Source organism: Ziziphus jujuba, chromosome 12 (genome assembly GCF_031755915.1).
Source record: "Ziziphus jujuba cultivar Dongzao chromosome 12, ASM3175591v1".
Classification (NCBI taxonomy): Eukaryota; Viridiplantae; Streptophyta; class Magnoliopsida; order Rosales; family Rhamnaceae; genus Ziziphus; species Ziziphus jujuba.
The window spans coordinates 8,997,612-9,058,559 of NC_083390.1; the positions used below are offsets into that span (position 1 = coordinate 8,997,612).

At 30.4% G+C, this 60,948-nt stretch overlaps 7 protein-coding genes and 1 non-coding gene across 17 annotated transcripts; 7 read left to right on the forward strand and 1 right to left on the reverse strand.

Moving 5' to 3' along the window:
- The first annotated feature begins 7,684 nt into the window (after positions 1–7,684).
- Positions 7,685–11,661, forward strand: LOC107434094 (pentatricopeptide repeat-containing protein At1g05670, mitochondrial-like). Of its 9 annotated transcripts, XM_048463274.2 has the most exons (5): positions 7,685–7,811; positions 8,519–8,652; positions 9,431–10,956; positions 11,053–11,204; positions 11,308–11,661. In XM_048463274.2, exons 2-3 carry the CDS (start codon positions 8,526–8,528, stop codon positions 10,876–10,878), a joined length of 1,575 nt encoding a protein of 524 aa, XP_048319231.2. In that variant the 5' UTR covers positions 7,685–7,811; positions 8,519–8,525; the 3' UTR covers positions 10,879–10,956; positions 11,053–11,204; positions 11,308–11,661. The 9 variants fall into 9 exon arrangements, with proteins under 9 accessions (XP_048319231.2, XP_060669410.1, XP_048319224.2 ...); XM_060813427.1 differs by lacking the exon at positions 8,519–8,652 and having other exon boundaries at positions 7,717–7,811; XM_048463267.2 differs by having other exon boundaries at positions 7,781–7,811; positions 8,519–10,956.
- Positions 11,662–20,399: 8,738 nt separating this feature from the next.
- LOC125418778 (glutathione S-transferase U17-like) lies at positions 20,400–22,679 on the forward strand. The gene is made up of 2 exons (XM_048463278.2): positions 20,400–20,770; positions 22,136–22,679. The coding sequence occupies exons 1-2, from the start codon at positions 20,444–20,446 to the stop codon at positions 22,508–22,510; spliced, it is 702 nt and encodes a 233-aa protein (XP_048319235.2). The 5' UTR covers positions 20,400–20,443; the 3' UTR covers positions 22,511–22,679.
- A 6,381-nt stretch (positions 22,680–29,060) lies between these two features.
- Positions 29,061–31,714, forward strand: LOC107428781 (glutathione S-transferase U17). The gene is made up of 2 exons (XM_048463279.2): positions 29,061–29,453; positions 31,145–31,714. The coding sequence occupies exons 1-2, from the start codon at positions 29,136–29,138 to the stop codon at positions 31,517–31,519; spliced, it is 693 nt and encodes a 230-aa protein (XP_048319236.1). The 5' UTR covers positions 29,061–29,135; the 3' UTR covers positions 31,520–31,714.
- A 422-nt stretch (positions 31,715–32,136) lies between these two features.
- On the forward strand, positions 32,137–34,217 carry LOC107428790 (glutathione S-transferase U17). Its single transcript, XM_016039380.4, has 2 exons — positions 32,137–32,568; positions 33,652–34,217. The coding sequence occupies exons 1-2, from the start codon at positions 32,245–32,247 to the stop codon at positions 34,024–34,026; spliced, it is 699 nt and encodes a 232-aa protein (XP_015894866.1). The 5' UTR covers positions 32,137–32,244; the 3' UTR covers positions 34,027–34,217.
- A 3,046-nt stretch (positions 34,218–37,263) lies between these two features.
- On the forward strand, positions 37,264–37,334 carry TRNAG-GCC (transfer RNA glycine (anticodon GCC)). The gene has a single exon. It is a non-coding gene; the product is annotated as a tRNA-Gly (tRNA).
- A 606-nt stretch (positions 37,335–37,940) lies between these two features.
- On the forward strand, positions 37,941–43,384 carry LOC107428789 (uncharacterized). Of its 2 annotated transcripts, XM_016039378.4 has the most exons (14): positions 37,956–38,449; positions 38,565–38,714; positions 38,822–38,920; positions 39,645–39,746; positions 40,054–40,197; positions 40,650–40,744; positions 40,823–40,952; positions 41,017–41,121; positions 41,876–41,982; positions 42,065–42,116; positions 42,573–42,662; positions 42,755–42,839; positions 42,914–42,978; positions 43,082–43,384. In XM_016039378.4, exons 1-14 carry the CDS (start codon positions 38,357–38,359, stop codon positions 43,193–43,195), a joined length of 1,431 nt encoding a protein of 476 aa, XP_015894864.3. In that variant the 5' UTR covers positions 37,956–38,356; the 3' UTR covers positions 43,196–43,384. The 2 variants fall into 2 exon arrangements, with proteins under 2 accessions (XP_048318690.2, XP_015894864.3); XM_048462733.2 differs by lacking the exon at positions 41,017–41,121 and having other exon boundaries at positions 37,941–38,449.
- Positions 43,385–43,925: 541 nt separating this feature from the next.
- On the reverse strand, positions 43,926–46,673 carry LOC107428783 (LEAF RUST 10 DISEASE-RESISTANCE LOCUS RECEPTOR-LIKE PROTEIN KINASE-like 1.5). Its single transcript, XM_016039370.4, has one exon. It carries the CDS (start codon positions 46,210–46,212, stop codon positions 44,254–44,256), a length of 1,959 nt encoding a protein of 652 aa, XP_015894856.2. The 5' UTR covers positions 46,213–46,673; the 3' UTR covers positions 43,926–44,253.
- A 7,239-nt stretch (positions 46,674–53,912) lies between these two features.
- Positions 53,913–60,109, forward strand: LOC107428785 (uncharacterized). Its single transcript, XM_016039372.4, has 4 exons — positions 53,913–54,775; positions 57,553–58,194; positions 58,296–58,593; positions 59,529–60,109. Exons 1-4 carry the CDS (start codon positions 54,179–54,181, stop codon positions 59,561–59,563), a joined length of 1,572 nt encoding a protein of 523 aa, XP_015894858.3. The 5' UTR covers positions 53,913–54,178; the 3' UTR covers positions 59,564–60,109.
- The last annotated feature ends 839 nt before the right edge of the window (positions 60,110–60,948 follow it).

Below are 60,948 nucleotides of genomic sequence, written 5' to 3' on the forward strand. Positions count from 1 at the left end.
GACACTTTCTACTAAAACCATTGGCGATTATTGTTTTAGCCAATGCTTTTTGTTATTTATTATTATTTATTTTTTTTGGGTTAGAATGATGTTTTAGTTTTGTCAAAATTGGATTGTTTAAAAACTAGTTTCATACAAAATAATTAAAAGATAAGAAAATTAAAATAAATATTTGCATGACAAAATAATATTAATTTTGAATAAATTAAATATTAACTCATGTAATATTTTGATAAGTTGGTTAACTATTTTATATGTACAAACAAAAGCAATTAAACTAGCATGCAAACATACTCATTGAGATGAAAGGTTTGAGATAATAGTTTACACCCATTCAGCTTTAAATTAGTGGACATCCTCTTGTGACCAAGTGACATACCCTCATGCTACACATGAAAAAATAATGTTAAAAAAATATTAACATATATACAAAATAAATAAATATTATTTATTATAAAGTAATTTAGTAAATAAAAATATTAAAATTATCATTGTTTTTAAGTTTTGGCGAGGTACATTTATCCTAAAAATAGAAAATACATAATAAGAAAGGACAAAAACTAACTAAAATAATAATAACAAATGTAATAAATTAAATAAGCACAACTTAATTTTGACAACAATAACAAAAATACATGTACATAATTAACAAAAATATATACTAACAATGGAAAACACATAATAAGAAAGGAAGAAAAATTTAACTAAAACAATAATTATTTATACATAAGTTAATGTATCTACTTACCAATTTATTTAGTAGATGATATGTTTTTTATCCATATCCCCTCATAATCATTACAAACATAACCATTCTTACATTCATCCTCATTATCGTTGTCAACCACACTTGGCAATTGTATCACAAATGGATTGTGAGCCATCGTAATATCACCAATAACATCTTCTTCAACCAATTCTTCTTCAAAAAAAATATCAAGTTGTGGTGGAGTTAAAACTATAGACCATCTCGAAGCAAGTTGATCCTTAACATAAAATACTTGTTGAACCTGTTAAGCCATAATGAGTGAGTCAGATTTATATCCAATTTTATTTAAGTTAACCCATGTAAATACCATTTCGTTGACTTTCACATCACTGCTATCAACCCAATTACACTTGAATATTGGAATTCGAAACACAGTGTAATTGACATCCCAAATTTCTCTTATGAACCCATAGTATGTCATCTCAGCTAAAATACGATTGTTGTCTTTAGAACTAGCAAAACGCTCACTTTTGGCAATTACTTTCACTCTATTATTCTAGGTGACCCACTTTATTATCCGTATAAAAAATGTTGAATTGAACCCTTCTAATCTCATATCTTTCATGCTTTGTTACAACCATTGCGAACAATGTGCTATCCATTTTAATGTTTTAGAGGCTGTGTGATTTGGTTGACTTCGTTCTTGTTCAATTTGGACAATGGAAAAAATATAAAAAATATTTATTCACTAAATCTAAAGCTAAAACAATGATGATATTGAATCTTTATCTTTTCCATACCTTATCACGTAACCAATATATAAATGTATGTTTGTGTTCATTTTGAAACCATTTCGCTTTTTTTCCTTGATTTTTTTTGCTTGACTTCAAGGCTTCCAAATGAATTCTAAAACAAAGAAATATTTTACTATTTAATAAATATATATATATATATTCAAAATATCAACAAATCTATACTTTATCATGTATATACGTACCTCATGTAAGGTTCCACTTCTGGTACATTAGAAAGTATGCGTCTATGGACTTGCTCTCAAAGTTGTTGATCAATTGATTGACTTTTCCACCTTTAATGAAGGCACCAACATCATCCTCATCATTTAACTTTTGGTATCTACCAATGGGGTTTCCATATGCATCTAACTCTCTTTGATATTCACCATAAAACTCAATCATTTCTTCATAAATATAGCTCTCAGCAATACAACCTTTGAATATAATCTTTCAATACTTTCATGCACCTCTCAAATGGGTACATTTGAAATGTATTGGTCCACACAATCTAGCCTCTCGTAACAAATGCATAGTTAGATAAACCATTACATCGAAAAATGATGTTGGGAAGAACTTATTTAGAAGGCACAAAGTTGTAATAAGATCATTTTGATTTGGGTCCAATTCAGTAAGAATGATAGACTTTTTGCAAATTGCATTGAAGAAAAAACAAAGTCTTGCAATTGTATGTCTCATGTTTTTAGGAAAGATTGCATGAATTGCAAGAGGTAAAAGTTGTTGTATCAATGTATGACAATCATGAGATTTCAATCCTACCAATTTTAAGTCCTCCATTTAAACTAGAATTCCAAAGTTTGACAAATAATCCTTTGGAACCTTTAACTGGGGTAAACACTTTCAAAATAATTTCTTCTCTTGCTTTGATAATGTATAGCAAGCAGGTGGTAGGAAAGTTCAATTTCTTTGCAGCTTAGGGGCTAATTCTTTTCTCAACCCATTTCTTCTAAATCTAATCGAGCATTAATTCCATCCTTCGTCTTACCATGAATATAGAGCAATGTACCATATATGCTCTCATAAATATTTTTCTCAATATGCATGACATCTAAATTATGTCGCACATGGAGAAATTTCCAATACTCCAATTAAAAAAAAAAATGGACTTCTTCTTCTAACATTCTTCAAAATCAACAGTTCTTTTTCGTTTGTTTGCGTTATCAAAACTCAGTACATTAAGCTCAGTTAAGATTTCTTCTCCGATCAATGGTATTAGAGGCATTCCGATCTCTTGAAATCCATTGAAAGCTTTATTTTCCTTCTATAAGGATGATCTAGATGAAGAAATCTCCTATTCCCGATAAAACTCATTTTCCACCTATGCTTTAGCCCTTTAGCAAAGGTGTTTTCACTGCAAATTAAACAAGCATAATATTCCTTCATTGCATGACTGAACAAGTTATCACAAATTTTCGTTTCAATTATCCTTTTGTTGTTCATTATTCTTTATTTTTATTCTCATGATCATTATCATCATCCACATCCTCATCAATATTGAAAGCACAGAAAAAGTAAACTAGCAATAGTATATAATTAATCCAACCATAAGAGTGTGAATAATTTGGTCCTTTTTGGCATTTCCCTTTTAACTCACAATAATTTTTAATTTACTTTAGTTGATGTCTAATTCCATCTCCATATGTCCCTTAATTAAATATTATCATATAAACAAGTGAAACTTGTTCTAGTATTCTACTCATAAATTTCACCATGTCTCGTTCAATGGTACAGCTGAACCAAAAACTACCATTATCGCATAGATATGTCATTTGAATTATTCTTTTAATTTTTTATATTTTCAATTTTTTGAGTTAACTATATTTTGCCTCTTTTAATTGTACTATTTTTTACATTTTCCTCTTAAACTATAAAACTCCTTATTTTGTTTCCTAAACCGTTATTTTTCTATCAATTTAGTCCTTCATGCAACCTTAGTCACAGGTCTACAAAGAGAAAGAGATGCCAAGATATAATATTATCCTAATAAATTCGGCAAAATTAGCCTTACATATTGTACAAAAGAAAAAAAAAATTAAAATAGAATAAAACAATTTCTAAATAGAGATAAATAGATTGTGCAAGTTTAATTTCATCAAATTCATATATATGAAAATATACATTTGAATTAAATTGGCATAAAAGCAATAATTTAGGTGTCAACGTGGAGGATTTTGTAGTATAGGGTGTAAAATGTTAGAAGTTGCATAGTTGTGAGAGTAAAACGTAATTTTCCTTTTCTTTTTTCTTTGTTTTATTAATTAAAAAAAAAAGGAAAAGAAAAATGGAATACTTTCAAATTTGGGTTTTTTTCTAAAACTAGTCACCCCGTAATATGTTTTTTGAAGAATAGCAAAAAATTTTTTTAAAAAAAACTAGCCATCTTAGGACAAAAATACCTTTGACTAAATTGAAAATTGCACAATATGTTTTTTTCTTATCCTTTCCTTCTTCCTCTACACACTCGTTCATGCTTTGTGCAAGGGTTTCTTTAACAGGCTACTCTCACTCTCATTTTCTTGTATTTTCTCATTTCTGAAACTAAACTCAAGTAAAAATTTTATCTTTTTTCTTATTAGATAAATCTGAGGAAATATAAGTATGTATTTTTTTCTCTTTTTTCTTGTATTTTTTGTAGTGTTGGAATTTTTAAGATTTTTATTTAATATGGGTATGTAAGAAATTAATTTATAAGCTGTTATATGTGAGTTTAAAGATACTTACGTGACGTATGGTTTGAAAATGGGGGAAAAATTGTGTAAAACTGAAAAATCACAAAAAATAGTAAAAACGGAGGAAATTTGGCAAAAAAGATAAACTTCCGCCATTTTCCTCTAGTTTGTCAGTTTTCGCAAGTTTTCTACCAGTTTTTCTCTAGTTTTCCGCCAGTAGAAAAACGCTATATTTGGCAGAAAAAAAAACAGAATCGACTTTTTTAATACAGTTAATATGTTTATATAGTATTATTCAAATTTTTATATATTTATTGATTTAATTTAATGTTATTTATTTAATTTTGTAGTAAAATGAAAGATGATGATATTGTAACTGCGGTTCTATAGAATAGAATATTGGTACAAAATAATGGTGGTACAAAGAATGCAAAATTGCTCCTTATGGCATGTGTTCTCATTACTGCACCGCGGATACATATCGTGCAGCTTATGCTGAGTCAATTTATCCTGTGTTAGATGAAAAACAGTGGCATACTTCGGATGATGTGGCAAGTTGTATTGTTCTTCCACCGATATGGACACGTAGGCGAGCCGATAGACCGAGGATGCAACGCATACCATCCCAATGTGAAGATATTATTGGATGTAGATGTAGCCGATGAGGTGGTGTTGGACATTATAGGCAGAGATGTACGAATCCATTGTCTTATGCTTCGAATTAGGAAGTTTTAATTTAGTGTTATGGTTTAATATCTTTTGATAATTATATTATATCTTGGATATTATATTTTCTACTCGACGGTGGAAGATTTATTAGCATTTTTTTTTTTTAGAATTTAATCCCAAATGAAAAAAGGTTTTCTGGAGGTGATTTCAAATCTTTAGTTTACATCTCATTTTATGAAATGTCCAAATGATTTTGAAAAGAAAAAAATATATATATCATTTTTTTCTTTTCTTTTAAATGGTTATTGATTTTAAAAGTCAATACATTTTTTGTTAATTCCATCTTCATCTTACATAATATTTGTCTCCACTCTCAATTTTTTTACCCTGCTATTAATTTAAATAATCTATTAGAAATTGATTTTCCAAATGGAGGAAATTAGTTTCCGATAGAAGTAAATTTTATTCAACAATTTCCGCTTGGAGGAAATTTTTTCCAACAGGAGGAAAACAATTTCTGCTTGGAGGAAACTTTTGGAGGAAAAATTTTGCGCCTGGCGGAATATTATCTAGAAGCTTCAATTGACCTCCCATGTGAGATTTCCGACTGGAGGAAAATGTATCCAGAAGCTTCAATTCACCAATTTCCGTATGATTTTATTGCATAATTGCTTTAAAAAATTCATTAAAAAATGTGTAGTACAATGGACAATGGTGGCAACAGCCAAATCAAATTATTTCCTCTTCCTACCTAATTCTACACTCCAACCTCCTGCTCTTCCACCTCTCTCTGCTCGAAGCTTCATCATAACCTTGCATATCAGGCCCCCCTCCAGCCATGGACATTAGGGCCATAACGACAAATTGATCTGCATTAGGTTCAAAGGGAATGCAACATGCCACCAACTTAGACACCAAAAACTGCATCAAATAATAATCAAAATAAAATAAAGAAAACTAGAGAGAGGGGAACAATCGACAAAAAAATTATAAAATCATGACGAATTAAAAGGAAGATATACCTGAAGCTGCTCGCCAAACACAAAACCAAATATACTACAAGATATTGTACAAGTTTTTTTATTCAAATGACAAGATAATTAATATAAACTTTAGGAAGATGTCACACCATGAAAATTAATTACATAAGAAAAAAGGTCCTCAGTACACACCAAAGAAAGAAAGGAATTTTACTCTTTCTTCAGGAGGATATCCACATTCAACCACAGGAAATTTCTTTTTTGAGTTTGAAATAAGTTTCTAAAGTAGGAACCAATTTTATCAATAACATGATTATGAATCAACTTTCTAATTTACAGAACTCACTTTCCAGATCACTCATGGAAGAAGAAAAAGATGTACATACGAAAAAAACCTAAAGGGAAAAAGGAAATCAATTGGACTAATGAAGAAGAAGAATCTAAATGTATACCTTTATATATCTTTTTCCCTTTTAACAGTGTAATGAAAGTTTTTTGCAAAATATATTTATTCCACTTCGCTTTATTATTTAGCCACACGAAGCCTCCATTGAAGTAAAACACCATGAGGATTTTTAAATTTACAAAGAGTACCTAGGAGCAAATAAGCATTGACAATAATAGCTTCCAAAACACTACCCAAAGACAAGAAATTTTTTTCATAAATGGAGTCAATCATGACAGTGTTTAGAAGCTTTGCTCTTCTATGTTTCTTCCTCAACTTGTTGATACATTCAGACCTCTTCTTAGTAGTCCCATCTCTATATTGCTCACTCCACGCCTACAACATTCTACACATCCCCAATTCCGCGTTAGTAGAAATAAAACTTGGCTAATCTAAAATCTTTATCTTTACCCATTTTCCATAACCAAAAACCCAAAACAAAGATTCAAACTTTGGATTTTTTGTTTTTTTCTCTTCCCTCAATTTTCTCATCAACCAAATATCAGAGAAGACATTGAAAAAATACGAAATTAAGTGTAAAAAAAAAAAAAAGAAAGCTATGTACCTAAGTGATATCAAAGAGAAGAATTGCTAGGGTAACACCACTGGAATAAACAGTACAAGTCTTGAGGATCCGAGAAGTAATCCAATTTCAATTGGGTTGTTTGGTCTCTTTTCCATTTCCAATTTTGGGATCCATATCTTGGTCTTATTCTTGTTTTTCTTCAGGGGATATTATAGATCTAGCATATTTGATGAATCTAAGAAATGGGTCCTCCTCTTCTACTTCCAAATCTTCAAAGGCCATGTCTAAATCTTTTTTTTTTTTTTTCACCGAGTTTCATATATAAAATTTTCTTGGATTAATTACCCTGCTGAAGCAAAATTCCAATATTACAACAGTTCATAAATAATCAACCACTAGCCAAAAAAATAAAAAATAAAAAGTAGAGAAAGAAGGAATAGGTGGTTGCAACGGCACTGGCATAGACGCAGCCTGCAGCTGTGGCGACAACTAGCTTTTGGTGATGATGGCAATGGTGTTAGTGCGGCAACGATTGGCTCTTGGTGGCGAGAACAATGGTGCAGCTGCGGTGATGACTAGCTCTTGTTGGCTATGGCAATGATGCGGCTGCAATGATGACAGGCTTTTGGTGGTGACTGGAATGGTGTTTTTCAAAACGGAAAGCCCTAGCCTAAGTTTTGAAAGGGAAAGAGAAAGAAAGAAAAAAAATATAAAAAAAATAATAATAAAAGATATTTTGGTCCAAATATATTAAAAGTTAGTTATTTTTTAAAAAAATAAAAATTTTGTTATTTTTCAAAAATGAATTTACGGATGGTTAGTTTTCAAAAAAATCTTTCAGATTTTGAGTTTGTTAGCCCATTAGGCCTCCCAAAATTGATCTTTTTGAAAATGGGCTTGGCCCAGGAAAATATTCTTATTTGAATACCGTACAACCATGGTCATCTTCCTGAAGCAGGTAGAAAGTGCTCGACTTTTTTCCGCCATTAATCAGTTCCAAGGTACTGAAGTGTATACATGTTTACTCTACTCACTGGGTTTTCATTTGTTTATTTTTAATCATTTTTGTATAATTCGTGGCTTTTTTATTTTTCTTCAAATCAATGGCACTTTATGGCCTTATTCTACATGTGGATGGATTTTTCCGATGGCAAATATAATATATTGCTTCCATATAAATTCGATAGGACACTAACTCATAAGGGATGCATAATAGCTATTCTGAATTTTAGATTTTTGTTTTTTGGGGCTTCTTTTTTGTATTTGGGACCATAGAACTTGGTTGGGGAAGCAGGGAGAGTGTGAGGAATGCTCAACTAGTGTTTGATAGAATGTCAATAAGAATATATCTTTTTTCTTATATGTAAATTACTTCAATAATGATATAGATGTAGCAGGCCAAATTTGTTCATTTGTTCATGGAAAGAATGATGCCTTGGTAGTTTTGTCTGGACTCTGACCAAGTTAAATTTGAAGCATAGGAAAAGAGGAGAGCAGAAAAAGTGTTGCTTTACGATGTAAATTACTTCAATAATGATATAGATGTAGCAGGCCAAATTTGTTCATGGAAAGAATGATGCCTTGGTAGTTTTGTCTGGACTCTGACCAAGTTAAATTTGAAGCATAGGAAAAGAGGAGAGCAGAAAAAGTGTTGCTTTACGATGTATTTAATCGAATTGAGTGGAAAAAAAAATTGTTTCTTTTACAGGGATGGAATGATGAGGAAATCTCTTTGCGTTGATTATTCTAAATGGAGGGATGCTGGATCACCAGACAAAGGATTTTTAAATTATTTCTTGATGCGATTCTTTAACAGACATGAAGAGGTGCGCCATCTTCTCGGTCAGTTGTTTGCAGACCATCTTACATAATCAATGTTTAAGTTTTGCTTCAAATTGTTTGCCATTCTTCTCCTATAGAAGTTGCTTGTACCATGGACTCTCATCAAGCTCAACAAATATCAGACCTTTTCCTGATTATTCCCCTAAAAAACCTACCATCAGAGATGCTGAATTTGTTCATCATATTTCCACCACAATAAAATTACGTCGGTCTGAGTCTCTACGCCGCATTCTGAAGTCTTATGAGTCCAAGTTCAGGCCTGACCATTTAATTTGGATTTTTATGAGCATTAAGAATGATTATAAATTGGTTTTGGATTTCTTTGATTGGGCATGCCTACGTAGAGAACCATCACTAGAGGCTCGCTGCATTGTTGTTCAGATTGCTACAGCGTCTAAGGATCTCAAAATGGTTCATGGGCTTATTCGTGAGTTTTGGGAAAAACCCAATTTAGATGTTAGTCTTTCATTCACTAATTTTGCTGAGAAACTGATATACACTTATAAGGATTGGGGTTCAGATCCCCATGTATTTGATATTTTCTTCCAAGTCCTTGTTGAAACTGGGATGCTCAACGAGGCAAGAAATTTTTTTGACAAATTGTTGACTTATGGTTTGGTTTTGTCTGTTGATTCTTGTAATTTATTTCTTTCTCATCTATCAAGAAATTTTGATGGCTTTGAGATGGCAATAAAGGTTTTCAATGAATATCCCGAAGTGGGTATTTGTTGGAACACTACATCATATAACATTATTATTAATTCTATTTGTCAATTAGGAAAAATAAAAGAAGCCCACCATCTACTACTGAAAATGGAGTTCAGGGGTAGTATACCAGATGTTGTAACTTATAGTACTATAATCAGCAAATATTGTCACGTTGGGGAGCTCCAGAAGGCTTTGAGGCTCATAGGAGAAATGGAAGCAAAAGGACTGAAGGCGAACCCATATATCTGTAACAGCATAATACTTTTTCTATGTAAGAATGGCAAACTCTTTGAAGCCGAGAAGGTCCTGAGGGAGATGATGATGCAGGGAGTAGTTCCTGATAATGTGGTTTACACTACCTTAATTGATGGTTATTGTAAGTTGAGCAATGTTCCAGCTGCGTATCTGTTGTTCGATGAAATGAGGGTTAGGAAAATTATTCCTGATTTTGTAACATATACTGCTATTATACATGGGTTTTGTAAGGCTGGAAAGATGACAGAAGCTGATAACATCTTCCATGAAATGGTAAGCAGGGGGTTGCAACCAGATGAAGTTACCTATACAACGCTTATTGATGGTTACTGCAAAACAGGTGAGGTGAAAAAAGCTTTTTCTCTTCACAACCAGATGGCTAGGAAGGGGCTTGTCCCAAATGTTGTCACCTATACTGCATTGGCTGATGGTCTCTGTAAGCAAGGAGAGGTAGATATCGCTATTGAGCTTCTTCAAGAGATCCATAGTAATGGTCTTCAACTGAATGTTTGCACTTACAACTCAATTGTTAATGGTCTTTGCAAATCAGGAAATATAGTGCAGGCCCAAAAATTGAAGGAAAAAATGGAGGAGGTGGCTGGTATGCATCCTGATTCTTTCACTTATACCACTCTCATGGATGCGTATTGTAAAATAAGGGAGATGGATAAAGCTTATATGCTGCTGCAAGAGATGTGGGATAGAGGGTATAAGCCGACAGTTGTTACATTCAATGTGCTGATGAATGGCTTTTGTTTGTCAGGAATGCTGGAAGATGGTGAGAGGCTACTTGAATGGATGTTGGAGAAAGGTATAATGCCTAATACCACTACCTACAATTCTCTTATGAAGCTGTACTGCATTAGAAATAATATGCGTGCCACAACTGAGATTTATAGGGGTATGTGTGCGCAAGGATTAATGCCCGATAACAACACCTATAACATTTTAATAAAGGGACATTGTAAAGCAAGGGATATGAAAACAGCAGGGTTTTTGCACAAAGAAATGGTCGCAAAGGGATTTCTCCTCACTGCTAGTTCTTACAACGCCCTCATTAAGGGTTTTCACAAGAGAAAGAAATTTGTGGAGGCAAGAGAACTATTTGAAGAGATGAGAAGACAAGGTTTGATCGCAGATAGAGAAATATACAACCTTTTTGTTGATATGATCTATAAAGAAGGGAACATGGAGGTTACTCTTGATCTTTGTGATGAAGTGATTGAGAACTGTCTCGTAAGGAGCAAGAACGAAGACATGTAGATAGATTTTGTCTGCTATACTACTGGGTTCTCCTTGGACAGAAGTTTGTCAGTATTGATTTCAATGATCTTCTATCTGGTGTGCTTTCCTGAACTGGATGTTGTCTCATTCTTGTTTGCCCAATTTCTAGTTTGTAGAAACCCTAATGGAATGATTTTATGTTTTTGTACTCAGCTGTTATCATTTGATATGGAATTAAAGGCAGATGAAGCTGAGCACTTGAGGCCTCCTACTTGTTCAATGTACATACTGGAGCAATCTAAAAAAATCCTCTCTCTTTTAAAGCTTCTTCTTTGATTCTTCGCCACTTTCAAGACATTATAAAGGTATGACGATGGATTGAGTCTCCTCTTTTGTTTCTGATTGGCTTTTTTAATTAGAAAACCTGGCCTAATCTTTTATTAACAGCTAAAAGAGAGCCCTTTTCAGGATTCTTCTGACTAACACTTGGGGTAATTGAAGCGATTTTAGTACAGCTGGAAGAGTGGAGTGTTAGATCAGGGAAGGTGCAGACAATAGTGGTCACTTGCATATTATAAATTAGACAGGGAAACACAAATTGAAGGTGGTGGGCATTGAATACTAGCAGAGCAGCGGGAGATAATTTTCAATAGAACGACTTCAAAGGCAAATCTTAAATGCAGTTCAAATCCCTTTTTTTTTTTCTTTTTTTTCTTTTTTTTGTATTTTGTATTTTTTGTGTAAATTGATGCCATTTTGCCAGCCTATTTTTTTGTAAAGATGCCGGGCCGTCTAGTGTAGCAAGTCTTTTTTTTTTTTTTTTTTAATAATTATTATTTTTTATTTTTTTAAGTTTATTATTATTATTATTATGGGTGGTGTGGTGTTCTTGCTTTTTATCTTTTTTTTTTTTTATTGGACAACATAGAAAAAAATTTATGATATGCTGCAACATCACCTATTTGGAATAATAAACTGCAGTGCGAATCCAATACATCTTACAATCAGAAAACCAGCATAAATAACAATATAAAAAAAAAAAAGGGAAAAATTTTGCTGATGATACAAGTCAATCAACCGGTTTCTACACAAAGAAGAAATGGGAGAAGAAACATCCCTCACACCTTCCTTTGAACAAAAGTAATAGCAGCGATTTGGATCACCACCCTATAATGCCCACTGCTGGCAAAAAGAAAAGCATCTTTACTGTTATCCGCTCCGATCGAGTATATGTAACCCAAAACTGGTTGCAAACTTTCGGGAATAGAGTTGCAATAAATTGGTGAGTTTTGAGCACACTGAAGGGAATTTCTTCGGCAGTAAAGTTCCCGCTGCCCTTTGGTCCTTCAGCAGCTGCCATGTAAAACTTCCATGCAGATTTGCGTACAAGTAACTGAACGTCCAATGGCAGTAGAGATTGTGAATCCTTTATATATATAAATATAGGGTACGGTGCGGAGAGTCCACTTTATGGTGCAAATATTTATTTTTAACTTGGGACATCTATATCAAGCAATTTACTATCTAATATATAATCGTAGAATAAAAACTTGCAAGATATTTATATCATAAAAAGACTATATATATACACATTAGGTAACATGTTAAATTAAATTATCAAAACTAACTAATAAAATTAAAAGTAAGCAAACACAAAGAGAACAAATTAAATTGAGAATTAATTCAATAATGATAAGAAAATAGACATTAGTATAGAAAATAGAGAGAAAGTCGAGTAAAATATTTTGATTAAAAATTAATTTTTATCTACAATTGAATTCATTTGTCAGCGTAGAAATTTGATATCAAATACTTTTTTAATCTGATTTAGATATCATCAAATTAAAACTTACGGATATTTGCATTATAGAAAAATTTTATGTATATATCAGGAAAAAAAATGTTTATTTATCTTCCAAACAAACATTGTTAAGTAACTTAAGTTGTCATATATTCCGAAAGCTTAAATTAATAGGAAATGCATCCAACAATATATATCAAGCTTATTTTTCTAATACATATTCTCATGTGTAAGCACATTAAGAGGGAAAAAAAAATTGGACCTTACATGTGTCAAACAAGGCAAACAATAATTCAACAAAACCTAACATAAATACAAATTAAAATGGGGGTACCAAGGATCAAACACAAGACTTCATGTGTAAGCCCATTAAAAGGAAGAAGAAACGAGGCCATACACGTACTAAACAATGCAAATAACAACTTAACAAAACCTAAAATAAATATAAATGGAAGTGGGTGTACCAAGGATCAAACACAAGACTGAAAGTTGCCATCTACTCCAAAAGCTTAAGCTAATAGGAGACAAACCTAACAATATAAATCAAGCTTATTTTTTAATATACTTTGTTATGTGTAAACCCATTAATAGGAAAAAGAAATAGGGTCTTACACATGTCAAACAATGCAAATAATAATTCAAACACAACTAACACAAATAAAAATGGAAATGGAGGTATTAAGGATTAAACATAAAACCTCACATGCAAGCTTATTAAGAGCGAGATGAAATTGAGTCTTATATGTGCTAAACAATACAAATAACAATTTAACCAAACCTAACACAAATACAAGTGGAAATAGTACCTTAAGCTTATAGAAAGTAGAACCAATAATATATATCAAGCTTATTTTCTAATAAAAGACCGAGAATTATCATCTATTCTAAAAGCTTAAACTGATAGGAAGCGGGCCAAACTATATACATCAAACTTATTTTCTAATATATCTCCTCACATGTAAGCCCATTAATAGGGAGAAAAAATTGGGCCTCACATTTACCAAATAATGCAAACAACAATTCAACCAAACCTAACACAAGCACAAATAGAAATGGGTTACCAAGAATCAAACACAAGATTTCACGTGTAAGCCCATTAAGAGGGAGAATAAATTGGACCTTACATGTGCTAAACAATACAAACAATACTTCAACCAAATCTCACATAAATACAAATGGAAATGGTACCTTAACTTAATAGGGGATACAATAATATATATCAAGCTTATTTTCTAATACATCTTCTCACATGTAAGCCCATTAAGAGAGAGAAGAAATTGGATCTTACATGTGTCAAACAATGCAAACAATAATTCAACCAAACCTAACACAAATACAAATGAAAATGAGGGTACTAAGGATCTAACACATAGCATGACCTCTCGATCACCAAGGCTCTAATACCATGTTAATTTTTTAATAAGAAGTGGGCCAAAAATATATATCAAGCTTATTTTATAATAAACATTGATCCCTCATAGAGCAATAGAAATATCCACCACGATTGCAGCAAACTTTGCATTTCTATCGACATCGAAATATTTGTATGCTATTGAAAAGAAATGGGCTTTTATATACATGTTTCGTCCATTGTTTCCACATTTAGTTATTACATCCACCTCGTCACATTGAACCTATAAAATTTGGATGAGCATAAGTAATATGACAACTAGTTTTTATTATTTACATTTTTTTATATTTGTAATATGAGGTCTAAATTTGTTGTCAATTAACAACTGTTCTATAATAGTGGGAGTCAAGTAAACAAAATTCTTTGTGAATCAAACCTACAATGCCATGGATTTCCCAAACCTAAAGCCGAGATTTTGTGCTCTATTTTTTTATCTTCAGAATAAAAATTATCTTGAGGGATAGTATAATCTCCCCAGAGATCGAGTTCCCTTATTTGTTCTGCATCTGTTAGAAACCATAAAAGTAAACATTTAGAAAACAAATTAAGTGCTATAAAGTTCGCCAAATTAACATATGATTTATTTGTGCAAGAATGTCAATAAAATTGCTTCGTAATTAGAAAAGAAGAATGTATCCAAGAGTTTTAGATGGCAAAAATACTCATTTGGTATATTATCAATATTTATTCTTAAAATTTTTCAGAGTTTTGCCTGCTGCTTTATCTCCTCCTTCCTTTCAATTAGTAGGTACAACCTAAAGTCTTTTCTTTCCTGCATATTGTGTCTTTTAGCATCTAAAGACTTAGTACTTTTTTATTTTTTGTGAAATAGATAAAAGAAGGTTTTTATCTAACCTAAGCACATGTAAAACATTGGAAAGATAGCCAAAAGAAAAATAATGAGGATCACCTCCTTGTCCTTCATAATCCATTAGAACATATAAGTAGCCATCTCTAGATCCAAATAGAATCTACCCCCATGATTAAATGGAAAAGGAAGACCAACTGTGAAAATTCTTCTCACTTCTAATGGCCTTGCACTTTTTGCTTAGACACTGACAATGATCTAGATGAGAATGTCCTTTTTAGGTGGTAAAATTACTTGTCTTCTTTTTCTTTTTTTTTCTTCTTTTTTTCTCTCTTTTAAACAATGATCTTAGGATCTAAGATCAAATCCTCACATCTCAGGTCAAAAAAAAAAAAAAAAAAAATGCACCACTAATTTAGGGTAAGCATAAAGATCAAGTTTACCAACGAATGTTTAGATGTTGTTTAGCTACATTAGAAGCACTATGCTGGGAAGGATCATAGTTCAAATCTCTATAACATGAACATCTTCTAGAACACCCTAGTGTCTTGACCTTATCACAATTGTAAAAAGCAAAAAAATCGACCATTATTGGCGAAATTAGGATGAAAAGTTAAACTCATTATCCCAAAGTTGTTGGAACAATAAACTTCACTTAAAAAAATCTAAAAATTGCATTAAAAGCTCTACGCTAGGAAGGATCACAATTCAAATATCTATAACATAAACATCTTCCAAAACATCCTGGTGTCTTGACCTTATTACAAGTGTAAGAAGCAAAAAATCGACCATTATTGGCAAAATTGGGATGAAAAGCTAAACCCATTAACCAAAAGCTATTGGAACAATAAACTTCACTTGTAAAATCTAAAAAGGGATTGGATTCATCAAAGTCCCAAAGTCTCACCTAAACCTTGTTCAGAAATAGTTGCTAACCATATTTTGTTGGATTGTTCAGCGAAGAAGGCATGGTCTGAACCATCAGGATGAGCAACCATATTGAGATAAGCTTCATTGCCAATTTTCTCAAGACACAAACCTTGTAAATGGAGCAAGGTTTTAGAACTTCCAATTGAAATTGGCTTATCATCAAAACATATAGCTCTATAATTAGAATTTCCAAATGAAACATAAAAGTTACTTTTTGTTTGATAGAATTCGCTTAATTTGGAAGAAGTGGAATCGACCGATCCATTTTTTTCTAACTTGCTGTAAAGGATCTAAGGGATAGTTTAGTATATGCACATATTGGTAAGCATCCTATTAGCTATAGTTTAATATACATAATAAATTTATATCTTAATAGTTTAAGCTTTTGAAATCAGTAGTAATTTGATAGAGTATCAACACTCAAAATCCTAAAACTCTAAGTTCAAGTCACAATACTATTAGCTTTTGGGATAAATGGTAATTTAACACATCCTAGACGGTTGAACAGAAGCCATTAGCATGTTTGTTTGAAAGTTTCAAGTTGATGAATGTAGTACAATTGCTAAGAGCAGGAACTCTTCTAGGCTCTAATTCAACCTTGAATAGATTAGCTGAAAACTTATCACACTTTTGCAAAGATAAAGTTACTCAATTATCACATTTGCCTTTACAAGAATAAGATTTTTATGTTTCAAGTGATATTTTCAAAATTTGATCAACAATTACAATGTTAATGAAGTAAGAAAAGTGTTCAGCAATCTTATATTCTTTTGGTGTAAAACACTTGATCAGATACATGTTGAATATTTCCTCAAACAAGCTATAATATTTTGGATTTTTGGAACTCATTGAACCTGTTGGGATTTTCTTGGTGTTTTTTTTTTTTTTTTTGTAAAATACAATAAACTAAACCATACAATAAAATAAGGATCTTGTAGCTTTGGAAAACTAAGTTAAAGAAATGGCAACAAAGTGAATAATTTGCTGAACTTTGATACATCTAAATTTACCATCTCCATGAAGATCATAACTTGAACAATACTAGAAACCTCAAATTGTACTTTATGTTAATATGTAAATTAAGAATCACTCACTTTATTTCAGTAGGCACACTCATTTTATACCTTCCTTTACTCAGATTTAGAAGGGGAAAAAAAAGCATGTGGAGCATTATTAATTTTGATATATATCACATTTAAGCAGAAAAGTATTTAATTTTCAACATAGATAAGAGAGTCTAGATCACTATAACCCTGGTATACAATATAAAATAGCATATTAACTTGGTAATGCTTAAAGGCCAACATAAAAATTCTAGTCTACCATGTATTAGAAGGTTAAATAGCTTCTTACTGCATAAAGAATGGATTTTACAAGACAAACACAGCTAGAATCAGAGATGTTCATAGCTTCAAACTGCTTTTGTAATTTATATCTTTTTTTTCTGAGTCACAACATATCCTTCAATGGTAATGAGGTCAAAATATCATAAGATCCTTTTGGATAATTGGTGTCCTTGTAATGAAATAACCAATAAAATAGTAGAAACTTCGCAAATTATAAGCAAAACCCAGAATTCAGATAAATGGAATAAACAAACTCCTTTTTTTTTTTTTTTTCATCTCTTGGTGTGAGAGTGAGAGGAGATACTTAAGTCATTGCACAGAGGAAGTGAAAAGGAAGGATAAAAAAGTAAGAAGTAACAGAAGAGGAAGAGAAGGATAATGAAACTCATTGCCACTGAAGAAAAAGATAACAAAGAAGCAAGAACAAAAACCACGAGCACTTTTAATTGGTTCTTCTATCAACTTAGTTTCATGCTTAACAACATAGAAAGTTATTAGCCCATTTTCATTCTTTTTTGGTCAAGTAACTCAAAGGATAATAAACAATTTAAAGTAGGCAAACTCTTTATTAGATATCATTTGAGAGAATTAATGCTCAACTTTTGCACTAGGTTAAAGTATATAGTACTATAGTATAAGTAAGTTCGGAATATTAGTGGAAGACATTTGCAATATATATATATATATATAACCAGGTTCAAATCAGATTTTAATTTTACAAATAATGTTAGGATTCTTTTTTGGGCTTCTAAATGGTATTAAAGGTTAAAATTTAAAATTTATATTTATTAATTATCGAATTCTGATAGAGATGACTTTCCACCAAAAAAATTTTAGTATGTCACTAAATCAATATTTTACTATTTTTAAATTTTAAATTTTAATATATTTGAAAGGCTAATAAAAAAATCTAATATTAAAAATATCAAAAATATCAAATTGTCTTGATGTAAGCTTTAACACACACACGCACACACACACACACACACATATATATATATATATATAATATAAGCAGCAATTAATTATGCTTTGCATGAAAATGGAGAATATGAACCTTTTCAAGTTCCCACTCTCTAATGTTTAAGTCCCAACATCTTATTTTTCAGATTGAGGTTTTGTATTATATTTTCTTTGTCTAAAACAAAATGAAGTCTTAAAATCAGTGATCTTGTGGTAAACTAGTATCTTGCCACAATAGAGACTCGGGTTTGATTCCCATACTATGTCTTGTAAGAATTAAGTAATACAGGTGGTCAAACTTATAATGATAGTGCCCTTACCTTCTCCTAGTATCGTCTTTGCATATCTTTGTAATTAGAGATCCATCAATATGACTAAACAAATTAATATCCTTATCATGTGGTTGGTGCATCCACTATTAATTAACCATAATCTGAATCAAATTTAGCATCAATATGAAAAGCTAAAAAAAAAAAAAAATCAAAGCTTTCTTTAACTCATTTGCACAGTTAGCATGTTGTGGAGGCTTTTGAGTTGTTTGATTTTGTTTGGCTTGACAAATTCTTTCAATATAACCAACCTCGTTGCAAAAATTACATTGATAGACTTGTTTGTCTTAGAATCAACATCTTTCTTCGGATGATTTGTTGTTTTGCACGATATCAAGGTTCTAAAAATCGATATCAAAGAAGATATTGAATATTAAAAATATGGAAATATAAATAAAAATATTGAAAATTATCGAATATCGATAAAAAAAATTATGAAGAAAAGATAGAAACTTATAGAAAAAAATGAAAATTTTTATTTAAACTTTAGTAATAGTTTATTTAACCAAATAATTATCAATTTGACTATAAAAATAAAAATAAAATATTGAATATATATTATTTTTTCTTAATTAATGAAATTATAGTGAATGTTAACGGATATAAATATAATATTATTGATAAAAAAATTATGTGAAAAAATATATATTTGGTAAAATTATTTATTAATTAAAATATATAATACAATTATTATTAATTACCTTTTGATTTATGAATAGCATCTCAATTCCATATACAGAGTTCCTTAGTAGTTGAAAACTATTATTTTCTTTCTAATTCTTATTTTTAAGTGTGTAATATAAAAAATAATAATCAAAATACCATATCTTTTAATAATTAATTTAGGTTAAAATATAATATTTTATCATTTAAACTTAACTAAATATTAATAATATTTTTAAATTTTTTAAAAAAAAATTTGATAAAAATTTCAAAAATATCAATAAATATTATGAAATTTTTGATCAAAATATAAAAAAATTCATATATATATATATAATAACTACGATGCGATCTGTCTATTATATATATATTAGATAATAATTGTTCCTTCTTGTATTACCAAATAAGATATATATATATATATATACAGTCCATCTATGGTGCGGACGGTCCTTATGCGAACCACAGTATTGGTGACAGTTTTTCATAGTATTGGTGACGATTTTTTAAGAAACCGTCGTTAATACTATAAAAAACCGTCACTAATACTGCAATTTTCATGCGGACCGTCCTCACCATAGAATTTTCGTATATATATATATATATATATATGAACATAAATATATATGTATGATCCCAAAAATTTCCCAAATAGTAGTTTTGGGAAAACAATATTTATTATTATAGGTCGAAATTATCATCATGCTTTTGTTTCTTTGTCTGGGACATGGACAGTTTGTTATTCGACGATGTTTTAGTATGAAATAAATTGAGCTTTGTATGAATTTTGTAGTAATTATCTAATTTTTATTTTACGTTGGACGGCTAAGTTGTAGGAATAAAACAACTATATACATATATTTTTTTAATCATATTGAAACGAAAATTTTGAATTAGAATTATCCTCAAAATAAATAATATTTTGTCATTGAACTGCCCCACAAAAAAAGCTCCAATGTCCCAGCCATTCAACTTTAAAATGTGAGATTCATAACCAATATTATTAAAAGGTGTTATTGATAATAAGTAATGCCTAACAAAAAACCAAAAACAAAAAAATTATTTTTAGCCCAAAAAAAAAAAAACAAAAAAACAAAAAATCAATTTTCATAAGAGAAATGAAATCTTACCTACTGTAGACTTCTACACACCATTATGCACCTAATCCTACGACTTTCCAAACCAAAGCGACACAAAACCCCACGATCAACAACTGTGTATCGAACTTATATGACTATTCATATTCATAGTAGCCCACCTAGTCTAAGTTCAATGAACCCTTTAGCTCCACATAGTATCTGTGTTTGTTAGAAAAATCACTGAGAGCTAAAAAAGAAAAAAAAAAAAAAAATCATGTCGGAGAGTAGAGACGTAAAGGTCTTGGGAGTATGGGCGAGCCCTTTCGTTATGAGAGCTCGAATCGCCCTTAATCTTAAACAAGTGAGCTACGATTTTCTTCAAGAAACTAGTTTTTTGACAGAGAAAAGCGAGCTTCTTCTAAAATCAAACCCAATCCACAAGAAAGTCCCAGTTCTTATTCACAATGAAAAACCCATTTGCGAATCTCTGGTCATTGTTGAATACATCGATGATGTTTGGACCTCTGCTCCTTCTATCTTCCCTTGTCATCCCCACGACCGCGCCATTGCTCGGTTTTGGGCTGCTTATATTGATGAAAAGGTTTGTTTTTTTTACTTCTATTTTTATTTTTATTTTTTTTAAACAAAACATAAGGAAGATACAAATTTTTGTTCAGGAGAATTTATGGCATTCCTAATCTTTTTGCTATTTTTGGGATATATCTTAGTATTTTGTTTTTCCTTTTCAAATTCAAAAAAAAAAAAATCCTAAAGCCTATAATTTTAATTATAATATAAAAAAATTAATATTTATAGAATATTAAAATATTAATAATTTTTAATAATTTATATAATATTCTATATTCTAATTTAGAATTTTATTTATAATATAGAATAGAAATATAGAAAAGGTAAAAAAAAAAAAAAGAATTATGAATAATTGTCAGCAAAGTTGTTTTTTTTTTTTTTTTTTTTTACTTTATACACAGATCATCATTTAGCATTGGATAAAAAAAAATATATAAAAAAAAAAGATGAAATATCCATTTTTTTAATTTTTATTTTAACAAAAATAAAAAAATTTAATAGAAATAGATTAAACATTTAAGAATGGATTACTTTGACATCTCAAAGATCAAAAAATTTAGAGGAAATTTGATTTTGGATGTTTGAACTTTCAAAAAAATTTATCCACTTTTTAGCCAAAAAAATAAACAATGAAGGCATTTAATTTTGTTTTATATGTTAATCTTTTAAAAAATTTGTTTTTTTTAACACTATAAATCTAAAATAGGAAAATGATCCTTTGAAAATAGACATTTACATTTTTAATGGGATGATATTCAGAACAACATATATTTATGATAAATTAAAAAATAGTTGGCAAATATGCAAGACAGGTTTGAAATGCCCCACAAACCATATATCATAACAAATGAAACAAAGTGATTTCTATTCCTAGTTATCTTTTGCCTACTTTTGGTCTTTATTTTATTTTTGGTTTCAATAGCATTTTTGGTTTCTACGATTCATCACTCTGAGAAATTTGACTGATAGACGAGTCATATTTGTTGTACAATAAGTTCAGATTGCAGCATGTTCAACCATAAAGATGATGCGGATTAAGCCGCCCTTAATCAAGCAATTAAATGCTACCAATTGCTTTTTCAAAATATCTTTTTTGTCTTTATCATCAAAAAGGCAAAATTACTTTTGCTTACCACAAAGCTCGCATCATTTCTAAGACTAATAGCAACTAATGTGGCCATAATTAATTAGATTTAATTTTTAAATTAAAAAATTATATAAAAAACGAATCCCGTAAACTATGGAGCCATTGGTATTGGATCATCAATAATGACAAAATAACATTTTTAATTAACTTATGGCTATATTTTGGTATTTTTCATATTCATAATATATAACAATATATTCGAACGGGTTTGTTTCGCATTTTTGTTTGTAGTGGTTCCCATCCATGAAAGGCATATCAACTGCTCAAGGAAAGGGAGCAAAGAAAGCAGCAATAGATCAAGTAATAGAAGGGCTTGTGCTATTAGAGGAAGCATTTGTGAAGTCTAGCAAAGGAAAGCCATTCTTTGGTGGAGAACAAATTGGTTACCTTGACATTGCACTTGGATGTTTCTTAGCATGGCTAAGGGTTTCAGAGAAAATGCATGGTGTAAAACTGCTAGACCAAGCCAAAACACCTGGTTTGGTGAAATGGGCTGAGAGGTTTTGTGAAGACCCTGCTGTGAAAGGAGTTATGCCTGAGACTGATAAGCTTCTTGAGTTTGCTAAGATCTTATTTGCCAAAATGAGAGCTAATCTTCCTAAGTGATAGGATGACGATACATATATGATCCCAAAATTTCCCAAATGGTATTGGGAAAACAATATTTATTATAGGCCAAATCTATTTACGCTTTAGTTCCTTAGGCTAGGACATGGACATTTTGTTATGAGAATGTTTGTGTAAAATAAATTGGAATGTTTTAGCATGAAATAAATTGGGCTTTCTATGAGTTTAGCAATCATGGAATTTTTGTTTTGCATTAGACGGCAGGATTTTCGAAATAAAACAACTAATTTCTTTTTTTTTAATTGAGATGGAGAATTTGAATTTAAAATTATTATCTAAAAAATAGTAACTTTGTTATTAGATTTTCACAAATGGAGGGCTCCAAAATCCCAACTAACTTTAAAATGTGAAATTTATTACCAAGTCTTAATAATGTTTCCCCTTTGTCATTGATACCAAGATTCAAAAAATCAATATCGATGGAAATATCGAGAATTTAAAATATGGAAATTTTTATGAAAATATTGGAAAGTATCAAATATAAGTAAAAAAATTTTTAAAAAAATGATGGAAATTTATTTTTAAAAATGGAAGTTTTTATTAAAATTTTAAAATTAGCTTATTTAATCCATCAATTATCAAACTGATTATAAAATTTGTTAAAATATTGAATTGATATTATATTTTTCTTAATCAATTGATTTATAATAAACATTAATGATCATAGATAAAATATTATTAATAAAAATATGTCAAAAATATATTTTTTAAAAAATTATTTATTAACTAAAATATATAAAAAGATTATTAAAATTATATTGTATTTCATAAATATCATCTTAATACCATATAGAACTTATGGATGGTTGAAAATCATTAGTCTCTTTCTCATTTTAATTTTGAGATGTAAAATGTAAAAAGTAGGCATGAAAAAATGTATTTTCCTGATAATTTTGCATATAATTATTAATATGCCAATCATATGGATTTTGCATTATTTGTTAACTATGTGCATAACTACTACTCTTTGATGGTTGAGTTTTAGATGGTACCCATGAGTTGCTACTTGATGATATTGCATAAATATCCATTAAATAAGGATCATAAAAATGACTTTCAACCCTCATTGATCCAAAATTCATAGAAATCGAATCATTTTCTTATTGTAACATCTCCATTATAGATTTCTTTTTACATATATAGTCTTTTCCAATAGCATTGATTCCTTGATCTGTATCTTTACTTCAATGATCTTCATCTTGTGTTCCATGTGTGTAATATTGTTCACAAGTAAATGGGCTTAATCCAACTTCTCGACTTAGTGATTCCCTTTGGCCACTACCTTTTCTAACTTCTAATTCAGATAATTTATTGAAGTTTTCTTTGATCAAGATTCAAAAAATTGATATCTTTGGAAATATCGAGAGTTACGGTGCGGTTTGTCCGCATGTCGACCCGCACCAAAGCCTACGCTTTTTTAAAAAAGCATCGGCTTTGGTGCGGATCTGCATGCGGACGGACCGCTCTGTAATCTCCTCCTATATACATATATAAAGCTTCAAAAAAAATTACATAAATTTTATCCGTTTTATTTTGAAACCCATATATTCTATTAATCTATTGAAAAAATAAAAATATCGAGAAAATCAGAGATATTTTAAAATATAAATGGCATAAACGACATTTTTCCTTCCTCGTTGCTCCTCCTTTACCCTTATTGCTCCTCCTTTACCCTTGTTGCCTTGATCTTCAATTGTCCTTTGAATCAACTTTTGCAGTAGATTTCTTTCCTTTGGATTTGACGGGCTTGTAATTTACTAATTAACTCAGCTATTGAAAGAGTAGTCAGATCACATAACTCTTTTATTGTAGAAATTTTTTATTCAAACTTGTTAGGAAAACTTACCATAATTTCTCAATCAATCATTTGCAGTTAGAAGTGGTAATTTAGCTCATGATTCGATGACATGATTCTAAAATGATAAAATGTGAAATCAACGGATTTAGATTTATTATAAATGGGTTTTGGTCCAATTCGAATCAATCCGTTTAACACGATTAATAACCGTATCAATTTCGGATTGACCCGTTTAGTCTGAAATTGATCCAAATTGATCCATTTAACCTGAAAAATTGACCAATTTTACTAAATATGTCAATTCAATCTGACACGATTATAACTGGTTTAAATTATAACTTTAATATATTAAATTTACTATTAATAAAACTTAACTAATACTTTCTTATTATGAAATATAAAACATATTTAAGTTTATATTATTAGTTTTTTATTAATTAAAGAAATAAAAAAGAAAAATTATTAAAATAATATTTATTTGCTTAAATATAATATGTTTAATACATGTATAGATTTATAAACATTGAAAAAATAAAAATTAATATGCTTAAGAATATTGGAGATGTAGAAAATTAAAAACATATTTATTAATAAATTTTTTTATATTATTTTAGAAAAGTAGTATTAGGTTTATTATGTATATATATATATATATAACTATTATACGAGATTGTTATATTATCATATCATATATTATATTATTGTAAATTTGTAACTATAATTATATGGTTTTATATATATATTTTAATTTTGGATCAATAAATTGCTAAATTATTTTTATTTTAGATGAAAAAAAATAATTAACTTAAATAGGATAATTTATTTAATTGAATAAATTTCATATAAACAGATCGATTTCATATAAACGAATCAATTTCATGTAAATAGATCATTCTGACTCAAATTGACTCATTTAATAAATAGATTACACATGTCATATCAAATTATCTGTTTATTAAATAGATCGTATTCAAATTAAAAATTTCTGATATAATTAATAAACGATTTGAATTCAAATTAAATTATTTCGATATAATTAATAAATAAATTAACATAATAAAATATGTCTCCAATTTGAGCATCACAAGTGTTTTTTTTTTTTTTTTTTAAATGAATGTTTGTATTTAGCAATACGAGGGATTAGAGATGCCTTAGCAAAACGAGTAGTACAGTTAAAAATTTATATAATTAGAAAGCATATAAACAAACTAAAAAGGTATTCGATCAGGATCATCTTCTATTTTAAGATTAAAATTGTAATAACGAGTTTATTTTGGAAGTATTACTTTAATACTTGCACAAATTTTGTAAAATTTTAATTTATTTGAAAAAAAATTATTGTTTCATATTATTTTTTTGGGAGAAATAATTCCCACAAAGGAAAAATATATATATATATATATATCAACTAATAAACTAGTAAGCCGCAAAGGGCCATCCTCTAATCAACAACAAAAATCATTACAAATAAGATCAAAACGTGGATGAAATTTAACTTTTCGTACTTCTGATCCATTGTAGATTTTTTCGTAGATCCACCACATAGAGTACTATTAACAGTGTTTTTTTCTCCTTGTCCCTTTCCTTCCATCTTTTCTCTTATTTATATTGCTGTGTTTCATTTTTCCGGAGGTACCTCGTGTTCCATTTTTCCTCTTCTCTAGAACTGCAATTCAGGAAACCTTCGTCCTTGGCTGGTGTGCTTCAAATGTCCCACAGCTGGTCGCTATTTAATGATTTATGTCCTTCGTTGACTTGTATTACTTCCCTGCTTCTCCAATGCATATCATTGTCAAATATGACATAAAATTACTTTTTTATTACTCCAACGCAAGTGGTAAATTTTATCAATCTCATTTTTATGTAAACTTTAATTAATTGACAAATTTTAACGGTGAATCTTATTATATTAAAGTTTATGGTGCCACATAATTTAATTTATTAATGTGATTTTTAAATTTTAATTGTTTTTAATTGATTAAAAAAATAAAAATGAGCGAGGCCATAACTATAATATTTAAAGTATTATAATTTTATTCATAAAAATGCATTTTATCATTTTTTAATATTTTTAACAATATTATTTTTAGCATATATCCTTGGAAAATCAATATTGATCATTATAATAATTTTTCTTTCATTCAATATTTTTTTTTTCTAATTTTTCAATCATAAATATAAATGATTTATCAACTTAGATGACATCATTTGATTATTGAAAAATTAATCTTAAAATTTGATTTTAATATTAATATTTTTTATTAAAAAACTCAAATCAATATCAAAGCATCTCCAACAGCACTGTATGTTGCCATTGTAATGGCAAATTTTGGCATAAATGGTGCCTTTTACCTCTTCGAAATTGAAAATTGCATTTTTGATCGGCACCATGATTGCAATTGTTAAATTTTGATCATAAACCTCATTATAATAAAGTTTATGGAATCCACTATTATTTGATACATTCTTTTAATTTAATATTTAAATTATTACAATTTTATTTTTTTATTAATAAAAATTAACCTCATCATCAATTAATATTTATAATTTGTCAAAATCTCATTTTTTAACATGTACAATTGAAAAAGCTATAATAACTTGGACAAAATATTTATCATTGGACAATATATGTGAATATCAAATTTATTACTATTATTATTATGATTTTTTTACCAAAATAGCACTTATGGTTTTTATTTTATTTATTTATTTATTGTTTTGTTTTGTAATAGCATTCGAGGACAGCTATTGCTAGCACCGATTCAATTAAAAGGCAATCCACAACCTGCCAACAATCTTGTCGTTGCTTTTCTGCCGACCTCCAGTGGTCATAACTCACCCGCTTGACCACGGCATTCGAAGGTTGTGGGCAGCCTGCTGACGATCTGGAAAAAATTATTTTAGTGTTTGGGTTATTTTTAAAAAGTTTTCTTTTACTTTCAATATAATTTTTTAGGTTTTCAAATTGATTTGAGGTTTTTCAAAATCGGTTTTACAACCGGTGGGCCTACTTATACTCCAAAGAACTAAAACAAAGAAAATAAAATGCTAATTTTTTTTTTTTAAAGTTAAATATGTAATCAGAAGTTGTCACTGATCAACAATTGTTTCAACGATGATCATAACAATTGATAAAATAAAAAAAAATAGTAAAACTTTAATTATTATCTTAATATTTACTAATAGTGTCAAAATTTTTTAAAATTTTTATTAGTCAAATGTTTTTGAGAAATGTTTTTTATTCAAATGGGTTTTTTGAGGCAAATTTTATTCGCACCATCTCAATTTTATTGTTATTTTACTTAAATTTTAAAATTTTGAAAAATTATAATTAATTTCTTTTTAGTTCCCTCTTTATATATACATATATATAATATATCCATTTATCAATTTTTATTGATTTCTATTAGTTAAAGATAAAAAAAATTAAAAATATATATTTTATAATTAAATAACATTATAAAAATATAATTTTTGACTTTTAACTATTAAAATTATATGGAAAAAATTTCTTATAATAGATTTAGAAAATTAAAAATGAGTAAATGATAATTTTTGAAAAGCATGAGAATCAAATAAAATAATGAATGTAATTTCTCTCTCTCTCTTTTTTTTTTTTTTTAACAACTTAAAAGGTAAGGATTTTCGTTCAGGTCAAGATTTAAATTTTAAACTTGATGGTATATTTTTAATGATTTTATTATTGAAAAGTATTTTAAATTTTTTTTATCATTTTTATATGATTTTCATAGTTTTTCAAATGACTAATGAGTACTTAACCTTTATTTACTTATGTATTTAATAAATAATTAGTTAAAATAGCCATTGAAAAATAAAAGTTTTAAAAATTATTTTTTGTTTTTTGCTTCTTTTTTTTTTTTTTTAAAGTTTAAAAAATTCAATAGAAAGAGAAATGATCTTATTTTTCTTATCATTTTAGAAAATAAGTAGTTTTCCATGAAATAAACATTTGTTTGTTATGTCTCTCGAGACTGTTTAAAGCTATAGAAATTTATAAAAAAAAAAAAAATTAGATGATTTTTAAATCATTTAATTTTTATTAATTTTTTGCATATATTAAAATTTATTAATATAATTTTAATATAATTAATATAATTTATTATTTTTATTTTATTATGTGTTAAAAAATTTATAAAAAAAATTATATAAAAATAAATGGTCTAAAATTTTTCTCAAAAAAAAAAAAAAGAATAAAAGAATAAAAGTGGTACTGTCCATTACACACCGAGATGCGGGCCACAGCTGAATTCTTTGGCTGGCAAGTCATCGTGTTTCAATTTCAGCCTCTCAACACGCCAACCAAACTCATTAACCATGAATCATAAACACAAAACAGATTAATGAGAATTGGAGTAACGGCCATTTCGGCTAATTGTTCTTTTGTTCTTTTTTTTGTTTCTTTTTTTTTTTTTTCTTTTTGAACCGGTGAACCAAAAAAGGGGAAATATTTCTCTCTTGGTCACTATTTAAACAGTTGGGAGAGAAAAAAAAAAAAAATTTGTTTCCCATTTACCATAAAGAAAAGAAAGACCCAGAAACAAAAAGAAAAAAAAAAATCATTTTCCATAAAACGAAACAAAATCTTCTTTTTAGCGTTCTGGTTTTCTTCGTTTCACACTACCAACCAATCACATTAAACTTTCCAGACCAAGCCAAATCCACATCAGCAAATCCATATCCTATTTATGAGCATTTATAGTCACCACCCATCTATATGAACGCCTAGCTCCACAGTCCTTGTGTAAAAATCTTTGAGAGCTAGAAAGAGAGGAAAAAAAAAAAGTCATGGCAGAGAGTAACGTGAAGCTTTTGGGAGCATGGCCGAGCCCTTTTGTTTTGAGAGCTCGGATAGCTCTTAATCTCAAACATGTGAGCTACGAGTTTCTTGAAGAAAATTTGGGATCCAAAAGCGAGCTTCTTCTAAAATCAAACCCAGTCCACAAGAAAATCCCAGTTCTTATTCACAATGATAAACCCATTTGTGAATCTCTGGTCATTGTTGAATACATTGATGAAGTTTGGACCTCTGGTCCTTCTATTCTCCCTTCTGATCCTTATGACCGCGCCACTGCTCGGTTTTGGGCTGCCTATGTTGATGAAAAGGTGTGTTTTTATTTTATTTTGTTTTATTTTTATTAATATTATTAACTTTTTATTTTTTATATGATTTGGTTCTTGGTTCTGCTTGTATTTTCATGCTTTTGATTTTTTTGAGAAGATAATATTTGATATTTAGAATATTATTACCAGAGCGAGGGTAGAGTAAGAATTTATGACATTTTTAATTATTAGCTATTTTTGGGAGATATCTTAGGATTTCTTTTTTTTATAAATAGAAAACAATTGACAACATTTTTTATTTTTTATTTTTTGGTTCAATAATTGACATCTTACTGAATCAATGTAATTAGCTCTAAAATTTAAAGGAATTAGGAAAGTTTGTCTTAAATTTTTATTTTTTTTCATATGGAGGAAAAATTTATATGATTCTGGAAGCTTGAATTTTCCGGAATATATATTTGGGACAAATTTTGTTCGGAACCGTGGAAAAAACGATGGTTTTTTTATTTATAAGTATATTGATATCTGTTTCAGTATAAAGCTATCTTCTTTTTCAGAGTCCGAATAAAATTCTTCACAGATTTCCCACATCTAAGATTCTTGTTATTTATATAATATTTTTGAGTTTTCTGAAATGATTAGTTTTATAATATGTATATGTCAAGTTTCCCAAAGTGGAAAGAAAAATTGTGAGAGCTACCAAATAAGATAATAAATTAATTAAAAAAATTATCAATTAAGAAATTAATATAAATTAATTATAGGTAAGTATCAAATTGTTTGCCAAATAAGATAATAAATTAATTAAAAAAATTATCAATTGAGAAATTCATAAAAATTAATTATAGATAAGTGAAACCGTAAGTGAATGGAAAATATTTTCATATTATTAGCATCGTTATTAGATAATAGTTGTTCCTTCTTGTATTGGCCCCTCAAATATTTATTCCAATCAATCATTTTTAAAACATATACAAATCGAATGATTTTAGGTTACAGGATGACATGCATTAAATTTCACGTCAAAATTGATACTATCGTAATCCCTATAACAAACATGAAGATATCCACAAGTTTGAAATGCCCCAAAAGCCATATAACAAATAAAACAAAGTGATTTCTATCCGTACTTATCTTTTGCCTACTTAAGTCATTTTCTAATTTTGGTTTAAAAGTCACATTGACAAGAAACTTATAGGATTTTAAAACATAGTTGTTGATGTTCCTGTCCCTTTTCTTTTTTTTTTTTTTTTTTTTTTTTTTTTTTTTTTTTTTTGGTCCGGTTATTCACCAGAAAGAAAACACAGCTTTTTTGAAAGTGACATATAAACTTGATTTAATTCATCACTATAAGAAATTTGGACTGGTAGGAAAGTCATGTTTGCTGTACAATGAGTTCAGTTTGCAGCGTGTTCAACCACAAAGATGATGTAGATTAAGCCCTTAAAAATATCCTTTTGTTTTTATTATCAAAAAAATCGATATCACTAGTTTTGCTTTTTGTTACAACATGAGCTCATCACCTGTAGGCTGTAGCGCACCACCTGCTAACCCCGCTATAATTAATTGGTTTTGTTTTAATTTAAAGATCTATATGGCAAATGAACCCATAACAACAACTAATTAAATTGACCTGTAAGGTGATATGGTCATTATTAATGAATCATCGATGGTTGACAAATAGCATTTTGGTATTTCCAAGTTCATAATATAGTTTGTGTTATTGTTTGTAGTGGTTCCCATCCATGAAGGGCATAGCAATTGCTGACGGAGAAGAGGCAAAGAAAGCAGCAGTGGATCAAGCAATAGAAGTGCTTGTGCAGATAGAGGAAGCATTTGGAAATTGTAGCAAAGGAAAGCCATTCTTTAGTGGAGACCAAATTGGGTACCTTGACATTGCATTCGGATGTTTATTGGCATGGCTAAGGGTTTCAGAGAAAATGAATGGTATAAAACTGCTAGACCAAGCCAAAACACCAGGTTTGGTGAAATGGGCTGAGAGGTTTTCTGAAGACCCTGCTGTGAAAGGAGTTCTTCCTGAGACTGATAAGCTTGTCGAGTTTGCTAAGATCTTATTTGCTAAAATGAGAGGTACTCCTTCAGAGTGATGTTGAAGATATATATATATATATATATATATATGTATGTATGATCCCAAAAATTTCCCAAATGGTGGCTTTGGGAAAACTATATTTATTATTATAGGTCAAAATTATCATCATGCTTTTGTTTCTTCGTCTGGGACATGGACATTTTATTATTTGACGATGTTTTAGTATGAAATAAATTGAGCTTTCTATGAATTTTGTAGTAATTATCTTATTTTTATTTTACGTTGGACGGTTAAGTTGTAGGAATAAAACAACTATATATTTTTTTAATCATATTGAAACAAAAAATTTGAATTAGAATTATCCTCAAAATAAATAATATTTTGTCACTGAACTGCCCCACAAAAAAAGCTCCAATGTCCCAAGTCCCAGCCATTCAACTTTAAAATCTGAGATTTATATCCAATATTACTTAAAAGCTGTTATTGATAATAAGTAATGCCTAACAAAAAAACAAAAACAAAAAAATCATTTTTCATAAGAGAAATGAAATCTTTACCTACTGTTCTAGTTTCCACGTTTCACACTATTATTCACCTAACCCCACAACTTTCCAAACCAAACCGACACAAAACCCCCCAATCAACAGTTCCGTATCTTATTTGTATTCATATTCACAACCCGCCTAGTAAAAGTTCAATGAACCCTTTAGCTCTACATGGTATCTGTGTTTGTTAGAAAAATCACTGAGAGCTAAAAAAGAAGAAAAAAAAAAAAAATCCATGTCGGAGAGTAGAGACGTAAAGGTCTTGGGAGTGTGGACGAGCCCTTTCGTTATGAGAGCTCGAATCGCCCTTAATCTCAAACAAGTGAGCTATGATTTTCTTCAAGAAACTAGTTTGACAGAGAAAAGCGAGCTTCTTCTAATATCAAACCCAATCCACAAGAAAGTCCCAGTTCTTATTCACAATGAAAAACCCATTTGCGAGTCTCTGGTCATTGTTGAATACATCGATGATGTTTGGACCTCTGCTCCTTCTATCCTCCCTTCTCATCCCTACGACCGCGCCATTGCTCGGTTTTGGGCTGCTTATATTGATGAAAAGGTATGTTTTTTTACTTTTTTTTTTTTTTTCATTTAACAAAAAATAAAGAAGATACAAATTTTTGTTCAGGAGAATTTTTGGCGTTCCTAATCTTTTTGCTATTTTTGGGAGATATCTTAGTATTTTGTTTTTCCTTTTCAAAAAAAAAAAATATATATATATATATATATATATATATATATTTTAACAAAAATAAAAAAAATTCAATAGAAATAGATTAAAGATTTAAGAATGGAATATTTTGACATCTCAAAGATCAAAAAATTTAGAGGAAATTTGATTTTGGATGTTTGAACTTTCAAAAAAATTTATCCACTTCTTAGCCAAAAAATAAAAAAAGAAGGCATTTTTAATTTTGTTTTATATGATAATCTTTAAAAAAATATATTTTTTTTTAAATATTAAAAATTTAAAATAGGAAAGTGATCCTTTGAAAATAGCCATTTACATTTTTAATGGGATGATATGAAGAACAACATATATTTATGATAAATTAAAAAATAGTTGGCAAATATGTAAGACAGGTTTGAAATGCCCCACAAACCATATATCATAACAAATGAAAAAAAAGTGATTTCTATTCCTAGTTATCTTTTGCCTACTTTTGGTCTTTATTTTATTTTTGGTTTCAATCGCATTTTTGGTTTCTACGAGTCATCACTCTGAGTAATTTGACTGGTAGACGAGTCATATTTTTGTACAATAAGTTCAGATTGCAGCATGTTCAACCATCAAGATGATGGGGATTAAGCCGCCCTTAATCAACCAATTAAAATACTACCATTTGCTTTTTAAAAATATCTTTTTGTCTTTATCATCAAAAAATCAAAATTACTTTTGCTTACCACAAAGTTCGCATCATTTGTAAGACTAATAGCAACTAATGTGGCCATAATTAATTAGATTTAATTTTTAAAATTATATAGAAAACGAACCCGTGAACTATGGGGGCCATTGGTATTGGATCATCAATAATGACAAAATAACATTTTTAATTAATTTATGGCTATATTTTGGTATTTTTCATATTCATAATATATAACAATATTTCGAACGGGTTTGTTTCGCATTTTTTGTTTGTAGTGGTTCCCATCCATGAAAGGCATATCAATTGCTCAAGGAGAGGAAGCAAAGAAAGCAGCAATAGATCAAGTAATAGAAGGGCTTGTGCTATTAGAGGAAGCATTTGTGAAGTCTAGCAAAGGAAAGCCATTCTTTGGTGGAGAACAAATTGGTTACCTTGACATTGCACTTGGATGTTTCTTAGCATGGCTAAGGGTTTCAGAGAAAATGCATGGTGTAAAACTGCTAGACCAAGCCAAAACACCTGGTTTGGTGAAATGGGCTGAGAGGTTTTGTGAAGACCCTGCTGTGAAAGGAGTTATGCCTGAGACTGATAAGCTTCTTGAGTTTGCTAAGATCTTATTTGCCAAAATGAGAGCTAATCTTCCTAAGTGATAGGATGAAGATACATATATGATCCCAAAATTTCCCAAATGGTATTGGGAAAACAATATTTATTATAGGCCAAATCTATTTACGCTTTAGTTCCTTAGGCTAGGACATGGACATTTTGTTATGAGAATGTTTGTGTAAAATAAATTGGAATGTTTGTGTGAAATAAATTGGGCTTTCTATGAGTTTAGCAATCACGGAAATGTTTGTGTAAAATAAATTGGAATGTTTGTGTGAAATAAATTTGGCTTTCTATGAGTTTAGCAATCATGGAATTTTTGTTTTGCATCAGACGGCAGGATTTTGGAAATAAAACAACTAATTTTTTTTTTTTTTAATTGAGATGGAGAATTTGAATTTAAAATTATTATACCAAAAATATAATAGCTTTTGTTATTAGATTTTCACAAAATGATATAATAACTTTTGTTATTAGATTTTCACAAAATGAGGGCTGCAAAATCCCAACTAACTTGAAAATGTGAGATTTATTACCAAGTCTTAATAATGTTTCTCCTTAAAAGGTGTCATTGTTATTAAGGTTCAAAAAATTAATATTGATGGAAATATTAAGTGTTTAAAATATTGAAATTTTTATGAAAATATTGAAAAGTATCGAATATAGATAAAAAATATAGATAAAAAAATTATAAAAAATGATAGAAATTTATTTTTAAAAATGAAAATTTTTATTAAAACTTTAGAATTAGCTTATTTAATCCATCAATTATCAAATTGATTATAAAATTTGTTAAAATATTGAATTAATGTTATATTCTTCTTAATCAATTGATTTATAATAAGCATTAATGAGCATAGATAAATTATTATTAATAAAAATATGTCAAAAATACATATTTGATAAAATTATTTATTAATTAAAATATATAAAAAGATTATTACAATTACATTGTATTTCATAAATATAATCTTAATATCATATAAAACTTCTAGGTGGTTGAAAATCATTGGTTTCTTCCTTATTTTGATTTTGAGATGTAAAATGTGAGAAGTAGTTATGAAAATATGTATTTTCCTGATAATTTTGCATATAATTATTAATATGCCAACCATATGAATCTTGCATTATTGGTTGACTATATGTATAACTACTATTCTCTAATGGTTGAGTTTGAAATGGTACTCATGAGTTGTTACTTGATGATATTTCATAAATATCCATTGAATAATGGTCATAAAAATAACTTTCAACCCTCATTGATCCAAAATTCATAGAAATCGAATCATTTTCTTGTTGTGACATCTCCATTATGGATTTATCTTTACGTATATAGTCTTTCCAACATCACTGATTCCTTGATCTGCATCTCTACTTCCATGATCTTTATCTTGTGTTCCATATGTGTAATATTGTTCGCCAATAAATGGGTTTAATCCAACTTCTCGACTTGATGATTCTCTTTAGCCACTACCTTTTCTAACTTCTAATTTAAATAATTTATTGAAGTTCCTTTTCACAATCTTTGTATTTTTGTTTTATCAAAATCCAATAAATAAAATTTATTAATGTTATTCGATTCAATTAATTCTATTTTACTTATATTACTAAATGTTTAAAAGGCAATTAAAGGGTAAAAAAACCTATCAATGAAGTTAATTTGATAAAAAAAAAACTAAATATCAATAATATTTATAAATTTTTTTAAAAAATTCAAAAAAAAATAAAATATTCCATGGATATTTTCGAAATTTTTAGTGAAAATTTTATGGAAATTTTAAAAATTTCCATGGAAATTATAGATTTTTTAATCAAATTGTTAAGGATTTGATGTGGATATTTTTACGAAAATTTCCATGGAAATTTTGGCAAAATTTTGGAAATTTCAATGAATATTATGGAAATCTTATCCATTTCCATTTTAAATCTAAATTTTATTTCGATCCCTTAAAAAAATAGAAATTTCGAAGAAATGTTGGATATTTTAAACATGATTGATACCTAATAGCATCTACCAATTTGGTGCAATTGGTGTTCCAATTATGCCCTAAATCTTTCACCATTTTGTCCTAGATGAATAGTATTGCATCATTCACCAATTCACTGTTCATATATATTTTTATTTTATTTTATTTAAGTTTTTAAAATTTACAAAACAGCTTTCAATATTATAATAATTATAACTTTTACCCCATATGTATATTTTCAACAAAATCAATTAATTTTTGGTACTAAAAATCAATAATCTTGCATAAACGATAGATAAAAGAAATATAAAGACAATATTCTTTTTTGGTGTTAGAAATAGTGCAATGAATTGGAAAGAAATTATTGTTTGGTGCAATAGGCTGGAGATTCTCTAATAGACTATGGGCACTCCAACAATAAAAAGTATTTGTTCCATTTCAATCCATATAATTATTTTTTAATTGCTGAAAGTGATTTTAAAATGTCTAAAATCACTTTAAAAAAGTAAAAGCATTTCTATAGTTTTTGAAAGAAAAAAAAATGTTAAATCACTTTTTGATAATTTTGTTTTTGAAAAATTAAAATATTTGATACTTTTAAAATAAGCATTAATTAAGTTATTCTGAAAAATGACTTTCTAAGGAAGAATTTATTCCAATAAATCATTTTGAAATGGACCTTAAGATTAATGTACACTATAGCAAATTGTGTTGCTTTCATTTTTTGGTTGTTGGATTTTTTTCATTTAGATATTAAAAATTTAATATGGAATAAAAAGGATAGAGTTTCGATTTTGAGAAAACAAGACTACTAACAAAAACGAAAATAAATAAATAATAATTAGTAAACAAACAATTTAGTGGTCAGTTTCAATTTTTTGTCTGTATACATACCTTAACATATTGTTTACCCATCGAAATTGAATCCCTTTTTATTGAGTTTTTCACTATTTATACCAACTCAAACTGCTATCTTTATCTGCCTTCAAATGACACCTCTGTTGAAAGCCTTTTTTAACTTCTAGCTCTCTCTCTCTGAAGGTCTCAAGCTGGCTAGAAGGATGGAATATTTCCACACTGAGTTGTCTCTTTGGATGAGTTCCACGGAAGTAACCTTTTTATATTTTTATGTGATAATGAAGGAAAAACCACATTTATTTTAATTGGTAATTTATTTGCCATTTAAATGCAGTATTTCATGTTAAACGATAGTGAAAAGTTTTTATTTCATGTCAACAACTTCATATGGGAAGTCTTGAGTGGCAATTCACTGTAAAATTGGTAAAATATTCTTTCTGAGCGTCTTTCACACAAGCACCAGTGGTCTAGTGGTAGAATAGTACCCTGCCACGGTACAGACCCGGGTTCGATTCCCGGCTGGTGCATTTTGTTCAAATGTTTTCTTCCCTTTTTTGTTTGTTTTTTAAAATCTCAGGACAAGTAAAGAATGAACTGGTGAAAATTGGGCCAGGGGTTGTTTTGTCTTCTTGTCCAGGTTTCATTGCTTGGAAAATAAAATTGATGGTCCTTCCATGAAAGTGTTAAATCTTGAAAATGACCATATTTGAGACATTTTTATGACCATGACAATGGCAACACGAAACTTCCAAGAGATGTTTTTATCTAAAAGAAAAAAAAAAAAGAAACTTCCAAGAGATGTGATTTCAGCGACCTAATTATAATGTTTAATGCTTAAAACCAGAAAAGAGAGGTCGTTATTTAGCCAAAATAAAAAATAAAACAGAAAAAGAGGTTGTTTTTCCAATTTCCATTTACTCCTTGTCTCGTTTTAAACTTTCACGAGCCTCATGGGGTTAAGTGGTCACGGACACTTCTCCGACCCATCAAAGATGTAAAGCTTTTTTTTTTGAAAACATTTTATCTCCATTTGAGCATAGATTAGCGTCTAAATCTGTAAAAACCAAAGCATGGTCTGGTAATTTTGTTAAAACTGACAGAGTTGCACTGTCGTTTTGACTTTTTCGACAAACTCAGTAAAAGCTCTGTCTTTTACTACAATTTTGGTTAATCTGAGAAGGTAGAAAAACACAAGACAATATTGCATCTGATTCTTAATCTAAATGTCCCTATCCATCACGAATAAACCAAAGGACCCAGTAGGCTCCGATGCCAATCTTCAACTTTCTACCAAAATAGAATGCGACAGATGACACATATTTTGCTTTATCCGATCCATCTGACAAATACCTTCCTGAATATTTGATTTTTTTATTATATATACCCATTTTCAAGAAAAAGGGAAGCAAGAAAAAGAAAATCCCAAAAAGAAAGCTCGGTTTGTGTTGGAGTCGCCGACACCCAGTTTCGACTACGAAACACTCTTCCTCTGCATTTTGGGTACTTTGAATTTTGCAACAAATTCGCATATACAGAGAAACAGAGAGAGATGGATGGAGGTGTCAAAGTGAACAAATGGGGTTACGAGGTTAGGACATCTTCGGATGCTTGTATATCTGCTATCAATGATTTCTATTACCAGGTTTGTTTTTTTTTATATTTCTCTCTCTCTCTCTTTCACTCTGTAATGGGTTTTTTTTACTTCTTACTTATCCGTAATTTGAATTGTATATTGGGATTTTTTGGAGTGAATGAAGGTGCTGATTTATGGAAGAAAAAGGAGTGTGATATTGGAAGCCACTGTTCATGACAAGGACTGCGTGCTTGCCAACATTTTGGCTGCTCATATCCTCTACACCAATCCTTCCCGAGCTCGCTCCCACCTCCAAGCCGCTGAGTCCCGACTGGTAATTTTATTTTATTTTTAATTTGTTTTTTTATTTTCACTTTCTTCCATTTTTCTCTGTTGGGGAGTTCATCTTTTTGGGTGTAATGGGGAATTAGCTTTGATCAGGAACAAGCCACCAGGTATGAGAAAGCTGTTTTTGATGCAACCAGTAGTTTGATTTCTGAGAACAGAGACGATGATGTTGCTTTTGAGTTGCATTCTAAGGTCAGCCCAGCTGCCAAACTTTCCAGGCCATCATTTTACTCATTTAAATTTAATTTAAATTTCATAGTATTAGGTCATCTAATTTACGGTTTTATATTTTTGTTTCTTTCCCATTTTCATGACTCCTTATTATGTTGCTTATACAAGATGATCCAGAAACATTTTTTTCCCATTTTAAACTTGATTTTTCTTCTGCATATACGATGTCTTGCAAATCACCTCGAACCTTAAAGTTATGGTATTTACAAATGCCATAAGCTAATTTACTCCTAAATTGTCAGAATAAAACGATAGACTTAGCCACAATTTCTCTTAATTATATTATATTATATTTAGAGCTTAAAAAGATTCTTGTACCCAGTCATGGATTGATCTCTTGTAACTGTCAAATTATAAAAAACATATCCTGGATGAAAGATCATTGAGTTGTATTTGCAGTAAATTTTATACTAAGGAAAATATTAGCTACAACCAATAAGCGGAAGTTATAATAGGTTAGAGGTTGAGTATGTTATAGCTGATAATGGTTTCTTCCATGAGAATTGAAGACGAGGCCAAAAGCTCGTACTGGAAAATCGGCACTAATTGTAACTTTGTAAAATGAAGCAAATATATGTGATCTTATTTACGAGAGCTGTAATTTTCATTTAGCCTCTTCTTTAGATTCAGTTTATATTGTGCAACTTAACTCAATTTCTAAAATGTGATGTCTATTTATTTGCAGCTTTTAAAAGAATTTCCAAAAGATTTGGTCTCTTTAAAAAGAGCCCAAGTGCTGTGCTTCTACATGGGGCGACCTGATCTATCCTTGAGTCTGGTTCAACAGGTTCATTTTTATTTCGAGATACATTAACTTCATGATTTCTTATACATAAGTGGAGAACATTTAAGTGTATTATCAACCCTTCAGAAACTTATTTGGTGATTGTATTGAGCAATGTTAGCCAAAGAGGATAACAATTCTTTGGCTTGAGAAATGATGAAGTAATAACAGCATGTGTTTTGACTGATTGAAAGATTAGAGTTACCAGGGTTTTTCTTCTATTTAATGAGGTTTGGGGGTTTGCTGCTGGCCATTATGTCTTCTTAATGTTGTCTTGATTTGATCTCATTACAATTAGCATGCCTAACAGGTTCTTCCTGAAAATCAAGAAGAAGATTACATATATGGCATGCTTGCTTTCCCTTTACTGGAGCTAGGCCAAATGGCTGATGCTGAGAAAGCTGCAAAAAGAGCATACAAAATCAACAAACAAGACTTCTGGGCTCAACATGCCGTGAGTTATAATAATTAGTTTGTCTTTTAAAATTTAAATATAGAATTCTGCTTTTTTATTTATTTTAACTTAGATAATTGATGAGTGCCTTTTTTTTTTTTTTTTTTTTTTTCGCTTAAGGTCTTGGATGCTTTCATCTTTCATTATATATTATCAGACTTTTAGAAATCTTTTTAAATGTCAAGGTGTCTGTTAAAATTTAAAACTGCATAGCGAACTCTCCAGACTTCATGATAATATGTTACTAAATCTGGCCTTCACATTCTTATGGTAATTGTGGAAAAAATTGGTCATATGTACCACCATGGTTCCAGTTTCTGATTATGAACCTGTCAAGGCGTTCATTAATTTTCCATGTTGCTATTCTGTATGATTATTATCTAGTTATTGCATCAAGGGCATCTTTTTATAAGTTCGTGTATCATTGTTGTAATATTTGGTTTCTTGTGCAGTTGTGCCATGTTCTTCAGTATGAGTGCCATTTCAAGGAAGCCGTGGCGTTCATGGAAGGATGTTCATCTTCATGGTCTTCTTGCTCATCATTTATGTATGCATATTCCATCAGTTATTAGCGAATATTAATAACTTTCTCTTTCTTTACATGTCTAAAATATTTAAATTTCAGGCTCACACATAATTGGTGGCATGTAGCTCTTTGTTACTTAGAAGGTCATTCACCAATCCAAAAAGTCCTAGAGTTATATGACCAATTTATCTGGAAGGAGTTAGAAAAAGTTGATGCAATATATCCAGAGGTATATCATTTGACTATACTGAGTTGCTTTTTATATCTGTCTTCTTAATTTTTTGTGCAATTAGGTATACTTGAATGCTGTGGGTCTCTTGCTGCGAGTTTATGTCCGGGGTGAAATTAATATCTTTAAGGACCGTCTGGAGATCTTAGCTAGTCGTTTGACAAATCATGTGAGTTACACAACATAATTTTTTATTCACGTATTTTCCATGTAATTGATGGAAGTTATGAGTGGCAAATGTGATAATGGTTGAGGTCATTAGAGATATGGTTCTAATGTCTAAAGGATATTTTAGGCCACTGATTGTAAAACATCTTTGGTGATTCCTGCTATGAATATATAATGCTACAAAAAGACAGAACATAATTCATTTAGACCAAGTTCATAAGGTTGGTCATTTGCAAGTTAAAACAAAGTAATGGGTTCCTAAGCAACACTTATCTTAGGTCATAGATGTCTTGATGATAATGGTTGCTTGACGGATGTACATTTTCACTTGGTATTAAATACAGTAACATCTCATGTTCTAAGTCAACAGTAATGGCATATCTGGCCAAACGTTTGTTGCATTTCAACTTTAAAATTTGTGCTCAAAATACAGCAAAATTGTATTTGAAGTTCTCTGTCATCTACACCATATGTGCATTTCAAGTATCTGTGCCCTCTGAACCCTAATCCCTAAATCATTATTGTAGGAGTGGCTAGTATATATTAACAAAGAACTTATATTTACTTCAAAGGTTACCAAATGATACTGTATGCAAGGTCTTTATTATTTTATTTAAGCTCTTCATGGAAGAAAAGAGTTTTGCAGGTGAATTTATATCATGCTTTCTTGATTATCATCCTCAAATGTAATATTTTTAGCATTATACACATGCTTATTATAATTTTGTTGTATTCTATGCATGAAACACGTTCAGTCCTACTGGTACCTAGAGTGGCACTTTGATTTGTTAATACTATGGGCGTTGGCTTATACTAATGAGATTTCTGAAGCTGAAGATTTACTTGGAGCCTTAAAGTCCAGGTTAGAAGGATCCTCCTCTTCTCACCTGCAGTTGTTGACTTAATTTGTAACTAATTAATTGAAATTCTTTTTCCCTGTGTAGAGTGGCCAAGATGAGCAAAAAGAAGCAACAATTGATGCAGCGAGGCATATTGGTTTGTTCTGATGGCAAATTTCTTTGCCCCTTACATTTTTGTCATATATATATATATATATATTTCGCACTTTTCGCACTTTTTATTATCACTCTTCCGAATTTTCTTGGAGACGCAATGACATGGAACTTTTTGAGAGCAAATGAAACTATAATTAAGACCTTTCCAGAATCTTCTGTACTTACCTATCACTTGAAGGGGAAAGGGATGAGGAGAGAGTGACCAGGAAAGTATGTTTACTTTGGGTTGGCAATAAAGAAAGTTGTATGGGCCTTCGACCAGAAGTTGGTAGTCATAAGATGTTAAATTTATATATAACTGTCAACTTGAACTATTTCCTAGCAAGTATCATTTTCATTGCCGTTGCATTCTTTAAAAATTAAGATGATTTAAGAACTCTAGGCCACTATCATATTTTCTTTTCTTTATTTTTTTATTTGTTTCTTTTATTGGTAGCTTGCAGAATCTCTCTTCGAGTATGGGAGAGGTAATGACAAACGAGCACTGGAATTGCTTGGTCCAGCTTTTGATGCCAATGATCTTAAGGTATGAGCTGTCGATACTGCTTCAGTTGTATTATTTCAGCGGCACTTTCACATATATGAATATTAAAAATTTAAATTTAACTATTTTGGAAGATGATTGGTGCATCTGAGGAACAGCTTGATGTATTCAATGAAATGTGGTATTGTATGTTGTTGAATACTGGACAAGCAACAAAAGGTACGAGAAAAAACTTCTCTTCCACCATAAAACCTCATATAAAGCTTCTCTTCTGATAAATATTTGAACTGTAGCAATCGAAGTACTTGAAAAGAGAATTAAAAAAAGGGAAGGAGTTCCGTTCTTGTGGCGCCTGCTGGTAATGCCCTTTCCTTACTATGAGTTTTTGTCAATTTTGGTTCGTGTTAGGATCTTCAGTGGGATTCTGAAAATGTATGATAATTTCATTGTTGTTGGTTCAGGAGAGAGGCTATAACATGATCGGAAAGCAAGAAGAAGCTGCGACTGTAGGTGAGAAGGCTAAGGTTTTGGAAAATACATATTTCAAACAACCAGTAGGATTCACAACCATATAACCAGTCTATGAAAACAAATCAAAATGTTGTTATATTTCTTACTTTGTGTTGAAAACCGATATGTAAATACGATCAAACAAAGACAGAGAAACAATTCTCTTACAGATTATTATATTTCCAAAGTGTAATTTCGCACAATGTGAACAAGGTTGTACATAGAATACGAACATGGGGTTTCTAATTTCTCTATTCAAACCATTTTCTTAATAGAAAAATGATGTGGGTTCTGCACTTGGTTGTGGTGGGTTATGCATGCAACATGCGTTGACAAAATGAAAAAGAGGTGTGAGAAAGGTGATAAAGAGCAAACATCAAAGTGAACTTTATTGCCTTTAATTTCCAAGACCCCCTTTTATCTTTGTGAACGATGTAGTCTAAAATGGTCCTCTCCTATCAAGAAGTCCACAGAACACCATCTCCAAACTTTAATTTAAAAAAATGCAAAAAAAAACGAAAAATGATTTTTCACGTGCGGTTAAGTTATATGCAAATCAAACACTCAATATTCTTTTCTTTTTGGTGAATAATCAACACTCAATAATTACGCTTATAGGTTGTTCATTTACATTTGTCGCGCAATGAATGGTGTGATAAAACCATTACATGTAAATTTTCCTCATGATTTAGAAACACTAGCGGTTTTGTTCCCAGTTATGATCTAAATTCAAACGCATGATTTAGGCACATATTTTTTGTAGATCAAAATCATAAATTTTTGGTCTTGAAGATATCAAGAAAGATAATATTTGTCATTTGCTGTGGATTGAAATACAAAAAAACCCAAACCCATAATAAGACATTGTAAGATGTACATAATAAACTGAGGTTGGGGATAACAGTTTCAAAGCAAAGGGCATTCTCAGAAAATGAGAGACGTGGGAAGCCCACTGTTTTTAGGAAGCAAAGCCGAAAAACACAAATTGAAATTGTGTATGCTGCCAAAAAACAGCTTCTGACACGGGGTTTCTTTTTTGTCAGTCTGAGTCAAACCGACCCCCACGGCACATGTACAACTGACCTCACCCAATCCCATATCCCCCCAACCCAACACCCACCAATCAAATTAACCCTTCTGCCACGTCACCATCACCACCACCACCACTGGAGGAGACATTCGAATTCGACGACCGGACGAGTCCACGTGCACGGCTCCTAATCTGTTTCAGCTCCTCCACCACTTCCCTCGCATCTGGACGGTCATCCTTCTCCGCCGCAACACACCGAAAAGCGAGTTCGGCCACCGCATCGACGCCGTTGATTGATGATTCTCCGTCGACGGCCAAGACCGGGTCTACCACCTGGTGGAGCAGACCCATATGGATTTTCGACACAACCAGATCGGCCAGAGCCATTTCCCTCTTTTCCCTGCTTTGGTCTACCGCTTTCAACCCAGATATCAATTCCAACAAAACGACGCCGAAGCTGTACACGTCACTCTTCTCCGTCAACCGGAACGACCGGTGGTAATCCGGGTCCAAATAACCCGGCGTACCTTGAGGTCCAGTCCAGACGAACCCGGATGTTGAAGTCGACGAATATTCCGGGAAAACCAAAAGCCTCGAGAGCCCAAAATCCCCAACCTTGATTCTCATATCTTTTTCCAAGAAAATATTGGATGAAGTAATGTCTCTGTGAACAATCGGGGGTACCACTGAGAAATGCAAGTACTCCATAGCCATGGCCGTTTGCAGAGCAATGTCGATCCTCACCTGCCATGTCAAAGACCCTTTTCGATACAAGCTCTTTGGGCCATGAAGATGCTCAGCGAGAGTCCCATTAGGGACATAATCGTAAACTAGAAGCAGCCCTCTCGGGTCGCTGCAATATCCATGAAGCTTGACAAGATTTGGGTGATCAATGGAAGATAGGATCAAGATTTCGTTGCAGAAAGATTTGGTGGAAAATGCTCGATTTTCAGAGGCGGCTTTGTTGTGTTTGTGAAGGTATTTCACCGCGACGATTCGACCATCGTAGAGCTGACCCAGATACACAGACCCAAATCCACCATCGCCGATTTTGCGCTTGGGATCGAAGTGGTTAGTTGAGGATTCAAGCTCTTCGTAGGTAAAGACCGGTGGGAGTAGACTGGCAGAACGGTGACGATGGAGGAAAAGTGTGGTTTGGTCTTCCTCTGTAGCCGACGATCTCAATCTTCTAGATAGCAAAGCAACAAGAACAAAAAGAAACAAACATGTCAAAACGAATATTGCAAACAAGATTGTGATTCGATTCGGGCTGTGTTGGGTAATCCATGGAGGTGAAAGACGAGCTCTGGAATGGAAACAGAGGAATTTCTTATCTGGGTCTGAGGAATTAAAGCCGCAGACTCCATTTTTGGACCGGCAATCTCTGCAATTCGAGAAGTAAGAATCCTGAACCTCATCCCACTCGAGCGAAATCCCATAGTTCGTCAAGAAATCGTTAAGATAACCCAAAACATCGCGGTTACAATCCGAACCAGAATCAGGACGGCGAGTAGATCCACAATCGTGAAGAAGACGAACTGGGTTCTTGATAAGTTTGCATTCCCAAGGACAATGGCTACAGTTTGGGAGAGTTGGAGAAGAGCAGGGCCGGAGTGCAGATAAACGAGAACAAGAAGAATCGGAAACCCGAAATGGAGTACCAGAGAGATTAATGGAGTGGCTGGGAATGGAGACGAAATGAGAGAACGAACAGTAGTTACGAGTGGAATCGTTTACATATGATGAATTAGAAGAAGGGTGAGGAGAGAGACGGAAAGAGGTTGAGTTTTGTTCGTAGTTTATGAGTGAGAAAGTGATGTCGTTAATGGAGATAATAGCATGGGGAGTAGAACATTTCACTTGGAAAGATGGGTGACCACAACCTGGTGAGGAAGAGAAGGGAAAAGAAGGAGTGGAACTGAATGGTGGGCATGAAGAAGAAGAAGATGCAGAGCTCTCTAGTTTTGAAGAACATGAATGGTTTGTAGCTATGGATGCTGTAAAGAGTGAGCAGAAGAAGAAGAACAAAAGGGAATGCAGAGGAGGAGGCATTGATGGAAAATGGGAATGAAACAAAGTTTGGAAAAGAAACTAAGAGAATGGGTCATTGAAAGTGAGAAAGAAGAGATCTAAATCGGATCTAGAAGTGAGGTTTCGTGCCTAGGTTCTTGGAGCCGGAAGGTCTCGTGGTTAGGGAAGGAGGGTCACGTGAAGTGAGGTGGAGACAAAAAACGAAAATGACTCAGTAGTCAAGTGGGGTCCATTTGCAGCCATGGCCGGGGGGACCCCTTTCAAAAGCTTCAAAACCTCTCATAAACAAAACCTTCGGCTTTTGAGTCTTCCTCCTTCTCTGCCTTGCCTTTGTGAAAAACTTGCATTCAATATTGATATTATATTATCTTTGTAATACAAAATGTTATCATGGGAACTTCCCAATCTAGGTGGTGGATGACAATATTCATAATCATCATCATCATCATCATCATCATCATCATCATCATCATCGGCGTCGTATTTATGTAATTTACATAATTTTATGATTATGAATTATTATCACTATCATATAGTTTATAACTTCTCTCACAATACCACTTCGATTTATAATCATAAAGTATATTGCATGTAAAGTGTATATTTAGTATCAATTTATAAGTGTTTCTTAGTTCATTGCATCATATCCCTTGTACAACATATAGTTTTATTATTTATCGCCACGGTATATATCAAGAATAGAACAATAAAAGTGTTAGTATATGTGAAAATAAATGTAAACTAACAGCCAATTACATCGCTATGTGATAAATGCTAATCGATAACCATGGTTAACAAATACTACCTCTTTATGCTATTCTTTTCTTTTGAAAATGCTTTTTGGGTCCTCCTTGGCTTCCTTTTTCAAATCTCTTTAACTTTGGAATTGACATCACTTGTGCTTTTTTTTTCTTTTTTTGTTTTATGATTTTGGGTCTGAATTTCTCAGGTGGGGTGGTTGGTCTTGGTTTTTATTTGGTGAGTTACCTTTAGTGGCAGTACAATTTTAGGAACAATGCCTATCTATATGGTAGAAGGTTTGGTACATAAATCCTGAATGGTCATTAAAAAACCAGCATTTTTTTTGTTGTTTTCAAAGTCTAATAGTGGCTTAATAGAATGGAATGGGAAAGAATTTAATAATAGTTTTAGTACATGGAATAGACTTTTCGTAAGATGGGACTCAACACAAACCAAACTTCAGTAAGGAAACCAAAAAATTATAAGAAGTATGTCGTTTTGTTTTTTTGGTAAAAAAAAATAATAATAAAAAAAAATAAATAAATAGTTGTAGGCTTGTAGGGTTGTGTTTTTGTCAAATAATTTCTATTCGTTTTCTTGAGCGCCTCGTCCCAATATTACGGCTTTTGGTCAATTCTGGGGACTGAAAAAGCTGTTTCTTAGGATTAGGAGGCTTTGGGGTAGTGCTTCTCTTGCGGACGTGAGTAAGTTTTTCAAACAAATTAATAATAATAATAATAATTGCAACAATAAATAGATTTAACAAATACATCTAAGAATATATTCACCAAAAGAAAAAAAATTTACATCTAAAAATGCCGTTTTTATAATTTGTTCATACAAATGTTTATTTATGTTACTTAAAATTTTTTTCATGAACTATTTTAGTGTGACAATGGAGAAAAAGAAAAGAAAGAAAACTCTATGTTAAACTTGCAAATACATCTGATCCAAGAAAGGAGGGAAAAAAAAAAAAAAAAGGGAAAAACTTGAAAATATATCCAATCTTTATATGTTTCAATAAGATAATAGAAACAAAAACAAAACAAAACTTTATGATGGATGGTGTTTTGAACCCATTTTGGTCAATCTCAAACGCCTTATCTTGTCTAAAATGGTTCTTGCTTCCAATAGAGCGTCTCCAAGAAAGGAAAAGCAAATCAAAAGTTATATGGTGTTTGGTATAAAATAAATAAATAAATAAGAACACTTATTATTGATAAAAACTCACTAATACATAATTTCTTCAAAATCTCTTTTATAAAAAAAAAAGGTAATTTCTTCAAAATAGAAATCTTTTCTGTTTTAATTAAATTGTTAAAATTCTGAAAAAATTTTCTATTTAGTTTTCAAGATTAATTACACCTTAATGTCTATTTTACCTCCAAATTCAAATTGGATCCTGTATTTTCAGTTTATTTTTCGATTGAGTGCTTTAATTTTAATTTCAATTTTAATGTTGGTTTTAGTTTAGGTTCTACATTTTCAATTTCTTTTTAAAGTTTAGATCATTATAGTTTTTGTTTCAATATGAACCAAAAGATAATGAAATTATGGTTAAGATAGATGTCTCATTATGAGACTTGAGTCAAAACGGGTTCAAAAATATTATTAACTTAAAAAATATATAAAAAAAGAAAAAGAAAAGGTTAACTGCTATTTTTATATATAAGGATTAATTATGCTATGCCCATATTAAAACTAAAACTAAAATTGAGGACATTAATTGAAATATTGAATATGGAGATCGTACATTACATTAATTGAAATTGTTGAAAATGGAGATCCTACATTGTAGTAAATTTTATTTAAAAAAAAATAAAAATGGAGATCCTATACTTAAAACTGAAGCACTTAAGTAAAAAAGAAAATTGAAATTACAGAGCTTTCAACATTAGGAAAAAATATAAGCCTAAAAAGTATAATTAACCCTAGCTTTGTTCTTTTTTATCATATAATTAACCTAGCTTTAAAAGTTAGGTGCTAGATGACAAAAATGCTATAGCAAAAAATCACCATATTGTAAAAAGTAAAAAATCTAAAATAGATCTTATCTATTAAATTTCAAATACATCTTATCTATTCCTATGAACTATTTATTACTGAATTTAAATGAGTTTATTTATGATGATGCCTCTTAAATTTTTTGATTTGTTATAAGTTGTCTCTCAACTTTTGAAATTCATCACCATACCCCCTTTAACAACTAAATGTTGCATCAATGCCCCATCTAAGGGCATGTTTAATATATGGAATGATCATTCCTAATAAAGTAGGAATAGCTATTCATAAGAATGAAAAATTAAAAAATAAGTTTATATGTTTGGTAATAATGTTGAATTAAAATAAAGTTTGCCTTTTTTTTTTTTTGGGAATATTTTTCCCATAAATTTTCAAATTGATGAGAACTAATTAAAAATTTTATTTTATTTTATTTTTAATTATGTACTTTTACTATATGATAATCTATCTAATTCCAAAATTTATCAAAATATGATAAGGATATTTTTGAAGTTTATCAATATTATAATACAAAAATAATAATTCTGAGATTTTTTCAAATGAATAGCTATTTTTTCTAATAGAGATTTTCTATTTCTATAAAATAACTGTTACTAAATTTAAATAGATTTATTTATAACAATACTTCCTAAATTTTTGAATTTGTTACAAGTTTTCTCTCAACTTCTGAAGAGCTTAACACAATGTTAGGAAAAAATAGAGGCCAAAAAATTATAATTAACCCTAGCTTTTTTTTAATCATATAATTAACCTAGCTTTAAAAGTTAAGTGCTACATGATGAAAATGCCATAGCAAAAAATCACGATATTTTAAAAAGCAAAAAATCTATTGTGCAATAGCACTAGAAAATTTGTCCGTAGAAAGCCCAATCAAACATGCATTATCTTGTTTGACCCACAAAAATAAAAAAGTCATGCACAGTTTTGGCTCTGAATTGTGTATAAACTATAATGTCTAAATAATAGAAACCTCAAACCATATAATTTTTTTCGTAAAAAATATAGGTGATTCAATCACTAGTAGATTAACTTACTTATCGAAAAAAAGATATGAATTAATACAAATAAATTAAATTATTGCATAAAAATTAAAAACTATGATAAATAAAATATAAAAATAATAATATTTAATTAAATAGGTTAAACTGATTTATTTCAGATTAGGATTTAGAAATTTCACATAATTAATAGCTTTTTGTTAAACATTTACCATAATTTCATTTCTAATAATTTTTTCTCCCCATCCCGAATTTCAAATTTACAAGTAACTTATCAACAAATTTATAAATAACTTATCAATTAAATTAATATTTACTTTTAAATGTTAAATTTGTACCAAAAAACCATCCATTAACACAAATTGTCATCTCTAGTTAATTCAAACTCTTTTTTTTTTTTTTTTGGCTGAAAACATGGGATTCATTATTAGAAATCAAAAGGAAGGTTGTTGCCTCAGGCTCACAATCCTGTATCAAAGTATACAAAATGGATTGGGACAAACAAGAAATATCTAGAGGACCAAAGAAGCTATTTTTCAAAGCCCACTTACCTACGAAGTGAGCTATACCATTGGTCTTTCTATGAGCCCAAACAAAAGCAATACTAACAAAAGAGGGTCCCTAAACAGGTGTTCAGCAGCCCAATGAATGGAATTTTGATGACTGAAGCTAATTCAAACTCAGAATATCTTTCTTTTGGTTTTGAGATATAAAAATAAAAAAAACCAAACTCAAAATTATTGGTACTATACCTACATTGAACTGTCAGTAAAGGAACCAAACGCCCCGACACATACGGCAGTGTCCGTGTTTAGGTTTACTGTGGCCCATAAATAGGCCCACAATTAATTACCAAACTAAAAGTTTGAACAAGACAAGTAATGGCAGATGAAACTTCCAAGTGCCAACCTAGTCCGTTTTGTTAGGGGGACCAAAAACTAAAAGTATTTCTCATAATTTTCTTTTTCTTTTTTAAATATAATTCATATATATATATATATATATATTAAAAATAAAATAAAAATTCGAATCCAAATTATTATCTAAAAAAAACAATAATTATATCACTAAATTGTTCCATTTTTCATGGTTGGTGTTGTGCGTTTTTATATGTTGTCTTTGGAGGAACAAGCTGAGTGCGCATTTATATTACCTACTACTACTTCTAAATGGTACAAATCATGCGAAATGACCACATTTTTATGTCACCAACATATAATGGACCGATCTTTATTTTATTTTTATTTTTAAAAAAAAAAATTTTTTTTGATAGTATCATAACCATCAAGCTATAATCTTATAATATATAGTATTGCAGTTTGAAATCATACAAGACAATAAGAACTTGACAAAACTTGAATTTCAATTTCCAAATCCACAAATGTAAAGGCTTGGATTTCTTATTTTTATGTTTTCTTTTTCATTTTTATATGTTTTTATTTGGTAGCTGCTTTCACACCCACTTTGTCACAAGTGGACTAACTTTATGTTCCCACGCTTCATGCTTATGTATTTTATTTTATCAAATTTTGTCACTGTTATGACTCACCCCGAAGTGAATGTACTGCTACCATTGAAGGTGACAATTTTATTTTATTTTTTATCTGTAATAGACAAAATTCATTACTTTAATCCCTTTCAATCATGTATACATAAATAATTTACAAACTTATTAATTATATTAATGAAAAGTTGTGCTTTGTGTTTTCTTGTTTAACTACATTTATCTTTCTCAAACCACCGCTTGAACTTTGTGATGAAATTATTAATTTAATCATAAATATACCAATTTTAATAAAATCAATAATGCACATATATAATAATCATTTTATTTTAGTTTATTTTCAGTATAACAAATTGTAGGATTACGCTTCAAATTACTCATACCTTTTCTGTGGATTAGTCCAATAACAAAGCACCTATTTCCTTGAACAATAATCCAATATCATAGCTTGATAAATAAATTATAATTAAATTTCAACTGATACTTTATAAGTTATCTTTGGTAGAAAAATGCAGCAGTAAAATCTATTTTTTTTTAGATAATAATCCAAATTCTCTTGCCTCCAATATTATCAAAATAATTATAAAAAAAAACTAATACTTACAAATTTATATCACCATAGCCAAATTGGTTAATTTATTATTGACAATAATTTCAAATCATGGATTGGATTCCTAACGTTTACACTTTTTTTTTTTAAATAAAAAAATTAAAAATCACACAAAGTTCTATATAAAATTGAACCTAGATACGGTCTAATAACTGTTAAGAGTATATGCAAGATACAAATTGTTGTTTATGTAAATAAAATTAGCAATATTAATATTTAAGTGGCATGAATTGATAATTAATTCAAAAATTGTTTTTCAATGCTAATATATCAAAGATTATTAATAAATTACAAATTTTATAATTTTTTAAAAAAATTGACTTTTTTTAAGATCAAATTTGTTATGAAGCCTTTAAAACTAGATACTCATTTTTTACAATATTTATGTTATGTTAATTTGATATTCATTTTATATATTAGCATTGCAAAGTAATTTTTTATACAATAATGCTGAACTTTCTAAAACATTTATTAAATAATGTGGTAAATGATGTGATGGTATTTATAATTTGTTTTTTTCTTAGTTCACTTATTTATATAAATTTAAATTATATGAATATATAAATCAATAATATATTAATGTACGGTATTTGGTAAATATTTTTTTTGCCTATGTTTTTTAAACCAATAATGCTTAGTTAGTTAACTCACGTATAATACCCGGGTAATATATATGTGCTCACATTAAATTTAAAAAAAAAAAGTGTTTTTTGAAAATAAAAATTTAAAATATATGTTAAACGCATTGACACTCTTAACACCCTTTCATCATTTATTATTTATGATTTTTTAATATATGAAATTATTATTATATTAGTTTCAAAAAAAAATATTATTATCTTACTATTACTTATATTTTTCTTTATCATTTATATTGAAAATATCTAATTCTAAGATATATTTAATGCTATTTGGTATTTTGAACTTTATTACATATTATACATGTATATACAAAATTTAAAAACATCCCATTTACATATTTTTTGTTCAAAACTCTTCCATTTTTTTAATAAAAAATTGATTTATATGGGCATATATCTTATGCCTTTTTTTCCCATACTCATATATAACTAACAATCCAAAAAAAAAAAAAAAAAAAAAAAAAACAATCCATATGCATATTTTTTATACGGTATTTTTTTTTTCCCCCCCAAAAGCCACAATTGGATTGGAGATGCCTTTTTATTCATATAAAGTCCTTATTTTTTTTTGTTATAATATAAATTCCTCTTTTTTTTTTTTTTTTTTTTTGGGTAATAATATGAATTCCTTGACCATTGTAAACTTTCAAGAAAAATTCATGCTTTCACAAATAGAAGTCGAAAGTACAATGATATTTCATTGAAACTCTCCCGCAATTACATAGAAGCAACTCGGTGTCTGACTAAATTAAAATAATAATAATAATAATAATAATAACTCGGTGCATAATAATCAGGGCAAAAGCATAAAAAAATTTTGTTATCTAATTAAAACTTCAAAGCCTGATGTAGAAGAAGTGGCCGGTCTTTTTATTGGTACGAAGGAAACATATTAGCTTGAACACTACGGACATGACATGACCTTCTATTTTTTTTTCTTGGGCTGAAAATTATAATCCAGGGTCCAATAATTTCAGCTTCTAGACGGAACAAAGACCGTCATCATAAATAAATAAATTAATTAAAAAAAAAAAAGAAAAAAGAAACAAATCCCACGCGCAACTGCAAACCAACTATTACAACTGTCCAATCCAAAACCCCACGCGTTATTAATAAAGTAACTACATAAAAAAGCTCATTCCACGCTCTTTTATAAGCTCGTGTAATTCCCACCCCCGCTTTACATATCCTCGAAGGTTCATCTTCGTGGTCAATACAACGGAAAATGGAAAATTATTATCCAGGACAGGGACAATTCCGTGCCATCTTCTGCTATCGCAATCGTGACGACTAAGAAAAACCAAATTACACTCTCCTCACCCCCCAAACAATTGAATAACAACAATCAATACCAAACAGAACCAATCTTTTTTATTTTTTAAATTAAACCATGCCGATAAATTGTTTGCGTTAAAGCCAAAACCAATAAAAACCCTGTTCTGTTCAGCACCATCATCTCCAAAATCAAACTATGGAGTTCTTTAACAAAACCTCCGCTGTGAAACTCCGGAGCCACCTTGATAAGTACTTAATTGCCGATGACGATAAAGAAACCGTTCGACAGAGCCGTAACGGTTCGTCTCGAAAAGCGAAATGGATTGTGGAATTCGTTGAGAGTAAACACCATGTTATAAGGCTTAAGAGCTGCCATGGTAGGTACCTCACAGCCACTGAAACACCGTTCCTTTTGGGGATGACTGGGAATAAGGTTCTTCAAACGGAACCGTCGTCGAAGCTTTCAGATTGGAATACGGAGTGGGAGACGATAAGGGATGGATTCCAGGTGAAGCTGAGGAGTTGGAACGCCAAGTACTTGCGTGCCAACGGTGGTACGCCACCGTGGAGGAACTCCATCACCCACGACGAGCCGCATACCGGTACGACCCACAACTGGATTCTGTGGGATGTTGAAGGGGTTGAGCTTACCGAATCCGAAGTGGTCGCCGACTATTTGTCGTCGTTGTCGAGTTTCAATTCTTCCATCTCCGATGAGATTCTGAGCGAGCTTGGTTCGCCCAGGCCCGTCGTCAAATCTCCGGCCAGATTTTTTTCTTTTTCTTCCAAACAGGTGCGTTTCCGTTATTGTTTTACTTCGGTTAATTTGTGTTTTTTTCCAATTAATTAATTAAGTTAGAATAATTGACTAATTTTTTTAGAAGTGTTTTTGATTAAGACTTGATTAATTTAGGTTTACTAACACGTATACGCAATTATATAATCCAGAAAGTCCAAAAAGCAATGGGTAATTAAGCCAAAAGTTTAGGGGAAAAAAATGTTTATGGAAAAAGCGAGTGATAATAGTGATAAAAGGCTTCAATATTATTGGAACTAGTTATATAGAGTTTTTAGATATTTGGTGGACCATAAGTGTATTGCAATTACTTGTTGGAGCGAAAAGTGCTTTTGAGATGCAAATATTGAGTGTGAAGATTAATGGTAATGATACGGAATTGCATGGAACATGCATCACTAGAAACTTTATAAAGAGTGGAATTTGTAAATTAACATTGTTTACATTAATGCCATTGTTGGAAAAAAAGGTTAAAGTTTGGTATTCTTAAGAATATATAGCACGCAACATGCCGATCACGCTTGTACAAACCATGTTAACAAACTTTTGTTTATTAAGAAAAATTATTTTGGTAATATACATGTAAAAATTGAGTGCGAGCACATTTATATAGAATAGATTTTTTTTTATTATTATTTTTAATTATAGTTCACTAGATTTAAGAGTGTAGGTTAATTAATTTGCTGTTATTATAATGAATATGGATTGTAGGATTTTAATTGTGTGTTTAAATGGAAAATCTTGTCTAAAGTCTCATAGGCATATATTTGACTTGGGAAATAATGGCATACTTAATATTATTTGAGTTTGTCAATTGGGTTGCATTATTGAAAATAAGTTTTGAAGAAGAATTAGATAGGCTAGTTCTTTACATGTCTGAAGTCTAACCCTTTGTTAGGTGTCCAACTAAAACACTTGTCTTATTTTTGTTGTTTGAGAGTCAAGATGGAGGAGTTATGTATATGTTATTTGAACAAAAATATTAACAAAAGGCTTACAAAGAGATACACTTAATAAAAAATATATATATATATTTTCCATATCCATTACTACATTGTTATGTCACCAATTATTATTGTCATTATTTATATACAATACATTTTATATTTAAATAGTTAAAGAGCTAAATCTATAATCGATAGTTGGAATTAATTTATACAAATTAAATAAAAATAATGTATAAAAATATTAGGAGTTTGAAAAAGCATACGATCAAATCCTTACTGATCCAATTAATAAAAAAAAAAAAAAGGAAAAAAAGAAGCATAAAATTAATAACATATACATATTAAAAAAGCCTCCCCCATAAAACCCACCTTACCAACTCTCCCGCACTACTTATAAAAGCATTTAATATAATAAATAAATACATAAACAGTGTGTGTACATAAACAATGTGTTTGGTCAAATTTTCACTCTTTTTGTAGTGCGTGGCACTGCGTGCGATGCATGCTTCTTGGTCAACATTTGGCATGCATTTTGATCTTCATCTTAAGAGTCTATTGGCAGTTGCACATCTTTTTCATGAAATAAATTTTAACCAAAGGATAGTACTACCCTCATCACTCTAATATTACAGACAAATATAAAACCAATAAAGGATCCAATATTAGATCAATCAATGTCTCCCCCCGCCCCCCCCCCCCCCCCCCCCAAAAAAAAAAAAAAAAAAAAGAAAAAGAAAAGAAAAGAAAAGAATCCTCTTTGATCTTCTTTAATTTATGAGTTTGATCGTCTTTAATTTATGTGTGATTCTGGCACTTTAACGTTCGTATTACGTTGATTTTTTGTTGGGTGAATTCATATAATGTTGATTAGCATTCTAATCCTGCCCATATTCATGCATCTCAGCATTTCATGGCAAGCAATTAATCCTATATAAATAAATATATCTATTTCCAGAAATATATTGTTTATTGATTTATTACTCAAATTTAGTGGGTCTTCTTTCTTTTTATTCTTTTTTATTTGCATTATTTTTGGAGGTTGATTTAATTAATTCTTAACCATGCGTGTTACTCCATCTATACATTAAATTCGCATCTGCATCATTTAATTAATGAGAGTGTTCCCCTTTTTGTTTCTTTCATATTGAAAAAAAAAAATCTTATTTTTCCAAAGTCAGAAAATCCTTGTATGTAAAGCAAATTTAAAATTTGTTCGTTAAAGAAATATTGCTATGGAAATGGATAAAAAACTAAGGTAAGAGTTTTTTATTTTATTTTATTATATTTTAATTTCCTTTCTATATGAATACTAGTTTCTCCGTGTGGTTACTTTTACCGACCTATTGTATGGAAAAGACAAAAAAATCACATTCGAGGTTTGAAAAATGAACATTTTTTTTTTTGTTTTAGACTACCCAAAAGGGAGGCAAATGTAAATTACTCTACGAGGTCGACTTCAAACTTAAGAAATCATTTGTCACGGCCAAGAAATTTAGACAAGTTCAAATAAAGTAGTAGATGGCTGGGCGAAGCCACCTTTAAAAGGACACAAGTCCAATAAGCAACGTAAAGAACTCCTTTGGCCACGTAAACGACACAGTCCATCGAACCGCGTTGTGCCAGCTTGACTATAAAATTGGCTGGCGCTGACTAAGCATGCCTTCAAATTATCAATAAAAAAATTAAAAATTAAAAATCAAAAACGTTGTTTTCTTACAGTATTATATAGTTGAAGGTGGTTTTCACACCTTCACATGCCACAAATCTGATCCTCCGCTTCTTTGTCCGTGAGAGATTTTCATTTTTTGGGTTGTCTGTTTTTCTCAGAAAAATTCGAACTCTAATTCCAACTCCAACTCCAACTCCAACTCCAACTCCAACAAGCATTTCACTACGGGAATGGATTTCTTCCACAACGCCAAGGCGGTGAGACTCCGAAGCCACCACGAGAAATACCTCCTCGCCGAAGAAGACGAAGAGTCCGTCAACCAAGACCGAAATGGATCATCCAAGAACGCCAGATGGACCGTCGAGTTTGTACCCGGATCGGAAACCATTATCCGACTCAAGAGCTGCTACGGAAAATATCTGACCGCTTCCAACCAGCCTTTTCTGCTGGGCATGACCGGTCGGAAAGTCCTCCAGACTCTGCCCAAACGCCTTGACTCCTCCGTCGAGTGGGAACCGGTTAGAGAAGGAAACCATGTGCGTCTCAAGACTCGGTACGGTCACTTCCTCAGAGCCAATGGTGGGTTGCCACCGTGGAGGAACTCCGTGACTCATGATATCCCCCAAAGAACCTCGACTCAGGATTGGGTTTTGTGGGATGTTGATATTGTTGAGATTCAGGTTCTTCAATCTCCAGGTGCTAAGCCTTCCGCCCCTCAGATTCCCCATTCTGATTCTTTGGATTTCGATTCCAGTTCGCCCTCTTCGGTTTCCATCAAATCCAATTTTTCCAGACAAGAGGTTCGAGATCTATTTACTCATCTCTCACTTTAACTTAATTTGTGTTTTTGATTGGAATTTGATTTGATTTGATTGATTTATTTATTTTTTATTTGGAACAGTCGAGCGATTCTTATGCGGGTTCGGGTTCGCCACCGAAATCCGAAGGGAGGACTATATATTACCATATAGCTGATGAAGACGGTGATGTGGATGATGAAGCTGTTCAGGGTTATTCTTTTAACTTCAAAGGTAGTGGGGTTGAAGAATTGACTCGTAAATTCGAGGAAGAGACTGGGATTGAAGGTGTTATTGTTTGCACTCGAAACCCTTTGAATGGAAAGCTCCATCCCCTTCGTTTGCAGCTTCCTCCTAACATTGTCACCATGCATGTTGTCATTGTCCTAGCTTCTTCAAAAGGTGATCTTTTTAATCTCTGATCTATATTTTTTATAAAACTTTTGATGCATTTGGAGCTGATGAGTCTTTTCCTTTTAACTTGATTGAAGTTCTGGATTTTGTTTTGAGTCAACAAAAAAGTAGTTCCGGATTTTTTTAGCTTGATGAGCACTTTATTGATTCTTTTTTCTCTGTATATTCACTTCTTAGTTTTTTACTCATTCTCTGTATACCAGTCAATATGCAAATTGTTACTAAGTTTTTAGGTTTGTTTATATGAGTCAGTCTTAGTTTGGTTTATCTAGCAGTTCTTTGCACGTAAAGAGACAATGAGAAAGTCTTTTTGCCGTGATTTCTGTATTCAATTGTTTCTATAAAGAAAGTAATGATGTTTTACAGAGTTCATTGCGATATTTTTTTTTGTGTTTTTATCAAATACCACAACCAGTGGTTTTTGTATTTTCACCATAAAATCTGTTATGTATCTAAGCGGTTTTTCCTTGTGCTAGATACCTGCAAATTTTGAATAATGTTTCTACTCCGAAATAGATGAAGTCAGAATTCCATAGATTAGCAACATTGTCACCTAGTTAAAATGCATTGGAGTATATGAAATATGAAGAATAACCCCTTGCTTAAAAGAAGCTTTTGCAAGGCTTTAGAGACACTTTTGTGCATCATTAGCTTATTTTAGGCCTCCTCTGTGTGGATATGTATGAGGTTCCCATATCATGGGGCTATATTGAGGTGCCACAGGATTAAAAACATCTAAACAATTTTTCACTTTAGAGCTATAAAGATTGTGCTTAAGAAATTTATCCTATTATGTGTTTTGCTGACCCTGTTCTGTATGAAATAGCTATCTAATAAAAATTGTTTCTAGCTTTTCTTTTTCTATTCTGCATGCTATTTTCTTTTCTATAGTTAGACTAACATTTTCTCTTGTGGTGTACCAGCGGCCAACGATATTGCAAAACAAGGAGGAATATGATAAAATGCATCCAGTAGACATTACAGTTTTGTTAAAAAGAGGAAAAATCCAGGACTACCTGTTTTGTACATTCTATTCTCCCTAGGACTGTTTCTTACTCTCCCCGAAAGTGTTACAAGAGGATCACAATGGTGCTTCTCGTGAATTCTATTTATCTCCTACGCTAAAATTTATGCTGTCAGGTGGAAAGAACAAAAGAAGTTGTTCTTTGCCATGGAGAAGAACCATGTCATTATCAGCATTGCTGGAAGCCTAACTTGATGATACTTTTTGGGAGGGTGTTTTAAATTGATACTGTTGTAAAAAATTTCTGCAGATTTTTTTTGTTTGCCTTTTTAAGATGATAAAGATGTATTGGTTTTTTGATACCTTTGGTTTCCTGCTGCTGTATTTCCCACCAACAAAAAAAAAAAAAGAAAAAAAGAAAAAAAGGGGGTATCCTCCTGCTGCATCCAGTTTTCCTTCCAGTGCTTGTATAGCTGATTTTGTAGAACTGTTTGTAATACATTCTTGCATTCTATATAATAACTTTGATTGCTTAAGATATCTTTATACTTTCCCATTTTAGATACTACTAGTCTAGTTTTCTGCATTGCCAAGATGGAGAATATTGGATGCCGGGGACTTCTAAAACTCTAAAACCATCTATTTACTTCGCTCCTACAATCAGAACAGTCCTATTTCTATTTTTCTCCGTTTCATTTTGGTGAATGGGAAAGAAAAATGCCATGGCAAAGATAATTTTCAATAATGCCGTATATCGTTTGATTGGCATGATTTAGCTTTCGAAATATTGAATGGAAATTCAATAATCAAACCTATTGCTTTTATTTATTTATTTATTTATTTTTTATTTTATTTTATTTTTTTTATTTTTTTTTACAAACAAGAAAGTCCTAGATTTTTAAAAAAATAAAATAAAACTCATGATAAGTAATTTAAACGTGGGAAAATAACTGCGTTTTAACCCCTAAATTATTATTTTTTAATTCTGCATTTGGCCATTAGTAATATTATGGTTACCAAAATATTTTATCAAATAATATGGTAATATTTAATAATTTTTTATTCACTTAGTTATTTAAAAATTCTCTTATTTATATTTTTGATAATGTAAATATTTTACCAATAATGTATCTGACATATATCATTTAGCAAATGTTCTTGGTGAACAAATTTTAATGCATGTAACATTGCTGAACTACAAATCCCGTTAAGTGTAAATTGCAAAATCCCCTTTTTAAGTGTAAATTGCAAAAGATAATGTAATTCACGATAAACATGCGGTTACCCTTTTAAACAAATATTTAGTTTTTATTTTTAATTTTTAATTTGTTAAGTTAAAAATAAATAACTCTTTAAAAAATTAGGAGGTGCCAGTGCTA

Bases quoted from the DNA above. Each gene is read 5' to 3' on its own strand.
- LOC107428789 (XM_016039378.4), top strand. From the start codon at position 38,357: ATGGATGGAGGTGTCAAAGTGAACAAATGGGGTTACGAGGTTAGGACA. The intron at 39,747-40,053 runs GTTCATTTTTAT...CATGCCTAACAG, and splicing joins CCTTGAGTCTGGTTCAACAG to GTTCTTCCTGAAAATCAAGA. The intron at 41,122-41,875 runs GTGAGTTACACA...AAACACGTTCAG, and splicing joins CTAGTCGTTTGACAAATCAT to TCCTACTGGTACCTAGAGTG.
- LOC107428790 (XM_016039380.4), top strand. From the start codon at position 32,245: ATGTCGGAGAGTAGAGACGTAAAGGTCTTGGGAGTGTGGACGAGCCCT. The intron at 32,569-33,651 runs GTATGTTTTTTT...TTTTGTTTGTAG, and splicing joins CTGCTTATATTGATGAAAAG to TGGTTCCCATCCATGAAAGG.
- LOC107428781 (XM_048463279.2), top strand. From the start codon at position 29,136: ATGGCAGAGAGTAACGTGAAGCTTTTGGGAGCATGGCCGAGCCCTTTT. The intron at 29,454-31,144 runs GTGTGTTTTTAT...TATTGTTTGTAG, and splicing joins CTGCCTATGTTGATGAAAAG to TGGTTCCCATCCATGAAGGG.
- LOC107434094 (XM_048463267.2), top strand. From the start codon at position 8,629: ATGAAGAGGTGCGCCATCTTCTCGGTCAGTTGTTTGCAGACCATCTTA.
- LOC107428783 (XM_016039370.4), bottom strand. From the start codon at position 46,212: ATGCCTCCTCCTCTGCATTCCCTTTTGTTCTTCTTCTTCTGCTCACTC.
- LOC107428785 (XM_016039372.4), top strand. From the start codon at position 54,179: ATGGAGTTCTTTAACAAAACCTCCGCTGTGAAACTCCGGAGCCACCTT. The intron at 54,776-57,552 runs GTGCGTTTCCGT...TGTTTTTCTCAG, and splicing joins TTTCTTTTTCTTCCAAACAG to AAAAATTCGAACTCTAATTC. The intron at 58,195-58,295 runs GTTCGAGATCTA...TATTTGGAACAG, and splicing joins CCAATTTTTCCAGACAAGAG to TCGAGCGATTCTTATGCGGG.
- LOC125418778 (XM_048463278.2), top strand. From the start codon at position 20,444: ATGTCGGAGAGTAGAGACGTAAAGGTCTTGGGAGTATGGGCGAGCCCT. The intron at 20,771-22,135 runs GTTTGTTTTTTT...TTTTGTTTGTAG, and splicing joins CTGCTTATATTGATGAAAAG to TGGTTCCCATCCATGAAAGG.